Raw genomic sequence first — 68876 nt, forward strand, 5'->3', positions numbered from 1 at the left:
GAAAAGCACAATTAGTTTAAAAAGCGAAGCCCGCTGTAGCGCGAAGCGGGTTGGATGATCAGCCATGACCATCCGGAAAGGCGGGGCAGGCTCGAAGGGCTGAAGGGCCTTCTCCTGCTCCTATTTTCTATGTACTGTTGCGGTACTGAGGTGGCGATTCGGCGTGGTCGTTTGGTGGTAGAAGGGAAGCAGCTGCCCCTGAACTTGGCGAAGTGGTATTACAAGTTTCTGCTCTGACGGTAACTGAGTAAAACACAGCTTGGCCTGTTGCTAGGCAACTGAGATTGTGGACCTTGACCTTGCACCTTATTTTTGCCTGAAATGCACTTTTTTAATAAATTCTGCATTCTTTTCTTTCGTCCTCATGCACTGTAAAACAAAAAGTACGTTTTACAGCTTCTCGGTCCGTGTGGCAATGATCCCCCGATTTAATTACATCGGCACCAGGCACGTTTGCCCCGCCGGGGCTGGTAACGCCCACCCGGCTTTCCTATTGGCTGCGAGCGTTTCGCCCATCGGGCGTCCGGATTGGCGAGAGAGCCTGTTAATCAGTTGCCAACTGAGGGGCGGGTTGTAATGACGTAATAGAGGGCGGGCGCTGGGATCACGTGCGGGGTCAGTTCGGCCAACCGGAAGCGGCGGCGCCTGCCTTCCGGTTGCGCGGCCTGGCCGATGTACAAACTGGGGTTCTCCCCATCTTGACTGGTTGCCGTTGGCGACTTCCACCCCGCTGCTGAGCGGGAACCTTTAGCCACGGCGTGTCCACTGACCGGGGGGATTCTCAAAGGGGTGAGGCCCGAACTTCGGGCATGCGTAGTGTAGTAAATTTGCCTCTCCCTGGCTAATGAGATAGAGCGGCTTCTGGCGCGCAGTACATCATGGGATACTTCTCCGCCATCCGCAGTCTACCGAAGTTCGGAAACCCAAGTTTGCCACAGGCTCTCCGCTGATTATTCTTCATTCAATTTACCCTGCATGGTTTGAATTTAGATCATTACCTTTTTAGTCTCTGTGGTATTGTTTTTAAATGTTGCGGACTAATATGCCTTTGAGCAGAGCACAGATATATACATTTGTTGGGCTGCAAGGAAGTTAGTGAAAGAATGACCTGGATTTGGGAGTCAGAACCATTTGTGAACTTTCGCACAGTGGTACAGGTTTTGATTTATTGCTGTCAGTTAATATCTTGAAAAATATTTAGTATGTGTGCTATTCCAACAGATTGTGTCAACATAGAGTGGTAAAACAGTATTATGTGTTACAGTTACAGGGACAAGTTATAAAATAATCACCATGAACTCGTATTTAGAAGTCTTCTGTATGTCTTTTCAGGTATAGAGACTGCTGAGAAAGCCTCACTTTCTATGTCCCTATCCAGACAGTGTCTCTGAGCACAGAACAAAGAAAGTTGAAACCAAACATTCACACCAAGATCTTGCAGACTGACTTGGGAGTGCCAGGATCTGACAAACCATAGACAACGACCGATGGAAGGAGAGCCCTGTGACGTCCTCAGGGACATGCCTGTCTCTGAGGGTGTGCTGGGGGGAGCACCCTCTGGGGAGGGCCTGTTGTCCTGCACGCTGTGTGGGAAGGTTTTTCCTAACCAGTCCATGCTATGCCACAACCAGCTGGGTAATACCGAGATCGGGCCCTTCAGGTGTGACGGCTGCAGCGAGGCCTTAAAGAGCGGCCAGGACCCTTCTCAGCATCAGCAGATCCACACAGGTGAGAAGAGCATCACCTGCCCCGAGTGTGGCAAGGCCTTCAGCAGCTTCTCCTACCTGCAGGCGCACCTGCGCAGCCACACCGGCGAGCGGCCCTTCTCCTGCCCCGAGTGTGGAAAAGCCTACGGCCACTCCTCCCACCTGGTAGTGCACCGGCGCACCCACACCGGCGAGCGCCCCTTCTCCTGCCTTGAGTGCGGCAAGAGCTTCATTCACTCCTCTCACTTACATCAGCACCGAAGGACCCACACTGGTGAGCGGCCTTTTTCCTGCCCTGACTGTGGCAAAGCCTTTGTTCAGTCTGCCCACCTTGTGGAGCATCGGAGAGTTCACACTGGGGAGAAGCCCTTCGCCTGCCCCTTCTGCGGGAAGAGCTTCGCCGGGTTGTCACAGCTCCACAGCCATCAGCGGTCGCACACGGGGGAGAAGCCCCACACTTGCCCCGACTGCGGGATGAGCTTCAGTACCACCTGCACCTTGCGGCAGCACCAACATGTCCACACCGAGGAGCGCCCCTACCCCTGCCCCGAGTGTGGCAAGGTCTTCAAAAGACCCCGGTACCTGAAGCAGCACCTCGTGATCCACACCGGGGAGAGGAACTACTACTGCACCGTCTGCGGGAAGGCCTTCGTCCGCTATTCCTACCTGTGGAGGCACCGGCAGGTTCACAAGAAGGAGACAAGCTTCACCTGACTCGTTCCTCGTACCTGCTGGCACACCCACACCAGCGAGCGGCCCTTCTCCTGCCCCAAGTGCAGCAGGGCCCTCATCAACTCTTCCCTGGACTCCCAGGAGATCCACACTGGGGAGGAGCCCCTCACCTTCCGCATCTGTGGGAATATGCTCTGTGGCCATCACAGTTCTGGAACTGCCGCAGATCGTCATGGGATAGTGTCAGTCTACCCATCCCAATTGGTGGAGGGTCCCACTAGCGCACTTATCCCACCCACAGTCTCCATCTGCATGTGTGTCTCTGTTCTGGTTGCGTCCTATGTTAGGGATAGAATCTCGGGCAGTTGGGGGTTGTTGATGGGGATATAATGCAACTGTAACTGAGTTACCCATGGCAGATGAGTGGATGTGGACCTCTGGCAGTGAACTTTGTGGGGGGAGAGACGGGTCAGTGTAAATATAGTCGGTTCAGGCCCTTCGGCCCACAATGCTGTACTAACACCTAATCCCTTCTGCCTATACAATGTCCAGATCACACCCTTCCCTTCACATCGGTGTGCCACCTTAATGGTCTTAAACTCCTCCGTCATACCCACCTCAGCAACACATTGGCAGTATATCCCCGGAACCCATGATTGACTATGGAAGGAAAAATCAATTTGCCTCCAACAACGGTTTTTGATCCGGAGCAAGAAGGCTGCGAGTGAACGGCAGATTTCTGGAGCAAAGGCGGTTTTACTACTCGGGGTAAAAGAGAGGCAAGACTGCACAGATGCGTGACGTCAGCCAGTAGAGCACGAAAGGCTTAAAAAGAAGCGGGCAGCAGAGTGAAAGGGCTTTGGCTCAACGGGTTAGGCGGTAACAGGACGAGGTGAGGTAGGTTTACCTGTGTTATTTGCGGAAAAGAAGTAGTATGTGTGTGAGGCCGGTGTTCTGTGCTTGGTGTCAGATGTGGGAGGTCCTGGAGTCTCTCAGACTCCCGGTCGGCCATATCTGCACCAGGTGTGTCGAGCTGAAGATGCAGCTCGATAACCTTCGCCTGGTCAGGGAGAGCGAGGAGGTGATAGAGAGGAGTTACAGGCAGGTGGTCACACCGGGGCCACGGGAGGCAGACAAGTGGATCACCGTCGGGGGGGGGGGGGGGGCGAAGGGGAAGAGTCAGGTACTAGAGAATACCCCTGCGGCTTTACCTCTTGACAATAAGTACTCCCGTTTCAGAACTGTTGGGGGGGACAGCCTACCTGAGGGAAGCGACAGTGGCCGTGCCTCTGGCACAGAGTCTGGCCCTGTGGCTCAGAAGGGTAGGAAAGGGAAGGGGAAGGCAGTAGTGATAGTGGACTTTATAGTTAGGGGGTCAAACAGGAGATTCTGTGGATGTAGGAAAGAAACTGGGATGGTCGTTTGCCTCCCAGCGTCCAGGATGTTTCAGATCGTGTCCAAGATATCCTGCAGTGGGAGGGAGAACAGCCAGAGGTCATGGTACATTTTGGTACCAATGACATAAGTAGGAAAAGGGAAGAGGTCCTGAAAAAAGGGTACAGGGAGTTAGGAAGGAAGTTGAGAAGCAGGACCGCAAAGGTAGTAATCTCAGGATTACTGCCTGTGTCACGTGACAGTGGGAATAGGAATAGGATGAGCTGGAGGATAAATGTGTGGCTGAGGGATTGGAGCAGGGGGCAGGGATTCCGATTTCTGGATCATTGGGACCTCTTTTGGGTCAGGTGTGACCTGTACAGAAAGGACGGGTTGCACTTGAATCCTGGGGGACCGATATCCTGGCAGAGAGTTTTGCTAAGGCTACTAGGGAAAGTTTAAACTGGAATTGTTGGGGGGTGAGAACTGAACTGAAGAGACCGGGGAAGAGGAGGTTGGCTCACAGATAGAGAAAGCTAGACAGTGTGAGAGGGAGGATAGGCAGGTGATAGAGAAAGGATACGCTCAGATCGACAGTTTGAGATGTGTCTGTTTTAACGCATTATGAACAAAGTGGATGAGCTTAGAGCGTGGATCAGTACTTGGAGATATGATGTGGTGGCCATTACAGAGACTTGGATGGCTCAGGGACAGGATTGGTTACTTCGAGTGCTGGGTTTTAGATGTTTCAGAAAGGACAGGAAGGGAGGCGAAAGAGGTGGGGGCGTGGCACTGTTGATCAGAGATAGTGTCACGGCTACAGAAAAGGTGGACACTATGGAGGGATCGTCTACAGAGTCTCTGTGGGTGGAGGTTAGGAACAGGAAGGGGTCAATACTGGGTGTTTTTTATAGGCCGTCCAATAGTAACAGGGATATCGAGGAGCAGATAGGGGAACGTCCTGGAAAGGTGATAATAATAACAGAGTTGTCGTGATGGGAGATTTTAATTCCCCAAATATCAATTGGCATCTCCCTAGAGTAAGGGGTTTAGATGGGGTGGAGTTTGTTAGGTGTGTTCTGGAAGGCTTCTTGACACAATATGTAGATAAGCCTACAAGAGGAGAGACTGTACTTGATTTGGAATTGGGAAATGAACCTGGTCAGGTATCAGATCTTTCAGTGGGAGAACATTTTGGAGATAGTGATCATAATTCTATCTCCTTTACAATAGCATTGGAGAGAGATATGAACATTCAAGTTTAGAAAAGCATTTAATTGGAGTAAGGGGAAAATGGAAGCTTAAATTAAAAACCGATGTTCTCAGGGAAAAGTACAGAAGAAATGTGGCTAATATTCAGGGGATATTTGTGAGGAGTTCTGCATAGGTACGTTCCAATGAGACAGGGAAGTTATGGTAGGGTACAGGAACCGTGGTGTACAAAGGCTGTAATAAATCTAGTCAAGAAGAAAAGAAAAGCTTACAAAAGGTTCAGAGAGCTAGGTAATGTTAGAGATCTAGAAGATTATAAGGCTACCAGGACGGAGTTTAAGAAGGAAATTAGGAGAGTCAGAAGGGGCCATGAGAAGATGGACAGGATTAAGGAAAACCCCAAGGCATTCTACAAGTATATGAAGAGCAAGAGGATAAGATGTGAAAGAATAGGACCAATCAGGTGGGGAAATGTTTATGGGACCGGAGGAAATAGCAGAGGTACTTAACGAATACTTTACTTCAGTATTCACAATGGAAAAGGATCTGGGTGATTGTAGTGATGACTTGCAGCAGACTGAAAAGCTTGAGCGTGTAGATATTAAGAAAGAGGATGTCCTGGAGCTTCTGGAAAGCATCAAGTTGGATAAATTGCCGAGACCGGATGAGATGTACCTCAGGCTTCTGTGGAATGCGAGGGAGGAGTTTGCTGAGCCTCTGGCGATGATCTTTGCATCATCAATGGGGACAGGAGAGGTTCCAGAGGATTGGAGAGTTGCAGATGTTGTTCGCTTATTCAAGAAAGGGAGTAGAGATAGCCCAGGAAATTATAGACCAGTGAGTCTTACCCCAGTGTTTGGTAAGTTGATGGAGAAGATCCTGAGAGGCAGGATTTATGAACATTTGGAGAGGTATAATATGATTAGGAATAGTCAGCATGGCTTTGTCAAAAACAGATCGTGTCATACGAGCCTAATAGAATTTTTTGAGTATGTGAGTAAACACATTGATGAAGGAAGAGCAGTAGATGTAGTGTATATGGATTTCAGCAAGGCATTTGATAAGGTATCCTATGCAAGGCTTATTGAGAAAATAAGGAGGCATGGGATCCAAGGGCACATTGCTTTGTGGATCCAGAACTGGCTTGCCCACAGAAGGCAAAGAGTGGTTGTAGACGGGTCATATTCTGCATGGAGGTCGGTCAGCAGTGGAGTGCCTCAGGGATCTGTTCTGGGACCGTAACTCTATGATTTTTATAAATAGCCTGGATGAGGAAGTGGAGGGATGGGTTAGTAAATTTGCTGATGGCACAAAGGTTGGGGGTGTTGTGGATAGTGTGGAGGCTGTCAGAGGTTACAACGGGATATTGATAGGGTGCAAAACTGGGTTGAGAAGTGGCAGATGGAATTCAACCCAGATAATTGTGAGGTGGTTCATTTTGGTAAGTCAAATATAATGGCAGAATATAGTATTAATGGTAAGACTCTTGGCAGTGTGGAGGATCAGAGGGATCTTGGGGTCCAAGTCCATAGGACACTCAAAGCAGCTGCACAGGTTGACACTGTGGTTAAGAAAGTGTACGGTGTATTGGCCTTTGTTAATCGTGGGATTGAATTTAGGAGCTGAGAGGTAATGTTGCAGCTATATAGGACCCTGGTCAGACCCCACTTGGAGTACTGTGCTCAGTTCTGGTCGCCTCACTACAGGAAGGATGTGGAAACCATAGAAAGGGTGCAGAGGAGATTTACAAGGATGTTGCCTGGATTGGGGAGCATGCCTTATGAGAAAAGGTTGAGTGAACTTGGCCTTTTCTTCTTGGAGCGACGGAGGATGAGAGGTCACCTGATAGAGGTGTATAAGATGATGAGAGGAATTGATCATGTGAATAGTCAGAGGCTTTTCCCCAGGGCTGAAATGGTTGCCACAAGAGGACACGGGTTTAAGGTGCTGGGGGATAGGTACAGAGGAGATGTCGGGTAAGTTTTTTACTCAGAGAGTGGTGAGTGTGTGGAACAGGATGCCGGCAATGGGGGTGGAGGCGGATACAATAGGGTCTTTTAAGAGACTTTTCTCTTTTTTTTAGGGCTATGGGTAACCCTAATAATTTCTAGGGCAGGGACATGTTCGGCACAACTTTGTGGGCCGAAGGGCCTGTATTGTGCTGTAGGTTTTCTATGTTTTCCTATCTCTATTAAACTTACTGCCTCTCACCTCATCTCCAAACCCTCTAGTCTGAGACGTGTCTCCCTGGTAAAAGGATTCTGACTGTCTGCTCCATCTGTCTTCCTCAAAATCCTGTGAACTTCAATCAGGTCCCCCTTCAGCCTCTGCCACTCCGGACAATGTAACCCAAGTTTTTCCAAGCTGTCCCTGTAGCTCTGTCTCTCCTACCCACACAGATCCTCCACACCCCTCCTGTGAAGGGATGACCCCGGGAGTGTGTGATGAGACGGTGTGGAGGGAGATTCACTCTGTGTCTGACCCCGGGAGTGTGTGATGGGACGGTGTGGAGGGAGTTTCACTCTGTGTCTGACCCCGGGAGTGTGAGATGGGACAGTGTGGAGGGATGAGATCTGTTGTAGGATTGGGACTCGGTGACGATACACACTTGGCTGATGTGTTCCAGGCTGGGACACTGTGGGACTCGGAGGGTGGGAGAGGAGTTGTGGTTGTGGACGTTGCCGTTGGATTAGAGCTGGGCTGTATCTACTGTGTCGATTTGTTAATGTAGATATGGGAAGTGGTGAAATTCTGAGCCGTATTTTAATGCTGTTGTAAAAAAAATAAATTAGTGTTCTTTAAAATTCCTTGTCTGTTGATTTGAAACATTGGGACAGGGAACAGTACAGGCCCTCTGGCCCAGAATGTTGTACTGGTGTTTTAATCTAACACTTCCCTCCCACATAACCCTTTGTTCCTCTGTTGACAAAGTTGCTGTTTGAGTCTTTTAAATGTCCTTACTGTACCAGCCTCTGCCTCGTCATGTTGTAGCATGTTCCTCACATTCTGTCCAAAGTATACCGTCACACAGACCCTCTGCCTGTATGAACTTTCCCTGCTTCAGAGAAAGTTACCCAAGTTTGTCCAGCCTCCCGTTTCTAGCTGCTGCCCTCCAAACCGGGCAGCATCTGGTCACCATCTCCACCACAGCCTTCCTGTGAGGCGATGAGAAGACTCGAGTGTTGGGATTTGGACCCAGTGACAATACACGACTTTCTGCTACGCTGCAGGCCAGGATACTCTGGGAATCGGAAGGTGGGACCAGTGTTGGTTGCTGGCATAGCTGGGGACCGTATCTCGTGTGGCATTTTGTGAATGTTAGTTATGGTAGGTGTGCAAAATTCTAGGCTGTCTTTCAATGTCAATAAATCAGATCTACCCCTCAGGCCAATCTGACCCCACCCTCCCACTTAACCCTCTATTGTCCGTTCATTCCTCTTGCTGTCTGAGCCTCTAAAATCTCCCCAATATATCTGGCTCCACCACCGCTCTGGCAGTGCAGTCCACACACCCACCACTCTCTGTGTGAAATGCCCACATCCAACATCTCCACTGTACTTCCCTCCAATCACCTTCAAATTATGCTTCGTACATAAGGGGCACATTTTAAGCTGCTTCTCTCCTGGGGAAAAAGTGTCTTTCTGTCCACTCTATCTATGCCTCTTGCCTCTCTATCAAGTTGCCTCTCATCCTCCTTTGCTCCGGAGATAAAATCCATAGCTTGCTTGACATTTCCACTTGGCATAATTTACTTATTATTATTTAATTATTTATGGTTTTATTTTGCTATATTTCTGCACTATGCTTGGTTGGTGCGAATGTAATGAAACCCATTTTCCCTCGAGATCAATAAAGTATGTTTGTCTGTCTCACAAGACATGCTCTCCAACCCTGGCCAAGTTCCTCTGCACACTCTCTAAATCTTCCACATCTTTCCTAAGAATCCTGCCAATTTCACTGTACTCTTCTGTCAAGGTCAAAACCTTCCAAAGGGTATCATTGGACACTTCACATCTGCCACTTCTAGGCCCAGCTCTCCTATCAATTTCCTGTCATAACCTAAGTCAACCTCCACAGCATTGCTAACCATCTCCAGTAGCACACAACAGCGCAGGAAGCTCGTTGCCTTTTTCCTGGGATGCCATGTGGATATTTCTTTGTGCTGGGACCAGCTCTTCAGTGCAGAATCATTTTGGTACTGTGGGTGAATAATCAAACTGGATTGATTATGTGACAATGGAGCTCCAACGGTTAGTGTGCAATATAAACGTATATAAATGACTCCTTTCCTTTATTTTCATTGTTATAGTTTTAAATATTTTGTCAATACAATTTTAATCTAAGTTTATACTGGTGTGAGCTGAATTATTTATGCTGAATGGTAAATTTGTATGGGTGTCTCAGTATTCATACAGGTAATTGGATTATTTTCCCTTAAAGGAACATACAAACTTATGTTTTTTGTGTTAATCTTAATCATATCTATTGTAGAAGCATTTATTTATTGATAATAACCCTTTCGTTGTTATTCCCATGCATTGTCGAGTTATCTTGTTAGTTAGTATTCATAGTAAGAACTAACTCATTACAAACTGTCAGTGAGGGTTACACCGTTAATCCTTGTCATCACAAACAGCAGGAGCTGCAGAACAGAATCAGTGGTGAGAGAGTTAATCCAGAATGAAGCTCCCTCCACACCGTCCCATCACACACCCCCGGGGTCAGACACAGAGTGAAGCTCCCTCCACACCGTCCCATCACACACTCCCGGGGTCAGACACAGAGTGAAGCTCCCTCCACACCGTCCCATCACACACTCCCGGGGTCAGACACAGAGTGAAGCTCCCTCCACGCCGTCCCATCACACACTCCCGGGGTCAGACACAGAGTGAAACTCCCTCCACACCGTCCCATCACACACTCCCGGGGTCAGACACAGAGTGAAGCTCCCTCCACACCGTCCCATCACGCACTCCCGGGGTCAGACACAGAGTGAAACTCCCTCCAGACCGTCCCATCACACAGTCCCAGTGGCAATTCATTCCAATTCAACTTCCCATGTTTGTCCGTGGTCACCGCAATGAGGCCAAACTCAGGCTGGAGGAGCATGTCATATTTGTCCAGGTAGCCTCCAACCTGATGACATGAACGTTAATTTCTCTAACTTCTGTTCCCCACGCCCTTCATCTTTTTATTTAATTCCCCACTCTGGTTACTCTCTTGCCTCTTTCTTCTGCTCCCCTACCCTCATATGCCTATCACCTCTCTCTGGTTCCTCTCCTCTTTGGTCTATTAGATCCCTCCTTCTTCAGCCATTTTCCAATTCCACCTATTACCTCCCTGTTTCTTATAACACCCCCCACCTGTTTTTACTTATTACATGCCAGCTTCCATTCCTCCTGCTCCCCCCTCTCGAAACTTTCCTGGTTCTGACCCTTCTCAGCCCTGATAAAGGGTAAAGACCCGAAAGGTCGACTCTCTATTCCTCTTCATAAGTGCTGCCTGACTGGCTGTGATCCTGTAGCAGTGTGTGCGCAGATTTCCTGCGTTGCTCGAACATAACGGGTACTGGAGGACGGGGAGGACAATTTATTAGCCATGGAACAGGTTTGATAAGTTAAATGTCCGAATTCAGCTCCTGTCTCATGGCTGTGAATGGAGAGGCTGGGGCTAATTTCCTGGAGCGAAGCAGGCGCCCCCACCCAAGGAGCAGTGGTTAAGGAAATTGTCTATTGGTCAAGACGATGAGTGTGATTGTGCTCTGAATGGCCGGAGACTGATTGCCCAGCAGGAAAAGGGGGCGGTACACATTGCTGCTCTTTGGTTGGAAGATTATCGTACTGGAGACAACTAGCCAGCCGGGATTGCCATTGGTCGTATCTTTGGCTCACAGCTCGTTGACACGTCACCTCAACCTCTGCGACTCTGCCTTATTGGTGAAGCTCACAGATGGAGGCGGGACTTTGCTGGCGGCAGCGGTGATTGGTCGGCAGCCGTATCCCAGGGTGAGCCAGATCCGATTGGTCGACTGTAGGGGGGGGGGCTCCCCTAGCGGGAGGAAGCGCTCTGTTTAGTCACGTGACGCCGTCCGCCCGGCGTGTCGCCGGGGGTCACGTGAGCGGGAGCCGCGGTCAGCTTGAAGAGGCCTCGCTCGGCACCGGGAGCGTCGGGTAGGCACTATCCCGGGATCGCTGCCCCTTCCCTCACCCCCAGCCCTCCTTCGACACCTGCCACCTGTCCGGTGAGGAGCCGCCGCACCCACCACCCCGTCGCCCTCACCCGTGACCGCCCCCGCCAGCGCCGCTGGGCCAGAGGAGAGCTCGGGGCGGGCAACGCGCAGGCGCGCGGCGGGCTGATTGGCAGCCGCGAGGGGCGGGGCTACTGTCCGTGCGGGCATGCGCAGTGGCGACCGGCTGTCCGGGATTTCCCGCGCCCCCCGAGGGGATGGCGGTCTCTGTAACAATTTTGTCTGACCAGTCGGGATTGATAGCCCTGAGCAGAACCCCCAAACCTGGAGGGTCGGTGGACCAATCTTAGTCTGTCCTCTACCCTTTGACCTGTTCGGCATGGTTGACCCGACCTACAGCCAAAGTATAAAGCCCCGACTCCAGCCGCCATAGTTTTCCGAGTCGTTGAGGTTCTGGCTCTCTTAGAAGTGAAGGGCAACACCCTGGGAAATCTCTCTTGTCCCTCTCCAACCTTCCAGTGATAGAACGAGCACGTTCCTATTACAATTACGGCGGTTTAAGCCCTCTCTCGACATAGACACACTCATTAAGCCCTTTCTCTACATACACACAGGGCTCGGGCGAAGAGCCATATGCAGGCTGGGGATCCCGGCGTTCTGACGGCAGAGTGGTGGACCTGATCCCCGGGAACGGAGAACCTCGGCAATGGACAGTGAGAGCGGGAAGCAGAGTGCGCCGGAGGAGGAGGGCCCGGCGGAGGGGGAGAACCACATCTGCTCGGTGTGCGGGCTGAGCTTCAGCCGCCTGGAGGAGGTGGAGGCCCACGCCCGCGAGCACGCCCGGCCGGAGACCTACCAGTGTGAGGTGTGCGGAGAGTCCTGGCTGTACCCCAGGCTGCTGGAGGCGCACCGGCGCATCCACACCGGCGAGACGCCCTTCACCTGCGCCGAATGCGGCAAGGGCTTCACCCGATCTGGCAACCTGCTGGCCCACCAGCGGGTCCACACTGGCGAGCGGCCCTTCCTCTGCACTCGCTGCGGCAAGGCCTTCAAGACAGCCCAGCACCTGAAGGAACACTTGCGGCTGCATGCCTCCGCCCCCTCCCCGTGCCCCCGGTGCGGCAGAGACCCCAGAGGCAAGGAATGCCCCAACTGTGTGGGGCGGGCGAAAGGGCCTGCTGGGGACGGGGGGCGTCTCCACAGCTGTCCCGATTGCCGCAGGAGCTTCCGCAGCCCCCGGGACCTGGCCCAGCACCGGGGCGTCCACAGCGGGGAGCGGCCCCACGCCTGCCCCGTCTGCGGCAAGGGCTTCGCCCGCACCTCCGGCCTGCGGCGGCACCGGCTCGTCCACACCGGCGAGAAGCCCTTCACCTGCCCCGTCTGCGGCAAGGGCTACACCCAGTCGTCCAGCCTGCTGGCCCACCGCACCGTCCACACGGGCGAGAGCCCCTACTCCTGCCCCGACTGCGGCAAGGGCTTCACCCGCCTCTCCCACCTCAGCCAGCACCGGCGGGTCCACACCGGCGAGCGGCCCTTCACCTGCCCCGAGTGCGGCAAGGGCTTCACCCACTCCTCCAGCCTCCTGCGGCACCAGCGGGTCCACACCGGCGAGCGGCCCTTTGCCTGTCCCGTCTGTGGCCTGGAGTTCTCGCAGTCGTCCCACCTGCGGCGGCACCTGCCCGCCCACACCGGCCTCAAGCCCTTCGTCTGCGCTGAGTGCGGCAAGGGCTTCACGGAGTCCTCCAACCTGCTGAGGCACCAGCAGATCCACACGCGGGACTGACCCCCCGACTGAGCTCCCTCTTCCCCCAGCCCCCAACAGTTAGAGATTCAGTGACGGGGGGCGGAGAAAAGGCTTTACAGCCCAACTGACCCAAACCGACCTGTTTGCACCCCATCCTAATTTAGATTCCAAATCCTACCCCCTCCATGGATTGTACCCCTCACCCACACGCTAAGGGGGCAGTTCACAGCATCAGATGAACCCACGACCCCGTGCATCATTGGGTCAGGGGTCACACAGCATGGCCACTGGCCGTATGTCCCAACAAGCCTGTACTGAGTTGTCACCCCAACCCCCCAACCCCTCTGAGCCTATCCCATTCACGTACCCATCTTTGGACAACTTAAACTGTGACAATCTGCTCTCCAGCCTCCCACTTCCTCAACCCCACCCCCCTGCCTGGTTTTACCTGTGAGCATAGCCTGTGTCGGTTATGAACCTGCCTTCCCCACTCCCATAGGGAGCCCGTTCCACATACTGACCCTCTGAGTCTCTTCTCTCACCCGAAGCCCGTGCCCTCACTCCTTCCCTGCGGGAAGAAGACTGTGCCCCTTCAGCCTCCGTGGCCCCACAGTAAACAGTGGCAGCCTTTCAGCCTCTCTGGTCCTGGCGAGATGATGTCATCGGTCTGGAGGTCATTACGGTCCTCGGGTTGAGGAAAGCTGAGTCTGGATGCTATCTGCCGAGTGTGGATCGATCGGGACTGGTTGTTTTCTGGCCAATTGGTCCATGGCAGGCCTTCAAAAGTGTAGTTTAGAGAGTACAGAGGTTGTATGTTCTTGTCAAGGTAAAAGGCAAGGATAACATGTTTTGGGAACCTTTGAGCCCCTCGTGCATGGTAGGGAGGAGCAAATGAGGTGCTTGAGGGGTATAAGAAATGCAAGAGAGCACTAAAGAAGGAAATCAGGAAGGCTACAAGGCCTGAGGTTGCTCTGCAGACAAGGTGAAGGATAATTCAAAGAGCTTCTACAGATATATTAAGAGCAAAACGACAGCAAGGGACAAAATTGGTCCTCTGGAAGATCAGGGGTATCTACGCGAGGAGCCAAAAAGGAAAGGGGGAGGCCTTCAATGGATTGTTTTTTACATCTGGTGTGAGCAGCAGTGAGGACAAGGACCCGTTATAGATTACAGAGGGGCAGGTGCTTGCTGTCCTGAGGCAGACAAGGGTGGATAAATCCCTGGGGGCTAACAATGTGTTCCTATAGTCCCTGTAGAAGGTAATTGTAGAAATTGCAGGGGTAATTAGGACATCCTTAGCCACGGGTGAGGCGCTGGGGGAGCGGAGTATAGCTGGTATTGTTCCATTGTTTAAGAAAGGCTCAAAGATTAAGCCAGGAAATTATAGGCCGTGGGGAAGTTATTGGAAAGTATTCTAAGTATCTAAATACTAAGATATTCAAATATCTAAGTATTTGGGTAGACAGGTTATGTATGGTCGACATGGCTCTGTGTGTGGTACATTGACTCTAGCTTAAAGAGTTCTTCGAGGACGTTGAAGGCAAGGCGTGTTGCCTACATGGAGTTTAGCAAGGTCCCATGAGGGATATTGATCAAGTAGTTTCAGTCGCTCAGCATTCAAGATGAGGTAGGAGATTGGATTAGTTAGAGAAGCCAGGGAGTGATAGTAGGTGGTTGCCTCTCTGACTGGAGGCCTGTGACGAGTGGAGTCTCGCAGGGATCGGTGCCGGGTCCATTGTTGTTTGTCATCTGTATCAGTGATCTGGATGATAACGTGGTGAACCGGATCAGCACATTTGCAATTGACACAACACTGGGGTGTAGTGGACAGCGAGGAAGACTATCGGGGCAAGCTGGGGTGGAGTGGACAGCGAGGAAGACTATCGGAGCTTTCAGTGGGATCGGGGCAAGCTGGGGTGTAGTGGACAGCGAGGAAGACTATCGGGGCTTTCAGTGGGATCGGGGCAAGCTGGGGTGGAGTGGACAGTGAGGAAGACTATCGGAGCTTTCAGCGGGATCGGGGCAAGCTGGGGTGGAGTGGACAGTGAGGAAGACTATCGGGGCAAGCTGGGGTGGAGTGGACAGTGAGGAAGACTGTCGGAGTTTGCAGTGGGATCGGGGCAAGCTGGGGTGTAGTGGACAGCGAGGAAGACTATCAGAGCTTTCAGTGGGATCGGGGCAAGCTGGGGTGTAGTGGACAGCGAGGAAGACTATCGGAGTTTGCAGTGGGATCGGGGCAAGCTGGGGTGGAGTGGACAGTGAGGAAGACTATCGGGGCTTTCAGTGGGATCGGGGCAAGCTGGGGTGGAGTGGACAGTGAGGAAGACTATCAGAGCTTTCAGCAAGATCTCGACCAGCTGGAAAATAGACTGAAAAGTGGCAGATGGAATTTAATGCAGACAAGTGTGAGAAATTACACTTTGGAAGGACAAATCAGAGTAGGACTTGCACAGTGAATGGTAGGGCACCGAGGAGTGAGGTAGAACAGAGGGATCTGGGAATACGTCACAGGTAGATGGGGTTGTAAAGAAAGATTTTGGCCTTCAGAAATCAAAATACTGAGTACAGGAGATGGGATGTGATGTTGAAGTTGTATAAGATGTTGGTGAGGCTTAATTTGGAGTATGAGTGCAGTTTTGGTCACCTACCTACAGGAAAAGATGTCAATAAGATTGAAAGAACACAGAGAAGGTTTACAAGGATGTTGGAGGGTCTTGAGGTCCTGAATGATTGGGAAAGGTTGGGACTTCTTTCCCTAGGACGTAGGTGAGGGAGGGGAGATTTGATAGCGGTGTTCAAAATTACGAGGGGTATCGAGAGGGTAAATGTAAGCAGCTTTTTCCACTGGTGTTGGGTGAGACTGGAACTAGAGGTCATGGGTTAAGGGTGAAAGGTGAAAAGTTTAAGGGGAGCATGAGGGGGAAACCTCTTCACTCAGAGGGTTGTGAGAGTGTGGAACGAGCTGCCAGCAGAGGTTGTGGAGGCAGGTTCGATTTCAAGAAATTTGGATAGTCTGCGGTCTGGGTGCAGGTTAATGGGGCTGGCCAGTTAAATAGTTCAGCATGGAATAGATGGGCTGAAAGGCCTCTTTCAGCACTATGACTGACTATAACATGCCCATGAAACTTTTCCACATCCTCTCCAGCTTCATCGCATCCTACCGACGGTAATCATTATCCGTGCCTTTCGGGGCTCTGAGGGAACCTTGCACTATTTCCTCCCAGGAATCTGACCTGCACTAGATTAAAAAGAACACCTTGTTTCTGGACTGTAAGGCATAAACATTCGGCCCATCAAGTTTGCTTCAGCATTCAGCTGTTCTCCCTCTCAGTCCCATTCTCACCTTATTAAGTGAGAACCTTTCAACCTCTGCTTTAAATACACTTGGAGTCCACAGACTGCTGCGGCAATGAATTCCAAAGATTTACCTCCCTCTGGCTTATGAAGTTCCTCCTCATCTCCATTCTGGGCCCTTTTTAACTCCTTTAGTCCCAGCTGAGAGAGGCAAAAGTCCCTGCTGAACATCGACCACTGCCTCACACCGATCCCACTTTTTAAAAGTCTGCACATTCTCACCGACACCTCCCGCACCCCCTTAACCCAAATTCCTCTCCTGACAGTCCTCCCACCCCAGCCTCTCCAGAACCCTCCGAATCTCTCACTGCTTCCTGTTGCCCGTACAGGAAACCTCTGGACTGTTTTCTCATGCACCAGCTTCCTTCCTTGGATATCCGTACCGCACACGACACACTGGGATGCCTGCAAGCTGCCGAGACCTGGGTTTGACTGCTGCCCTTGCGTGCGTGTGTGTGCCTGCGCCTCTGTGCGTTCAGTTGTGTCTCACAGCTCCCTAGACATTTTCCCACAGGTTGACAGGATGGTCCGGCCCACTGATTGCCATTGAGTTATCTTGCAGCCTCTGATACACCATATCTGGAGTATTGCATTCACTGGGGGCTTTGCAGAGAGGTTGGACCAACTGGGGTTGTTTTCTCTGGCGTGGTGGAGACCGGATTGATGTTTATAAAGTTCCAAGAGTAGGCATCTTTCCCCCGTGGTTGAAACATTTAATACCAGCGGGCATGCATTTGTGCTGAGAGCGGAAGGGTTGCAGAGGAGGTGTGCAGTATGAGGTGGGTGGGCGCCTGGGCTGGAGGTGAAGGGTTGAGGAGATTCAGACACTGTGGAGGTAGAAGGGATTGAGAGCCATTACCTTAACTATTTCAGTACAAGAGGGTGCACGAAAGGCCGTTCCTTGTTCGTCTGCTCTGTGTGGGTGAGGGGTGCTGGCATCTTCTCCCTGGGACCTTGTGCTTTCTCAACCCCACCCCCATCCCAGTGCTACTTGAGGCCAGTGGGTCGACCGGCTGCCGTGAACTGCCCCCACCCCTCTCCCCTCTGTGTGGGTGAGTGGTGCTGGCATCTTCTCCCCGGGACCTTGTGCTTTCTCAACCCCACCCCCATCCCAGTGCTACTTGAGGCCAGTGGGTCGACCGGCTGCCGTGAACTGCCCCCACCCCTCTCCCCTCTGTGTGGGTGAGTGGTGCTGGCATCTTCTCCCCAGGACCTTGTGCTTTCTCAACCCCACCCCCATCCCAGTGCTACTTGAGGCCAGTGGGTCGACCGGCTGCCGTGAACTGCCCCCACCCCTCTCCCCTCTGTGTGGGTGAGGGGAGGGAGAGAGCTGATGGGGACCTCGGTTGGGGCGTGGAGCCCGCACCCTTTCTACCCACCCCCACGTCTCCCTATCTCCCCCTCACACCCCGACGTCTCCAACTCAAGCACGGTCTCCCCACCCCCTCACTGTGCCTAGCAGCAATGTGAATCACTCAACTGTCTGCCCAGTAGGACGTGTTTCGAACGGCTGTACGGGAACACCCCCACCCGGCTGCCCGTGGACTGGAAGCGGAGGCTCTCGCAGAAGGCAACAGGAGACTGAACCGAGGGAGGAAGCCTTCTTTTCTCTGCCCCAGAGGCCCCTGACTGCCCTCTTCCTGCCTGCCGGCGACTGGGTCCGTCATTGTATCACTGCTCCTAACCCGGGGGGTGGGAGGGCAGGGCGAGAGAGACACTCCAGCTACGTCCAGGGCGAGAGGAACCGGTTTTCGCTTGCCTGCTCCGGGATGGAGGAAATAGCTCCGTGAAATATCGTCTGGAACGCTCTGGCAGGTAAGGGGAACCCTCCAAAGACTCAACGTTTGTTAGGCAGGTACATTGATAGGGATTGCGGCAGTTGGAAGCTGAGGTGCTCCATGCGTGCATGTTTGCAATAAAAAGCTTACATGCAGCAGCATCTCCGGAGAAATTGAACTTGTACATGATTTTTACAAAGAACGCAACTGGAAGAAAGCTAGTTGTAGTGCAGAAGCCCTGGTATTGCGTAGTGAGGTGGTGATCAGGGTCGTGCCGGATGGTTCAGGAACCGAGAGGTTGAAGGGAAGCAGCTGCTCCTGTACCTGGTGGTGTGGGACTTCGGGCTTCTGCACCCCCTGCCCGTTTGCAGCTGAGAAAAGGCGCAGCCCGGGCGCTGGGGGGTCCTTGGTGGCGGTCGTTCCTTCTCGAGCCAGTGCCTCCTGTGGGTATTCCCGATGATGGGGAGAGTTCAGTCCGCAGCTCTGACGTTGCTGTAGTGGATCTTGACGCAGCTGGTCAGGGCTCTCCCGACAGGAACTTGAGAAAACCTGCAGACTCTGGCAATGCATTCATTATGTATTCAGTAGAGTATAGAAGAATGAGAGGGGATCTCATAGGAACATTTCGAATATTGGAAGGGTTGGACAGAGTAGATGTGGAAAGGCTGGTTCCCTTGGTGGGTGAGTCCAGGACAAGAGGTCACAATCTTAGAGTTAGAGGGTACCCATTTAAAACAGAGATGAGGAGAAATTTTTTAAGCCAGAGGGTTGTGGATTTATGGAATTTGTTGCCACATACAATCATCGAGGGTGTTTAAGGAGGAGATTGATAGGTGGATTGATACTAGTCAGGCTATCAAGGGATATGGGAAAAAAGCCGGAAATTGGAACTAGACAGGAGAATAGTTTAGCTCATGGTGGAGTGGCAGAGTGGACTCGATGGGCCGAATGGCCTACTTCTGCTCATTTGTCTTGTGAATGCCGGAGGACTCGGCAGGGCAGGCAGCGGCTTTCGAAAAGAGGAAACAGTCGACATTTTGGTGTTGGCAAGGAAGATGGGGGGAGGGGAGGAAGTACCAGGGTGGCAGGTGATTGGTGAATCCGGGAGAGGGGGAGGGGTGAAGTACAGAGCTGGGAAGTTGGTGGAAGAGATACGGGAGAATCTGATAGGATTCCAACAGGATAGCTGTCAAAGTTTGTTAGTGTTTATTGGTGACAAGACATTAAAATTACTCTAAATTCCAATTAGAATATATAAAATATAGTTGAAACGGGGAGTAACATTCAGAAATGTGGTGGCAGAGAAGATGAAGTTGTTCCTGAATCATTGAACGTGTGCCTTCAAGCTCCTGTGCCCCCTCCTCATTGACAGTAATAAGAGGACGTGTCCCAGACAGTGAGGGTCTGTGATGTTGGGTGCCAGCTTCTGGGCACCACCTCTATGGTGGAGCGGCCTGTTCCGTATATGGACCATCGTTTGCCTCTGGGTGTCTGCTCTCACCTCAAGCTACGTCCTTTGGTTTTGTGCTCTACCACCCGCACCTTCAACCCCTTTTCTCTCTGTCCCCTCCACGGCCTGAGTACCCATCTCCAGCTTGAACCCCTCCACCGGTTCTGCCTGACCCGCGCTGTCCCAGAGGATGGATTATCCAGGGCTGAGTCCAATGTTCCCAGAAGCAAGCTCGGCGATGGCTGGGGGAAGGGGGAGGTGCAGGCCTTGACCAAAACGGACAGGAGGGCTGTCGGGACCAGATATGGCATGGACGTTGGCTGGAGCACTTCTCCAGACTCCACGTCTCTCCCCCCCCACCCCGATTCTGATCTGCCTGGTCCCAGAAAGATCAAAGTGGTGAGTTGCTTCACCGGGGTAGGGCACGGCTTTGAGGAGAGGAGGAAGTGGGGACGGGGGGTGTAAAGGGACCTGTTTTACTGAGACATTGTGAAGTCCATGGAAGTGAGGTGTCCACAACTCTGCAGCTCCCTGCGGTCCCAGGCAGAGCATTTGCTGGATGGAATGCTCCCTGTGGCAAATCTGCAAAATATTAAAATCGAAAGGGTGGACAGGGCATGGTGAGAAGCAGAGGTGTTGACATGGTTGGATCATGACTGCCTGCTAGTGCTGTTCACAGCTAAGAACTTGAACCTGTACTGATTCTCCACTGGAGCGCAGAGTCTAATGCATATCCTATTGATGTGTATAAAATCACAAGGCTCATACACGGGGTAGATCGTCAGTGAATCATCAAAAGAGCACAGAAACGGGCCATTCAGCCCGTCAGGCCATGCCGAACCATTTAAACCACCTACTCCCATCGACTTGCACAATAGCCCTCCATACCCCTGCCATCCATGTGTTTATCCAAACTTCTCTTGTTGAAACCGAGCTCTCTTTCCACTCTCGAGACCCTCTGAGTGAAGAGGTTTCCCCCTCACGTTCCTCTAAGCATTTCACCTTTCACCCTTAACCCATGACTTCTAGTTCTAGTCTCACTCAGCCTCAATGGAAAAGCCTGCTTTCACTTACCTAATCTATACCCTTCATATACCTCTATCAAATCTACCCTCAATCTTCTGTGTTCCAAGGAATAAAGCCCTAACCTATTCAGTCTTTCCCTATAACTCAGATCCTCCAGTCCTGGCAACATCCGTGTAAATTGGCTCTGTACTCTCATCTTTCCTGTAAGGTGACCAAAACTGCACACACTACTGCAAGTTTGGCCTCACCAACATCTTGTACAACTTCTGGAACTGGAGGGCACAGGTTTGTGGGGAGAGTTTTTAAAGGGGGCTTGAGGGGTTAGGTTTTCACGCAGGGGGTTTGGGGTATCTGTACCGAGCGAGGGTGGTAGAGGAGGTGGCAATTACAACACAGTTAGCTTGAACAGACCGGCGCAGGGGAATATGGGCAAAGAGGATTACAGCACAGACCAGCTGGGCCAAAGGGCCTGTTTCTGTGCTGTAAAGGGTGCAAAATATTTTACAGGGTCAAATGGGATAGATGGGGGGGTTAGCTCAGACTCAGAGTCGATGGTCACCCAACATCGCAGTGACCAAAGCAAGGGGCTGGGATCGATGTCCAAAGCTGTCAGTGGAAGGAGAGAGGGCGGTATTTAGCAGGTGGATTTTAATCCAGCCAAGTTCGCGGTGTTGCCCTCTGGAAGGTGAAATATAAAGGGTCAGTACATTGTCAGTGGCAGCACTGGTAAGATACAGAACTGCTCTGAGGCGAGGATTAGAGAGTAGCATAGAGATGTGCAAAACCATGAGAGGCAGAGATCAGGTAAATTATGCATAATTTATCCCCCCCCCCCCCCAAGGGATGGGGAATCGAGGACTAGAGGGCACAGGTTTGAGGTGAGAGGAGAATTTAATAGGAACCCAAGGGGGAGCTTTTTCCAACTAGAGGGTGGTATCTACATGGAATGCCATCACACAAAATGCCGGAGGAACTCAGCAGGTTGGGCAACATCTGTGGAGAGGAATAAGCAGTCGACATTTCGGGCTGATGCCCTTCTCCAGGTGTGGAAAGAAAGGGGGAAGGTGGGTGGTGGGGTGGTGGCTTCTCATTTCATCCCATCATCCCCCATCCAACTGTTCATTCTCCTCAGTAGGCGCTGCCTGACCTGTTGAGTTCCTCCAGCATTTTGCGTTTGTTCCAGCATGCAGAGATCCGCTCTGCCCAGCAGCTCTTCGGTATATCATCGGCCTAACCACAGGGCAGTTCCTAGCCGCCAGTATGTCTTTGCACCAGGGGAAAGAACCTGGAGAAATCCCGGGTCGCGGGGAGAACTCACGGACAGGGGCGGGAATTGAACCCGGGTCGCCCTCTCTTGTGTCTCTGTGGAATGATTGACCAGAAGAAGGGATTTTGACAGCATCATAAGAACCATTTGGATAGGAAAGACTCAGGGATGTGGACCCCACAGGCTAATGGGACCAGCTGAGACGGTTTTCGTGGACCAGTTGTGCCAAGGGGCCTGTTTCATACTGTGTGTCTGTGACACTACAGAACAGTACAGCTCAGGAACAGGCACTTCAGCCCACAGTCTTGTGCCAAACCAGCTACAAAGTAATTTTAAAAAATCCAAAAACGAATCCCTCCTACCTACCATATCCCTCCATCCTCCTCACGTCCATGTGCCTATCCAAATGTCTCTTAAAAGCCTCTATTGCCATACCAGACATCCACCACTCTCTGAGTAAAAAACTTACCCCTCAACTTCAGTGCATACCCCCTGGTATTAGGCATTTCTACCCTGGTAAGAAAGATACTCCCTGTCTACTCTATCTCTGCCCCCCATAACATTATAAACCCCTGTCAGATCTCCCCTCAGCCTCTGGCGCCCCAGAGAAGAAAACCCAGGTTTATCCAGCCTCTCATGATAGGACATGCCCTCAAAGCCAGGCAGCATCCTGGTAAACCTCCCTTTCACCCTCTCCAAAGCCTCAACATCCTTCCTACAGTGGGACAAGCAGAACATATGCAATACTCCAGCTGCGGCTAAACCAGAGTTTTATAAAGTTGCAACATAACACTTAACAGTGCTGTTCCACGGAGGGATCTTGGGGGTTTGAGCCCCTAACTCCCTGAAAGTGGCTGCACAGGTTGATCAGGTGTTGTACAAGCCGGTCGGCTCGCTTGCCTGTATCATTTGGGCCGTCGTGTGGAAATTCAGGAAGCTATGTTGCCACTGGATAAAACTCTGGATAGGTACCATCTGCAGTTCTGAGTTGCCCATTACAGGTGGATGTGGGGGCTTTTTGGTACAGATGACGTTCACCAGGGTGCTGCCTGGATTCAAAGGTACAGGCTGTAAGGAGAGGTTGGACAAATATGACTTGTTTGCTCTGGAGAGGTTGAGGCTGAGGGCAGACCCAAAACAGGTTTCTAAGATTGAGAAGCACAGACAGGAGTAGACAGTATCTTTTTTCCCTCAAGGTCAAAAATGTTTAATACCAGAGCACATGGGAGGGGGTAAGTTAAAGGAAATTTGGGGGGGGGCAATTTTACACATAGGGTGATGGTGTCTGGAATGTGTAGGGGCAGGGATGGGATAGATCGTGGTTGGGACGAGGTCTGGAGCATTGAGAGAAGGTCTTTCTCCTTCCCAGGGGTTGGCTGGAACCTGGAGGGCACTGCCTGAAGGGGGTGGTGGAGCTGAGACTTGCAACATCGAAGAAGAGATCGACACTACGGGCACGATACGTCCGCCTGCCCCCGGAAGCCGACTCGGACGGACTTAATAAGCCAGCAGCCTGCTGGAGAAGGTACAGCGTAGAAAACCTGCTCCCGGCCAGCACTGGGCCTATCCTGGTTCTATTGGGACAGTCTGATGTTCCTGGTGATAAATCGTCACAACCATGCAGCTATTTGGGACAGGGCACTTGGCTCTTGAGTAATTCTTGTCCAGGACACTGCCATTTGCTCTGGAAGCTGACCCTCCCTGTGCCACCCCCTGGAACTTTTGTGGTGACCTAAACTTCTACAGATGCTGGCAATCTAGAACAATGACTGACAAATGCTGGAAAATCTCTACCAGGATCAGCTGGTTTAGAGACCAAAAGCAATACAGCATCGGTCACAAATCGAGTTCATCTTCACTGTCCTAATGGTGTCAAATTTATTGTTTTGCGGCAGCTGTACAGTGAAAAGATAGAAAATTACTATAAATTTCAAAAATAAATAAATAGTGCAAAAAAAAGCAATGGTGAAGTCGTGTCCGTGGATTTGTGGCCCATTTGGAGGACTAGTGGTGGAGGGCAGGATGCTGTTCCTGAATTGATGAGTGTTGTGTGCTCATCCTCCCTGAGGCATGTCCCGGAGGTGGGAGTCCTCACTGATGGATTCTGCCTTGAAGATGCCCTGGACAGTGGGGAGAGTGTTGCCTGTGATGGAGCTGGTGGAATCTACAACCCTCTGCAGAGTTTTGAAGCGCTTTTGGTGACACACCAAACACCCTCAGACTCCTAACAAAGTTAGAGCCTCTGACTTGCCATCATAATTACGCCAATACCTTGGGCCCAGGATAGATGCTCTCACCCAGGGACTTGAAGCTGTTGACCCTTTCCCAACCTCTCTTCTCCCAACTTCCCCGTGCCGAAATCGACAGTTAATTTGCTGGGTGTTTGCAACACCGCTCCTCCAGCCCGTCTCTCGTTCCTGTGCGCCTGCTCGTTGCCGTCTGAGACGCGCGTCATTGGTCCCAGCTTTTGAGCTGAGAGCCACACAGACACGGGTGTCGAGAGAGTAGAGCAATGGGCTAAGCGCACGTCCTTGAGGTGTGCCTGTGTTGATAGTCAGCGAGGAACAGACTCTGGTTTCCCAATGAGGAAGTAGAAGACCAGGTTTCGAAGCTTGGTTATTAATACTGATGGTGTTAAACGCCGAGCTGTAATGGGTAAACAGCAGCCTGACATATCTCCTGCACTTAATAAAGTGGCTACCGAGTGCGTATTTGTGGCTTCTGTAGCTGTAGCCCATCCACTTGAAGGTTTAACGTACTACACGTTCAGAGACGTTCTTGTCTACGCCGCTGTTGTAACATGTGGTCACTTGGGTTACTGTCACCTTCCTGTTAGCTTGAACTAGTCTGGCCAGATGGAAACCTGCCGTGGGGGTGGGGCGTGGGTGAGCTGACCATCTCGGGGTACCTGGCCACAGAACTGATCACCGGATATTTTTCACACCACTCTCTCTATTGTAGGGACAGCTCTGGATGAAAATCTCAGGAGATCAGCAGTTTCTGAGACCACCAATGATCATTCCACGGTGGAAGACACCTGGATCCCATCGCTTCCCCATTCTGAGGTCTGGTCTGAACAGCAGCAGAACCTCTTGACCATGTCTGCGTGCTTTTTGAGTGGCTGCCGCGTGGCTGGGACTGTATTACCGAGCCGGTGTACCTAATAAACTGGCCAGTATGCGTCTGTCTTGGTTGGGTGCGGGGCAGAGAGCCGGTGTTCAGTCCCAGCCAGTCCGTGCCACTGGTCAGTTGGTCTCAATTTCCTGCATTCTGCCCGGGGGGTGGTGTGTAAGTGACCGGTTGATGGTCATCAAGGGCCGAAGGAACCACACTAGAGCCCTGCGGGGGTTGTTGTTTCTCCGGCACCTTATACCCCAGAACAGATTGGGGAAGGGGGAGAGGAGGCTGAGCGGCTTTTAATTGGAATACAGAATGAGGTTCGAAAACTTTCCGCGAATCCCAATCGGCAAGTGCGGCGCGGCGCTCCTGCCAAGTCAGCGTCCAGGATCGGGGATTTGGTGCCTGAGTCCGGGAACCCTTGGGCCGATCGGAGTGGTCAGCAGGCTGAGGTCGCAGGGGTCGGGTCTTCCCGGGGGGTGGGGGGGCAAATCCCCCTCCCCCGGTCTGGCGGGTCTGTAGTAGTGGGTGGGTGGGGGGGGGGGGGGGCGGCAGCGCCCTGGTTTGTGCGCGTGCGCCATGGCTGGACAGCGGCGCCGTGATTTATGAGCATGCGTGGTGGGGACGGCAGCGCTCTAGCTCTGAGTATGCGCAGAAATGAGGGGGGACCGTCCGCGCTTGCCCGGGGTTGTGGGATTAAGGGCTCAGGTGCAAAGTGGGGGGAGGGGAGATTTAACAATTGCCCAATAGGAAACCTTTTTCCACCCAGAGGTTGGTTGAAGCAGGGACACGGATAGGAAAGGTTTAGAACAGGGTTCCCAACCTGGGGTGTCCAGACTCCCCGGTTAATGGTAACGGTCCGTGGTATAAAAAAGTTGGGAACCCCTGGTTTAGAGGGATACAGGGCAACTGCAGAGCTTACATGGGAATCTTGGTCACAATAGTCTGCTTTGATGTTAAATTACTGCGACTGTACTTTGTCTCTTGCAGTGCTTCTAAATCTTCGTTCTGCCGTCTCATCCCTCTACACTCCCCCTGCAGGAGAGTAGACACCAGGAAGCCTCGCCCTCACAGAATAATTGCACCCCTTCCAGGGCCGGAACGGCTACACCCGAGTTCGGGGCAGACGGCCTGCAGGAGCACCAGTTGTGTGGCAAGGCCTGGCTCCAGCTGTCCGTGCTGGGCGCCCGCCGGCCAGCGCTTCGCCCACCCCTGCACGCCAGTGAGCGGCCTTTCGAGTGCTCCGTCTGCCCCAGAAGCTCCACGAGTTTCCAGGTCCTCGCTGGCGGGTGCACTCCAGTGGGTGGCCCTTCACCTGCCCCAGCTGCAGCAAGGGCCTCACCCAGTCCTCCAGCCTGCCCCGACAGCAGCGGGCCCACATCACCAACTAGCTGGGTATTTACTTACCATTGTTACACTGCAGGGCAAGCCCTACCGGTCCAGTCAGCTACCCTGTGTTGTGTTCTTTATACTCATACGTACCGTGGGTTACTAATAAAGTTACACCTTCTGGAAGAAATAGAAGTTTTATTTAACAACAACCACACTTTGTTGTTAAACCATCCGACAATGCCATGTTTTACTCGGTCTTTCTATCATCCCTGCACATGCTCAGAACTCTCTTCAATCACATTCTTACACGTCATATCACCACATCTGCCTTTCCTTAAAAAGAAAAACAATTAGCAACATTGAGCAGAGCAAAAGCATAATTTAAGATGTCTCTATCCGTCTCTCTGGGGGTTTACAAACACAAGTAGACCTTCTAAGTGGGCCACACAGCTCCTGTTGTTTTGTCTGCTCTGCGTCAGTTAACCGAAGCTCTGAAGTTGCCTCTTTCTTGAGGTCTTTGCGATTTCTTCTTAACACCGCTCCTTCTTCTGTTACGATCTGGGTTGTACTTCTTCAAGTACTGTAGCTTTCTGTCCATGTGTTCATTTTGTCTGGTATCCTCACTTCCTCTCCTTGGTGGAGTTCGGGTAATGGACGAGAACATCTGTCAAAGTATGTTTCCTGCTTTGTTTTGAGTTCATCTTTCCAACGTTCACCTCCTTCTGTTCTCAGAAAGCTCTCGTCCATTGGCAGACTGGATCTCAAATGGCCTCCCATCACATGTACGTGAAGGATTCAATTCAATTCAGTGATTACAGGGGGATTTTGATCAACTGGCTGAGTGGGTTGACTTGGCCTCATATAAGCCCGAGATGTCGCGCTTGGAAAGTCATATCCAGGGTAGGAGTGACCGTGGGGCCTGTGGGGTGTCACTGAACAGAAAACCTCGAAGAGGGCAAACCCAGGGGTGGAAGACTGAGAACCCTCCCCGAGAGTGGGGTCACAGGTCGGCAGGATGAGGAAGGCGTTTGGCTTCCGTCAGTCAGAGGCAGTGTGTGTAAAAGCTGGAGGTTATGGCGTGACAGCACAGGACGTCACTGTGGTGGCACCTGGGGCACTGTATTTGGTTTTGGTCGCCCCGCTGTGGGACGGTTGTCACCTTAGAAAGCTGATAATACAAAGCAGGGAGAAGATTAACTGCGGAGCTGCTGGGGCCCCAGGGGTTGAGTTATGGCAAAAGGTTGGACTTTGCTGGGGCGTAGGGGCATAGACAGGATGAACGCACTCAGTCTGTCCCATTGGTGAAAACGTTCCAACAACCCAACCCCCGGGGCCCCCGAGTGGATATGGTGTTCCCCAGTGTTGGGGAGTCGAGACCTAGCAGGCAGAGGTCTAAGGTGAGAGGGGACAGATTTAATAGGAAACTGAAAGGCATCTTTTATTTAGAGGTGTAACATGGTCACCTCTGGCCCAAGAAGTCTGCATTGCCCAGTTAGTGGCCTGGTACATGTGAGCAATCAGCCTGCGAACCCGTATGTCTTTGGGATGTGGGAGGAATCGGGGCACCTGGGGGAAACGAAGGCAGTCTTGGTGAGGGCTGATCGACAACGGCGGTCATTGGCACTGTTACCGTGTCTCGCTAACCGTGCTGCCCCAAACGTTGTTACACAAAGGAATCAGCTCCCAGAGGACGTGGGGTTGAGGCAGGTACATTAAAATTTGAAGGGTGCTTGGACAGCTACAGGGGTGGAAAAGGCTCAGAGGAATGCAGGCCAAATGCTGCTGCTAAGTTAACAAATTTCACAACACATGCTGGTGACAACCTGATTCTCAAATGCATACAGATGGGGATCTTGGTCAGTACGAGCTAGTTGGGCTGAAGGGCCTCTCCCTGTTCTGTATGATCTTATGATCCGTCCTCCACCACTCTCTGGAAAAAGACACTTTTTTTCCCAGAATTGTTTTACATGTGTAACACTCAGCTCTATCAACCCTTGTTCGTCGAGGGGAGACCGCTGTCTGCCCACCAAACTGTGTCTCACGTTTGCGTAGATGCTGTGTAATGACCCTTGGCACAAGCCCACAATGGACGTTTAAATGATTACACTTTATAAATTTTACTGTGACTATGGGGTGAGTAGAGAAACAAAAATATAAAATAAAAAGGCGCCAGAATAGAGATTATACAGTTCGTGCACAACGCTGGAGCTCACACAATATCCTCGGTCCACCCTTCGATTTCCTCTGAACTCCACAACCCTCAGACTGGGACCAACCACGGTGGTCTACCAGAGCGCTTCCCGCACGTCCTTCCTCGTCACCTCTCCTCGCCGATCTCACCCAGGTTCCCGTACATACAGGTAGAATAACATGACTTCCATTGGTTAGTTTCCCATTATCTATAATTATAACTCAGCTCCAAAGAACATTACCTCATCAGTTAACATTAGTGAGAAGCCATTTTATTATCAGCAGTTAACAGCCAACACCACAGACAATATTACTGAGAATCCTACACATAAATGGGTCCTTACCCACTGGTGAAAACGTCCCCCGTGGACATGATGTGCTTGATTAAGGTTCCCCCTCCCCATCTTCCTAGACTATGTAGCCTCTCCTTGTAGGTCAACTGAGTCCGTACGGACCACCTCTGCCAATCCCATTTCATTCGCCCACATTTTCAGGTCCTACAGCCCTCGACAGAGACAGTCAGGTTGAAGCTGGTGTACAGGCTTGGGGCACAGACCATCATTCACTGGTTGGAGGGTCACAGCCGCCAATCCCATCGGGTGGCTTTCCCAGGAGAGAGGCTTCTAGCGGCTGATTTATCCAGGGACCTGGGCCAAGTTATAACTCGTTGTGTTTGGTGCTTGGCACACACCCTCGTTGAGGTTTGGTCTGGCTCGGAACTGGACAGAGAGGGTGGGTGCGCCGACCAGCAAGGCTCTCCGCTCCTGGGGGGGGAGGGGTGTGGGGTGTAACGATAACAGGCTCCTCTGTCTCACTCCGTTAAAGTGGTGTACCTCTTCATATTGTCACTTGGTCAGGACTAGGCTCGATCCTTGGATAGAATAAAAATCCTCTTGTTTCATCGTTGATGTGATCTATAGCAGGGAGAGACCATGCCAGACTACGGCAGAGGATGTTGCTCGTGATTCCCCCGGCTCGCAGACTTGGGATTGCACAGAAACAGGCCCTTCGGCCCATCTCGTCCATGCTGACCCTTTTAAACAGCCCGGGCCCATCAGCCTGCACCGGACCATAACCCTCACATCCATGTACCTATCCAAATTTCCCTTGAAATCGGACCCACATCCACCACTGGCAGCTCACTCCATTCTGTCACCATCGTCTGAGTGAAGATGCTCCCTGTTAACCCATGACCAGTAGTTCTAGTGTCTCCCAATCTCAGTGGAAAAAGCCTGCTTGCACTTACCCCATCTATCCCCCCGATAATTTTGCAAACCTCTTCTATCTTCTAGGGGATAAATGTCCAACCTTTTCAATCTTTCCCTGTAACTCAGGTCCTCCAGTCCCGGCAAGATCCTTGTACATTTTCTCTGTGCCCTTTCAATGTTATTGACATCTTTCCTGACCTAGCTGTTGCCCAGTGTGTTCTTCCGCCTGTGTCTGTGCTGATCGTGGTGCCAATCTAAGCAATCCCACCTGCCTGTGCATCATCCATTCCCCCCCCCCCGGTCCCCCTCTGTTCCCCCCCCCCCGTCCCTGAAACTTTGCTCTTGTGTCTGTTTCTGCCACCTCCCTGGCTGTGTATCATCCATATCATCCATTCCCCCCCTGTTCCCCCCCCGTCCCTGAAACTTTGCTCTTGTGTCTGTTTCTGCCACCTCCCTGGCTGTGTATCATCCATTCCCCCCCCGTTCCCCCCCCCGTCCCTGAAACTTTGCTCTTGTGTCTGTTTCTGCCACCTCCCTGGCTGTGTATCATCCATTCCCCCCCCCCGTTCCCCCTCTGTTCCCCCTGTGCATTCCAGGGTCCATGACTCTGTGGGAGGAAAAATTGCCCCACACATCTCCTTTGAGTGTAACCTGTCTCACCTTGTGCATGCCCTCTGGTTCCTGGCCACACCCTTTTTCTGGTTCCTATACTGGGTGATTTTGACTGGGGCAGCCCACAGACACCAAACACCGAGCTGAGCTGAATATGGACTCTTTTCGTCTTGTGTTTTCAATTCCGTGGTTTCCACTCATTTTGTTAGTTTTGTTTTTTGTTGCCGTTTGCGTGACTTAAGGGAGGTTTTTTTTTTGCACTTGGGCGGGTTTGATGTTCTTCTTTGAACGAGCTCCATGGTTTTCTTTGTTTCGTGCCTGTCTGTGTGAAGACGAATCTCGAGGTTGTATACATTGATAATAAATGTACTTTGAAGTTTGAATTAAACGTGTCAGCCCTGGGGAGAAAGTATCAGTTGTCCATCTATTCCTCTCATAATGTTATAAATCTCTGTCAGATCACTGTCCGTCTCCAACTCTCCAAGGAATTCAGAATCAAATTTAATGTTCTAAAGGTTCATTTAATGTCAAAGAAATTTATACAATATACATCCTGAAATTCTTTTTCTTCGCAACCGTCCACGAAAACGGAGGAGTGCCCCAAGGAATGAATGACAGTTAAACGGTAGAGCCCCCCCCCACCCACGCACGAACATCCTCAGGGCAACGACCCCCCCCCCACCAGCACCCATCGGAGCCCTCCCCCGAGCACTGAAGTGTGGAGTACTGTCAATGACATATGTCATGTATTAGTGTACAATAAAATACATGACAAATATATGTCGAGAAAAATAGTTACATTATATATATAATAAGTAGAGCAAAAAAAGAAATTAAAAAACTAGTGAGGTAGTTCATAAGCTCAATGTCTCTGAATGGCTGAGTGCTCCTGTGCCTCCTCCCTAACAGTGACAGTGTGAATTATGCCCCGTCCTGCCCACCCTTTCCAGTACCTCGAGTTCCGGCAACATCCATGCACACATTCCGTCTTCATGACATTTTTTTCCTGCAGTCGGGTCCCTAGCATTAGCAAAACGACAGAGCTGGCCGTCGGCTTCAGGAAAAGGCGGAGTGCATTCCATTAATGGTGCTTGAGAGCTTCAAACGTCCAAGGGGTGAACATCACCCTATCCTCTCCGGGTCCAGCCAGCGCCTCTTCGGGATCGGTCATGGCCCCGTTAGCCCAAATGCAGCACAGAAAACATCCTTTCCGGATGTATTACAGTTCGGAACGGCAACTGCTCTCCCCGAGTTTGAGCTCAGCACATCACAGAAAGCAGCCTCCCATCGACAGACCCAGTCTGCCTCGGCAGAGTCAAAGATCGGGCATTTTCCCCTTTCCCCATCGGGACAGCTGATACAAAAGCCATTGAAAGGTTTCCTCGTATGAGAAAACGGACTCAGCCCCACAACCTTACTCTGTAACTGCTAACACCTTTTCCTGCAAATGCTGTTGCTTCATGCACTGCGTAATGATTAGGAATAGTATGCGAGACAATTTTTCAAAGGACGTTGGTACAATAATGAGCCGCTTTGCCCTATTGTCCGATGTGGGAGTGAGATGGTAAAGAGCTTTTTTTAAAAACTTTATCGAACAAACACATATCTACAAACAAGCATCGGCTATCAGTCAGTCCACAGTTCACTGACAATGCTAAATACCTCTATTAACAATACCGGGGGAGAAGAGAGTGGAGCAAGATAAAGAAGAAACATACAATCAAGAAGGTGTTTTAATGTTCAAATTAGGGGGTTTGTGTGGCCAGTAAGTCTATTCTCTATTTCGTCAATGCTGGAGGTGCATCTACGGAAAGGATTCAGCAGCCAACGCCGCGGCCGAGACCCCTTTCGTCAAACCGGCCGAGCCAAGAGGGGGCGGGTCTTCATGCTCCTGTCAATCTGCGCCGTCGGATCCTTCAATCACCGACGGGAGGCGGATTGGTCCTCCCTCCCGATTGGTCAGGAGCTGGTGGCGTCACAGAGCCCTGGGTTCACGTGGGGTAGGCGGTGCGGCGGATGTGCAGGATCCGCGCGGTGCCCGGATGCCCAGGTCTGTGGCTCCCCCACCCCCGCTTTGTTCTCCCTCCTCCCGCCTCCTGCCTCCTGACGTCACTCGCTACCCCCCCTCCCTCACCGCCGCCCCCGTCTCTGAATCCGCCCTCCCGGTTTCCCTGTCGGTAGTGGGGGGGGAGGGGGTGCGGACGGCCATCCAGGGTAGCCCGACGCGCATGCGCCCGGGGGACGGCCAACGAAGCTGCGGCGCGTGCGTGGGCGGCGGTGGGGAGGGGGCAGCGGCGCCTGCGCGGGGGTCCGGTCTTGGGGTGCGCGCACGCTCGTTCTCATCAGCGGCTGATAGAGCGGTTTCTGCCAGGGGTCACCAGCTCCAGCATCCGCTTCCGGTTTATCCTCCAGGCCCCCGTTGCTGAATTTTGCCGCGCTGCCTGTTGGCCGTTTAGGGAGGGAAGTTTGTAGCCGTTGCAAGTCCCCTGTACACAGAGGAGGCTGTTCATCCCATCCAACATAGCTTGTGTCCAAGAACATTCTGGCTATTCCCTGCTCATGCTTCAGGCAATTCCTTTGCCAGGTCTTGCTGGCAAAGTTCCAAGGGTGGCTGATATTCTAGTTGAAGGCTCCCGTGCTCTTGAACAAATTTCACAACATATGTCAGCGATAATAAATTTCAGTCTCTACTGTTTACTGTTCTCACCTCATTTTGTTTATGGTCGACTGTCTTCAGTCTTTGCCACTTCCACCTATCACCTCCCAGCTTCTTACACCATTTGCACTCACCCGTGCCTTCTCCTGCATTCCCTTGTCACCCAAAAGCTCTTCCTCCAGCCCGTCCCTCTCCGCGGAGCCATCAACCCACTCTCACCTCTTCTATGCACCTTTTTGCAGGGATTAGGAGCGCGTACGGGCAAGACGCTGCGGAGGACATCTGACAGGGTGACTGGATTCGCGGGGACCTGAGTGTCGTTGGTCATGGAAGGAGATCCCAGTGTGGAGGAGACCCACATCTGCTCGGTGTGCGGGCTCAGCTTCAATGGACTGGCGGAGGTGGAGAGCCACATGACTGTGCACACTAAGGAGAAGCGTTACGAGTGCGACGTGTGCGGTAAAGCCTGGCTCTACCCGTGCCTGCTGGAGACCCACCGCCGGGTGCACACTGGTGAGCGGCCCTTCACCTGCTCCGAGTGCGGCAAGGGCTTCACCCGCTACGACAGCCTCCTGAGGCACTACCGGGTCCACTCCGGTGAGAGGCCGTTCAATTGCACCGACTGTGGGAAGGGCTTCAAAACGGCCCAGGACCTGAAGATACACCGGAGGGTGCACACCGGGGAGAGGCCGTTCACCTGCAACGTCTGCGGGAAGTCCTTTGCGCAGTCCTCTGGCCTGCTGCGGCACCAGCGGGTCCACTCTGGAGAGCGGCCCTTCCAGTGCTCCGACTGCGGCAAGTGCTTCAAGACGTCCCCGGACCTGAAGGTGCACTGGCGGCTGCACACCGGCGAGCGGCCCTTCATCTGTATGGACTGCGGCAAGGGCTTCACCCGCTCCAACAGCCTGCTGGAGCACCAGCGTATCCACACCGGCGAGCGCCCCTTCACCTGCTTCCAGTGCGGCAAGGGCTTCACCCACTCCTCCAAGCTGCTCAGCCACCAGCGGGTCCACAGCGGCGACCGGCCCTTCGGCTGCCCCGTGTGCGGCGAGCGGTTCAACCTGGCCTCGCACGCCCTGGCCCACCAGAGGATCCACACCGACGAGCGGCCCTACGACTGCCCCTTCTGCGACGAGAGCTTCAAGACCACCCAGGACCTGAAGGAGCACCGGCGCACCCACACCGGCGAGCGGCTGTACAAGTGCTCCCACTGCGGCAAGAAGTTCAAGACCCCCCGGGGCCTGAAGGAGCACCAGCGGGTCCACACCGGCGAGCGGCCCTTCGTCTGCTCCGAGTGCGGCAAGGGCTTCACCCGCATGTCCAGCCTGTGGCAGCACCGTCGCATCCACAGCGGCGAGCGGCCCTTCCCCTGCGCTGTCTGCGGCAAGGGCTTCACCCGTCTGGACCACCTGCTGGAGCACCGCAGGGTCCACACCGGCGAGAAGCCCTTCACCTGCCCGGTCTGCGAGAAGTCCTTCGCCCGCTCCTCCAGCCTGCTGGCCCACCGCACCGTCCACACCGGCGAGAAGCCCTTCACCTGCCCGGTCTGCGGCGAGCGCTTCGCCCGCTCCTCCAGCCTGCTGGCCCACCGGCGCGTCCACACCGATGAGAAGCCCTTCACCTGCTCCGTCTGCCGGAGTGGCTTCAAGACGTCCCGGGACCTGAAGGAGCACCGGCGCACCCACACCGGCGAGCGGCCCTTCACCTGCCCCGAGTGCGGCAAGGGCTTCGTCCAGTCATCCCACCTGATGGAGCACAGGAGGATCCACACCGGCGAGCGCCCCTTCACCTGCCCCGTCTGCGGCAAGGGCTTCACCCAGTCCTGCAACCTCCTGCAGCACCAGCGGGTCCACACTGGCGAGCGGCCCTTCGTCTGCCCCATCTGCGGCAAGGGCTTCACCCACTCCTCCAGCCTCCTGCTCCACCAGCGCATCCACACCGGGGAGAAGCCCTTCACCTGCTCCGTCTGCGGCAAGGGCTTCAACCGCTCCTACACCCTGCTGGCCCACCGCACTGTCCACACCGGCGAACGGCCCTTCACCTGCCCCGAGTGCGGCAAGGGCTTCGCCCGCTCGGCCACCCTACTGGAACACCAGGCCATTCACCGGAGGGAGAGGCCCTTCTCCTGCCCCGACTGCGGCAAGGGCTTCGCCCGCTCGGCCAGCCTGCTGGCCCACCGCGCCGCGCACGGCAGCGAGAGCCCCTACGCCTGCGCCGAGTGCGGGCAGGGCTTCAGCCGCTCCTCCAGCCTCCTGGAGCACCAGGCCGTGCACGCCAAGGAGAAGCGCTTCACCTGCTCCGAGTGCGGGAAGGGCTTCACCCGCTCGGCCAGCCTCCTGGAGCACCAGGCCATCCACACCGGGGAGAAGCCCTTCACCTGCTCCGAGTGCGGCAAGGGCTTCACCCGCTCGGCCAGCCTCCTGCAGCATCAGGCCTTCCACACCGGGGAGAGGCCCTTCACCTGCTCCGACTGTGGGAAGGGATATTCCCTGTCCTCTAGCCTGCTGAGGCACCAGCGCACCCACCTGGAGGTCAGCCCCCCCTCCGAGAACGGTCAGCCGGCTGGTCCTTCCCCCTCCTGCGAGGGTGGTGGATCCGAGCCAGGGAGGAGTCCCTCGCCTGCCCAGGGCGAGGCGCCTGATTCCCACAGCCCTTCGTCCCCGGCACCCGTTCCCACAGAGGGCAGCGCGTCCCGCTGAGATAGTCTGAGGGAGAGCGGGGTGAAGGCTGCCCAACCAATGACCTGGCTAGTACAGGCTCGATGGGACGAAGGGCCTGCGTTGTGTAACCCGTGACCCCAGGTTGTTGATTGTTATCGGACTGAGGGAAGTGGAGGGGTCCAAACCATCCTGCTCCAAGCAAAGAAAGAGGCCCTTCACCCCATCACTTCAGTGGTGACTGTCCAGACTCCATCTTCTCTAATCCCAATACCAGCACTGGGTCCAAAAATGTCTCCACTGGTCCTGATATTTCTACAACATTGTGCGAATCTTAACACCCACTGCTCCTCAGGAGGTACAGTTGTGGGTCCAACACCCCCCCCCCCCCCCCCCCCCAGTCTCCGATCTCCTCACCTCCGGAATTAGATATCCCTGCCAAGGAGAAATGGTTCTCACTGTCAGTTTGGACTTTGATCCTCATTACTCTGTTCCATAGCATCATCCCCCTTAGCCAAGTCTCTCCTTGTTACTGAGCCAGGCCATCTCCTCTGTACCCCCTCCAGTAGAGTCACAGCTGCCCGAGAGCGCTGACAGAGTCCGAGTCATGAAGGTCCACCACAATTTCCCTGTTCTTACATTGCATGTCCCAAGTAATGAACATAAGCATCTTGTACACCCTGCCCACTTCAGCTGCCACCTTGGGGTCCCTGCACTTGTACACTGAGGTCCCTCGACACTCCCCACCATTCACAGTGTGTGTCCTACCCTCGTACATCGAGGTCCCTCTGTCCCTCGACACTCCCCACCATTCACATTGTGTATCCTACCCTCGTACGTCGAGGTCCCTCTGTCCCTCGACACTCCCCACCATTCACTATGTGTGTCCTACCCTCGTTCACCGAGGTCCCCCTGTTCATCAATAACTGTACCTTTCCTTGCAATGTCCTACCACCCCAGTTAGCCCAACGAGACACTTAGCAAGATCAACATCCTGTCCTGCCATTCTGCCTGGTTTACAAACAAAGCAATATCTTTCTGTAGCCTCTACCTGCACTGCTAAACATTAACAATACTCCTGATTTTGTGCCATTTTCAAACCACCTACATTCACATCAGAATCATTCATGTCTTAAAAAACAAGAGACCCAGCACCCGTCCCGTGGTACACCGTGGGGTCCCAGCACCTGTCCCGTGGTACACTGCGGGGTCCCAGCACCCATCCCATGGTACATCGCGGGGTCCCGGCACCCATCCCGTGGTACACCATGGGGTCCCAGCACCCATCCCGTGGTACACCATGGGGTCCCGGCACTCATCCCGTGGTACACCATGGGGTCCCAGCACCCATCCCGTGGTACACCATGGGGTCCCAGCACCCATCCCGTGGTACCCTGCGGGTCCCAGTGCCCATCCCGTGGTACACCGCGGGTCCCAGCACCCATCCGGTGGTACACCATAGGTTCCGGCTTCTGAGTCCCGTCTACACCCTCTCCATCCTTCTTAAATCCGAGTCCCTCATGATGCACTGATGCGCTCTCAGCTCACTCCCCCGGCCCAGCTTCAGGGAAAACAGTCCTGACCTATCTAATGTAATGCAAGCCTTCGCGTTTGGATCTCCCGTCCCCTGGAACATTGAGTTGCCCCTCTTTCAGCTGCCTCCCCATGATTACGACAATGCTGAAAGTGCACCTGTCTTTCTCATCCGACACACTCCAGCAGCTTGGCCAGTCCTCGTCCCTCCGTCCAGTCCTCATAGAACACGGAGAAGTACAGGGCCTTCAGTTCTGTGCTGAACATGGTGCCAAGTTAAACTGAATCTCATCTGCCTGCGTATCATCCATCTCCTTCCATCACCCACGTGTCAATAATTACTTATTAAATCCAACTCCCCTTCTGGAGCAAGGTCGTCATCAGCAGCTTGAGAGAGTCCTCTGTCCTGGGCCAGTCCCCAGCTGTAGCCCGTCTTCATGGTGTATCCTCCCTCTCCCAGGAATGAGGTCTTCGGAGCGTCAGCGGATGTTTCTGTAGCTCTGGGTCTTCATGGGATGAGCCCCCACTGCCTGACCCTCCATCTTCCGCCGCTGGGCATGGGACCATCCGTCACAAAGTTCCACATGTCAATGTATCGATCTAAAAGCCCCTTAAATGGCAACATGGTATCTGCATCCACCTCTGGCAACCCGTTCCAAACACCCAGCACTCTGTAAAGAAATGTGCTTTGGAAATACTCTTCCAGATTTTCCCCTCTCACCTTAAAACTTTCTGCTTCAATATTTCACGTTTACACCCCGGTGGGGAAAGGCTGACCATCCGATCGCTGCCTCTCATAATTTTATAAACCCCTTTCAGGTCTCCGCTCAGCTGACGCCACTCCTGAGAAAAGGTTCAAAGTGCATTTATTATCAAAGTATGTATGTTATGTACAGTCTTGAGATCCGTCTCCTTCCTGCAGCCACGAAGCAAAGAAACCCATTAGAGAAAGAAGCCCCAATACGCAGAAAGGAATTTAAAAATCATGCAAACATTCGGAACTGAACTTCACAAAGTGAGTCCGTGGCCACAAAACCAGTCCAGGGGCCCGTTAAGTTGCAGGCCTCAGCCTCACAACCCAAGTTTGTCCAAGATTGGATGTGGAGAGGATGTTTCCTATAGTGGGAGAGTCCGGGACCAGAGGGCACAGATAGAGTGGTTGTGGAGAGGATGTTTCCTGTAGGTGGGGAGTCTAGGACCAGAGGGCACAGATAGAGTGGTTGTGGAGAGGATGTTTCCTATAGTGGGGGAGTCTGGGACCAGAGGGCACAGATAGAGCGGATGTGGAGAGGATGTTTCCTACAGTGGGGGAGTCTGGGACCAGAGGACACAGATAGAGTGGATGTGGAGAGGATGTTTCCTATAGTGGGGGAGTCTAGGACCAGAGGACACAGATAGAGTGGATGTGGAGAGGATGTTTCCTACAGTGGGAGAGTCCAGGACCAGAGGACACAGATAGAGTGGATGTGGAGAGGATGTTGCCTATAGTGGGAGAGTCCAGGACCAGAGGGCACAGATAGAGTGGATGTGGAGAGGATGTTTCCTATAGTGGGAGAGTCCAGGACCAGAGGGCACAGAGTGGATGTGGAGAGGATGTTTCCTATAGTGGGAGAGTCCAGGACCAGAGGGCACAGATAGAGTGGATGTGGAGAGGATGTTTCCTATAGTGGGGGAGTCTGGGACCAGAGGGCACAGATAGAGTGGGTGTGGAGAGGATGTTTCCTATAGTGGGGGAGTCTGGGACCAGAGGACACAGCCTCAGAATAGAGAGAGACATCCACTGCGAGCCAAGATGGGAAAGAATTTCTTTAGCCAAAGGGTGGTGAATCTGTGGAATTCATTGCCATGAATTCTGTAGAGGCAAAGTCTTTGAGTATATTTAAAGCAGAGGTTTAGATAGGTTCTTGATTAGTCAGGGCATCAAAGGTTACTGGGAGAAGGCAGGAGAGGGATAATAAATCAGCCATGACGGATCAGTGGAACAGATGCAATGGGCCAAATGGCCTAATTCTGCTCCTATGTCTTAAGATTGTGTGCTCTCTCCCCATAGCATATGCTCTCTGGTTCAGGCAGCATCCTGGTGAATTCCTTCGGCCCTCTCCAAAACCTCCATGACCTTCCTGTAATGGGTTGACCAGAACTGAACACAGTGCTCCAAGTGCACTGCGGCCAAGGTTTATCCCAGCTGCAATGGGATTGCCCGATTCTTTGCTGCAGCGCCCGAACAAATGAAGGCAAGTATGCCATATAACTTCTTCACCTGTCCACTAGAGGGAGCTGTGTACTTGCAAGATCTATCTATACATCAGTGCTCCTAGCATTAACTGTGTGTCTTCCCCTTTACAATTGACCTCTCAAAGCGTAATACCTTGTACTGGCCCAGATTAATCTTCATCTGCCACTTCCCCACCCATTGTTCTGTATTGTAGGAAAAGCTCAGCAGGTCAGGCAGCATCTATGGAAAGGAATAAGCAGTCGACATTTTGGGCGGAGGCCCGCTTCAGGACGAAGGAGGATGAGGGGCCTCAGCCCAAAACATGAGTCCTGATGAAGAGTCTTTGTCTGCAACATCGACTATTTTTTTTCATTTCCATGGACGCTGCTTAGCCTGCCCTTTCACGCCAGCATTTTGCGTCTGTTCTCTTGTGTTTATGCTCTGTAGCCTGCTCGTTTCCTTACAAGTGCCCCTGTCCTGCTGCCTTGAATCAAATTAAACCCTCCTCCGCCCACTCGAGGATGCTGGGGTCCATTCAGATTCAAGCTTAAGGCGGCCACCCTCCCCAGAAACGGCGCCGGTGACCCAGAAGTTGAAGGGTCTCTCGCCAGCATTTTAACCCAACCTCCCCTTATTGGGTAGCACGCGGCAGCAGGAGTTGTCAGGGTTTTCCACGCTGGACACCATGTTTGCGTCACAGGACCTCGCTCGGCCATGGCAGGTTTCCGACGACATCCCCCTCCCAACCCCCCCCCCCAAGGTGAAACACGGCAGCCGATTGAAAACAAGGACTTACACAACTTTTCATCAATGCAGAATTGTATTCCATTTAAATAAATGTCTTTCTTTTCCCCCCCCCCCCCACAGTAGATATGCCCCATGTAATCAGTGTTATCCAATTATAAGCTAACCTACATAAAGAAAGTACTGACCAAATGGTGTCTCCGAGGGTTTTATTCCACAGGGAGATCCCTGGCACTGGAAAATCCTATGTGAGTGTTTGGTTTGGGGAGCGGGAGAGGTTAGAAGTGGACTGCTCCTGAATTCTTCCTTTATTTGCCCCATACACTCCTTTTCACCGGGGACTGGAGAGGGGCGTTCAGACCGTCTGGCGAGGCAGGCTGCACTGCTGGAGTGGGAACAAGGCCGGCCTCAAACTGGACGGTGCACCAGCACCCGATGGGAGCAGTCGTTCATCATCCCAGCGACAGGAGATCGAGGCCTGCGGTAGTGGTGGAGTCCGATTCGATGCCCGGCCAGCACGTGACGGGAGAGCCATTGAAACTCCAAGGGTTACAGCTCATGGCGGGTGAAGGTCAGCACACACTGATTGGTCGGACTGCCGCTGTGTCACAAATAAGGCGTTTGAAACCTAATGGCTGGGTTCTGATCGATCAGTTTATCCATCTGCGAGTGGGTGGGGGAAATCACCAGACTTTGATTTTGCAGGTGGGGGGTCCGGACACATGACAGGATCGGGAGACGATGCACAGCGGTCGAATGGCATGTGGTAATGGGTCAGTATTGGTCCGTTAAATCCCAACCCAAACGGGGGCTTGGAGGGAGGGGAATACTCAAGGGGCCAGTCAGCATCTGTGGAGATGAGTTGTGGTGGGTGGGCTAGTCTCAATGGAATTGGCTGAAGGGGACGGTGGGGGTGGGCAGTTAATTAGAGGTCAATGTTGACAAGAGAGCAGTGGGAGCCAAGCCAAGGTCAAGGTCAGTGACTTGCTTAAAGGCAATGAGTCATGGAGAAACCGTTAGCAGGGACTGGGTGGGTGACACAGGAGAAGAGGAAGGCAAATGTAGAGCAAGACGGAGGGTTTAGGATTTGGGAAGAGGTTGGGGTTCTCTCTGGAGGCAGGGTGCTGGTAGAGGCTTAGAGAGGGAGGGAGAATGTTGTCTGTAGTAGAGGAGTCAAGGTTTAAGGTGAGGGAGGGTGGCACTCAAAGGGGATCTGATGGGTAGATTTTTCACACAATAAGTAATTGGTCTGAAATGAGGTGGTGGAGGCAGGGACAATAATAACATAAAGCATTAGGACAGGTATTCGAATGCGTGGGCTGTAGAAGGATTATGGCAAGTGGGATTAGTACAAGTCATTGGGGAGGACACATTCGGAGTACTGTGTGCACTTCTGGCCTCCCAGCTATTTGAAGCATATGATTAAGCTAGAGAACTTAATTACGAGGATGTTATTGGAACTGAAGGGTTTGTGTTTGAAGAGTTTCTGAACAGGGTGGGGCTGATTTCCTGGAGTGGAGGAGGCTAAGGGGTAACCTTGTAAACGTTTGTAACATCATGAGCTGTGTAGATAAGGCAGATGGTGAGTGTTTTCTTCTGCAGGGTGGTGAGCCTAGAGGACACAGGTTTTAGGTGAGAAGGGGAAGGCTGAAACGGGGTGTTCTTCCTACAAAGGGGGGAGGTAATATGGAACAAGCTGCCCAGAATAAGTGTTGGCGGCAGGTAAAAGACTGTTCAGAATCGGGTTAGTTATTACTAATATGCGTTGTGAAATGTGTTGCTTTGCAGTAGCAGTTGATGCATTACATTAAAAATCTACAGGTTACAATAATAAATATAAAGAGAGGTAAATGGTGAGGTAGTGTTCATGGACCGTTCAGAAATCTAACAGCAGAGGGGAAGAAGTATTTTCTAAAACATTGAGTCTATGTCTTCAGGCTCCTTTACCTCTTCCCTGATGATAGACATGAGAAGAGGGCACATCCTGGAGGGTGAGGATAGATTGATGAATTCTGCCTCCTTGAGGCATTGCCTTTTGAGCAGGCTGCATCACTGTCTGGTATGGAGGGGCTACTGCACAGAACTGAAAGAAGCTGCAGAGGGTCATAAATTTGATTCGGCTCCATCTTGGGCACTAGTCTACAAAGTACCCAGTACATCTTCAAGGAGCGGTGTCTCAGAAAGGCAGCGTCCATTATTAAGGACCTCCAGCACCCAAGAGTGCACTTTTCTCACTGTTACCATCAGGGAGGAGGTACAGAAGCCTGAAGACACACACTCAGCCATTCAGGAACAGCTTCTTCCCCTCTGCCATCAGGATGGAGGTACAGAAGCCTGAAGACACACACTCAGCCATTCAGGAACAGCTTCTTCCCCTCTGCCATCTGATTCCTAAATGGACGCTACCTCACTTTTTAATGTATAGTATTTATGTTTTATGCACAATTTTTAATCTACTCAATATACATATACTGTAATTGATTGATTTAATTTTTATTATTATTTTTTCTTCTATATTATAGGACACTACTCACTTTTTTAATATACAGTACAATATTTCTGTTTTTGCACTTTTTAAATCTATTCAATTTTGATATTCTGTAATTGATTTACTTATTTATTATTATTTCATTTATTTTCTATTATTTTAAAATTTTTTGTTAGGTATTGCATTGAACTGCTGCCGCTAAGTGAACAAATTTCACGTCACAGGCCGGAGATAATAAACCCGATTGTAACTCTGGTGGAGAGATTAATGTCCGGAAAACACCAGAGGGGCTTGTCAGGCCAGGCAGCGTCGACAAACAGTTGACGTTTCAGCTGTACTCTTCTTCCAAAGACTGTGGCTGCTCTGGCCATTGACTTAGTCGCACCTCACTGCCTTAATCACCCTGCAATGTAAAACCCATTAATGTTTAATGAGGTAGCCTCTAGTTTCCCTGGGCACAGACTTGCTACTCTGTGATTTCACCACATCTCCACCCCAGATCTATTCTCTGAATCTTAGGTTATGTCCCCTAGTTCGAGTCTCAGCTACCAGCAGAAACAACTCCGCCTCTATTCTTTCCATAATTTTACGTGTTTCTCTAAGGTCCCCTCTGAATTTGATTTCAAGAAAGCTACTGAGGGCTGCCATTGGCAAACAAGGAGCAGCCCACGCCAGCGCCTTTAAAATCATCGTCGCGGATTTCCATCCGGTTTGTTCCATGTTATCATCAACATCTCACCTGCAGCACCAGGGGTCCCAACACACTCGACCGCCCCTCTGCAACAACTAGGAAAACCTCAGCTCTGGAACAGCTGTCCCTGGAATGGGGCAGCACGGTAGTGTAGTGGTAGTTCGATTCCTCTATGTTCTCTCCCCCGTGACCGTGTGGGTTTCCTCCAGGTGCTCTGGTTTCCTCTCAAAGGTGTCCAAGTTGGTATGTTAATTGTAAATTGTCCCATGATTAACCTAGTTTCTTAAGGTTGTCATAGCCGGGGTGGGGGGAGAGCTGGTGTGGATAAGCTCCCACTACCTATAAAGTACTCCAAATGCCGTGTGACCGTAACAGCCTCTGACAACCAAGTCCAAATCTTGTAAACACAAAGTACACTGCAGATGCTGGGGTCGAAGCAACACGTACAACAAGCTGGAGGAACTCAGCAGGTCGGGCAGCATCTGTGAAAATGAGCGGTCAACTCTTTGGGCCGAGACCCCTCGTCAGAAGAGGGAGGGGGCAGGGGTCCTACAAAGAAGGTGGGGGGAGGGTGGGAAGGAGCAGGCTGGTGGGTGTCAGGTGAAAAACTAATCAGAGGCCTCGTTAAAAGTAGTAGGCTCGGAGATGTAGACAATGGAAGAGGAGTTCAGCGTCATGGCGGGCACAGAACTCACTGAGGTGTGGACAGAGGGGGACAAAAGTGAGCCCCTTGCTAAGCACAGAACGGTCTGCCTCAGAGAGGGGAAGGTCAGAGGGGATGCTGAAGACATGGCAAGGGGTCAGAGGAGGGTAAAGAGTGGGAGGTCTCAGGAGGGAGAGGGGAGTTGGGATGTTCAAGGAAAGCAGGCTGAGGGGAGGATGAGGGATCAGAGGAATGGAGAGGGATGAGGGGTGGAGGGAAGGTTGGGAATCGCGGGGAGGATAGGGGGCAGTAGAGGAATAAGACGTGCAGTAGGACCCAGTGACGGTAAGAACAGTCCCAGTCTGGAGAGGGTCAGGATCTCGGTCTGAGCTGGATCTAGAGCCGGGAGTGTCGGAGCCTGAGGTCTGAGTCCGTGGCGCGCTGGGGGCTGGTGCCCGTGGTTCCAGTCGGGGTGGGTTTTCGGATTGCCCGAGGCCAGGCTGCAGGCGGGCGAGCTTGTGATCCTTCTTGGCCGCGAGGAAGGAGAAGAGACGGGGGTTGGAGGCGTGAATCCGGCAGAGGACAAAGTGTAGGCGAGGTCCATGGCAGACGGGGGAGAGCGAGGCCCGGAGTGGGGGCAGACAGAGGTATCTCGGCATGGCGGTGTGCGTGGCTCGGAGAATCCTGCGGGAGCAGCGATCAATAGTACCAGGGATCCGAACTGGAGCTGGAATCCCCGCGGTACGAGATGGCGGCGGAGACAACGTGGCTGTGGTACCGTGTCTGGGTCAGGACATGATCACAGAGGGGGAGTAGTGAGAAAGGGTCTCGCTGAACTCCCGGCGAAGGGCAGGCATACCTCGGAGTAATGAATAGTGAACACAAAGTACACTGCAGATGCTGGCGTCAAATCAACACGCTGGAGGTCAGGCAGCATCTGTGGAAACGAGCAGTCAACGTTTCGGGCCGAGACCCTTCGTCAGGACTGGAGGGAGGGGGCAGGGGCCCGATAAAGAGGGTGGGAAGGAGAAGGGTGGTGGGTGTCAGGTGAAAAACTAAGCAGAGGCCTCGTTAAAAGTAGTAGGCTCAGTGACGTAGTCGACGGAAGAAGTGTTCAGCGTCATGGCGGGCACGGAACTCACTGAGGTGTGGATGGAGGGGGACAAAAGTGAGCCCCTTGCTAAGCACAGAACGCTCTGCCTCAGAGAGGGGAAGGTCAGAGGGGATGCTGAAGGTGTGGCAAGGGGCCAGAGGAGGGTAAAGAGTCCAACTCTTGGCCTTCACATGTTGCTCAGCTACTAGGCCCGGTGGAACTGTTTCCACTGACAAGAGAAGGGGCAAAGGCAGACCACTGGCGCCTCGAATCCAGTTGCTTCGGGCGGGGGGGCTCATCACCCCTGGACGGCAGCCCGCCTAGGAGAAGGAAAACTCTGATTTTAAACCTCCACTGCCTTGTGGCCAGACCCACCCACGGGAGAGGCTTCAGGACTAAACCCCGGGGAAGAAATCCGGAGCCGGGGTCCCTGAGACGGTTTGATGTTTACAACTTCACTCTGGCAACCTCTGCGACGACACCGGTGCCAGGCTGTATCGGGGCTGGCCCTTCCCCAGACACATCGGTGACGTGGAGAGGGGGACCCGCTGCGTGGGCAACAGCCGGTTCTTCAAATCCTCCCGCCCAGGCTTGTGCCCTGGAGAGGACACGGTCCAGCGGAGCCACAAACCCGTGATCCCCGGGATTGACGGCACCCGACTGCTAGACAGGGATTAAATCGGGGATTGCTAGGCGACAGGGCTCGAAGGGCCTGTTCCTCACTGTATGTCAATATAAATAAATAAACATAAACAGATTCTTAAAGATGCAAACATCAGGATACTATTTATCAAGTACAGCTCACCATTCAATACCATCATCCCCTTAAAACCAATCAATACATTCCAAGGCATTACTCTCGATACCTCCTTGTGAACCTGGATCCTGGATTTCCCAGTCAGTTGGGATTGGCAACAACATCTCCTCCACAATCTCCATCAGCTCAGGTGCACCACAGGGCTGTGTGGTTATCTCCCAGCTCTATAACTATGACCGTGAGGGTGAGCACAGCCCCAGTGCCCTATTTAAGTTTGCTGGCTTCACCACTGTGGTTAGGTGAAGCAAAGATGATGACAAATCAGCATGTCGGAGGGAGATTGGACACCTGGCTGAGTGGTTCCACAACAACGACCTCTCACTCAACGCCAACAAGACCAAGGAGCCGATTGCTGACTTCAGCGGCAGCAAACCGGAGGTCCCTGAGCCAGTTCGGACTAAGGGATCAGCAACTTCAAACTCCCTGCTTTCAAAGGTACATTTAATGTCAGAGAAATGTAGACAATGTACATCCCGAAATGCTTTTCATTCGCAACCGTCCACGAAAACAGAGGAGTGCCCCCAAAGAATGGACGGCAGTTCAATGTTCGAACCTCAAAGCCCCCCCCCCCTAAGCTTCCCCCTCCCACGTAATCAGCAGCAAAGCAACGATCCCCCTGCCCCACTCAAAAAAAAGCATCGCCCCTCCCCCCACCCGAGCACTCAAGTGTGCTGCAAAGACGCAGGCTTGCAGGTCCCCCGACGACGACCCGTTCACCTGGTATTCGACATACCACAGGCTCTCTCTCTAATGAGGGAGACGAGGCAGCATAGCAAACAAGTCGCTGGTTTATGATGTTGCGTCGCTTTTTCTGAGCTCTGTGCCCAAAGACTCCCAGAACACACCGATTTCCTGCTGGGACACGGACCTTCAATCCGCCTGATAGGCCAAGGTTTTCGAAAGAACCCTGAAAGGGAGAACTAGAGATACTAAAGATGGAAATAGAGCTGCTTCTGAAGATGCAAGCGAAGGAGTCGCCATTTCTCCTCCTTGGTGTTACCATTTGCCGAGTCTGTTCTGGGTGCGGCACGTAAGCATCTTTACAAAGAAAACATGCCAGCGTCTCTACTTTCCGAAGAGCTGGCATGTCATCTAACACTTTGACAAGTCTCTGTAGATGTGTTGTGGAGAGTATAGAACACAGAATAGTACAGCACATTACAGGCCCTTCAGCCCACAATGTTGTGCTGACCCTCAAACACTGCCTCACATATAACCCCCCACCTTAAATTCCTCCATATACCTGTCTAGTAGTCTCTTAAACTTCACTAGTGTATCTGCCTCCACCACTGACTCAGGCAGTGCATTCCACACACCAACCACTCTCTGAGTGAAAAACCTTTCTCTAATATCCCCCTTGAACTTCCCTCCCCTCACCTTAAAGCCACGTCCTCTTGTACTGAGCAGTGGTGCCCGGGGAAAGAGGCGCTGGCTGTCCACTCTGTCTATTCTTCTTAATATCTTGTATATTGACTGTACATTGCATCACAGCCTGTGATGGAAACACCAATATCCCTGAATGGAAAATCGTACAAAAGGTAATGGATACGGCCCAGTCCATCCCGGGAAAATCCCTCCCTACCATTGAGCACATCGACAAAGAGCAGTGTCGAGGGAAAGCAGCATCCACCACCGAGGACATACTGTCTTCTCACAGCTGCCGTCAGGAAGGAGATACAGATTCCTCAGGACCCACACCACCAGGTTCAGGAACAGTTATTACTCCTCAACCAGAGGGTGATAACTTCACTCAACTGCTCCCACAACCTGTGGATTCACTTCAAAAAACCTGTCATCTCATGTTCTCAATATTTATTCCTTATTTATAGAACCATAGAAAACTACAGCACAGTACAGGCCCTTCAGCCCTCCATGTTGTGCTGACCCATATAATCCTTTAAAAAAAGTACTAAACCAACAGTACCCCATAACCTTCCATTTTTCTTTCATCCATGTGCCTGTCCAAGAGGCTCTTAAATACCCCTAATGTTTTACCTTCCACCACCATCCCTGGCAAGTCATTCCAAGCACTCACAACCCTCTGTGTAAAAAACTTACCCCTGATGTCTCCCCTAAACTTCCTTCCCTTAATTTTGTACATATGCCCCCTGGTGTTTGCTATTGGTGCCCTGGGAAACAGGTACTGACTATCCACCCTATCTATGCCTCTCATAATCTTGTAGACCTCTATCAAGTCCCCTCTCATTCTTCTACGCTCCGAAGAGAAAAGTCCCAGCTCTGCTAACCTTGCTTCATATGACTTGTTCTCCAAACCAGGCAACGTCCTGGTAAATCTCCTCTGCACCCTCTCCATAGCACCCACATCCATTATTTATTATTTGTTCTTTTTTCCTTCTTTTTGTATTTGCATAGTTTGTTGTCTTTTGCACATTGGTTGTGTGTTTATCCTGTTAGATGAAGTCCTTCATTGATTTGTATCTGCTGGCATGAAAATCATTCTGAGGGTTGTAAATGGTGACGCTTGTGTACTTTGATAATGGATTTACTCTGAACTTTGAAATCCATTGAGCATAGACCTAGGTGACTCAACCTCACCTTATCATTTCCAAAATCAACCTGGTGGTGAACCTCCTCTGCTCCGGCTGCACACCCAGTGTATCTTTCCCCAGGTAAGGAGAGCAGAGTTCCGTGCAGTGCCCCAGATGTGTCCTCACCGCTACACTATGGAGATGCAAAATAACCTCCCTGCTCTTAAATTCAATCACTCTGGCAATGAAGGCCAACAATCCATTTGCCTTCTTGATAAATTTGCGTCTGCAAACCAGTCTTTCACGATTCATGTCCAGGCACTCCCAAGCCCCTACGCAGCATTCTGCAACCTTTCACCATTTAAATTATAATCTGATCTTCCGTTTTTCCTTCCAATATCTCACATTCACCAGCCTTGTACTCCCTTTGCCAGACCCCTGCCCTTTCACTTAATCTATCGATATCTCGCTGCAGACTCTCCGCATCTCTGCGCACTTTGCTTTTCCACCCAGTTTGATGTCATCCACAGACTTGGATATGCTACACTCAGACCCCTCTTCCAAACCAGTACGGTGTCCAGCCCCGACCCCTGCACTACGGACTGCCGATGAAAGAAACAAGCCATTTATCCTAATTCTCTTAACCAGTAGAGCAAATGCCCTCTGATCCGGGTGACGCTGCGCCGTGGCATCATTTCCTGAGCAGCACACTCAAAATCCTGGAGGAACTCAGCAGGTAAGACAGCTTCCCTGGAAAAGAATCAGGATTTGGCCCGCTGACTTCCTCCAGTGTACAGTGCTCTGGATTTCCAGCATCTCTTGTGTACAGCACCCTTCCCCGCCTCTGTCTAAACTCAACACCAGTCTTCTGCATCCCCTCCAAAGTCTTGACATCCTTCCTGTAATGCGGGGGGGGGGGGGGAAGGGTGGAACCAGAACTGAATGCAACATTGCAGATTCAAAGATTCAAGATTCAAACTATGTTTATTATCAAAGAACGTATAAAGTCCACAGCCTTGAGATTAGTTTGCTCCCAGGCAGCCACAAAGCAGGAAACCCAATTAGCACAAGAAAGAGAAAGGCCGTAACCTCTGAAGAAAACATACAAATCATGCAAACAACAGGAGCAGAGGACAGCATTCCGAACCAGCCCAAGTCCTTCGATCTACTCCCCGGAGTAGCGGGAGTAGGCCCAATCCTCGGTCTCAGTTCGTCGTAGCAGCGAGGCAAAAATACTGCAAAACCCGCAGAGACGACGGCCGCCGGATCAGTTCTCGGCCTCGGCGCCGCAGAGAGAGGAATGAACGGCACAGGAGAGCCAGGGAAATCAGCCCGACCCTCTCCTTACCAGTCTATCTGGCTGGCATTTAAATTGTCCAGCCACCGGGTAGTGGCCCGCTCCAGGATACCGGCACCACGGTACACTTGGCCCGCTCCCAATCTCACCGAATCGGCCCGGCGCTCGGAGTGATCTGACCTCGCACCCGGCTCAGGAGGACGAGTATCGAAACTCCTCCGAGTCGCTCACTCCAACAGCGACCCCATCTTGAACATGTTGTGCTTCGGCTTTGCGATACGCCAGCACGGCTCAACCGTCAAATCAGCTTCAGGTCAGTTGGAACCAGAATCAGCTGTGGCCTAACCAGGGTTTTATAAGCCTACAACTTAACTCTTGCTCTCGAACCATTCTCTTTTCCCTCTCTCACCTGCCCATCACCTCCCCCTGGTGCTCCTGCCCCTTTACTTTCTTCCATGGTCTTCTGTCCAATCCAATCTCCAGCCCTGTGTCTCTTTCACCAATCAACTTCCCCAGCTCTTTACTTCACCCCTCCCCTCCCACTTACCACCTTCCTCCCCTCCCCCACCTTCTAACTCCGACTCCTCATCTTCTCTGCTCCAGTCCTGATGAAGGGTCTCGGCCCGAAACATCGCCTGTTTACTCTTTTCCACAGAAGCTGCCTGGCCTGCTGAGTTCCTCCAGCATTCTGTGTGTGCCGCCCCGATTTCTAGCATCTGAAGATTTTCTCTTGTTTGAGATCAAACATAACTCTTGGACTCAGTTTGTCGGCAATAAAGGCAAGCGTGCTAAATGCAATAAGTTATGCAACTTGAATTTACAACATTATTGACTGGTCTGTGTTCGCCAATCCATAACGCTGGCTCAGCTATTCTCTCACCCTCTCTCCCTGCCTCTCTCTCTGTCTCTCTCCCCCTCTCTCTTTCTCTTTCGGTCCCCCTCCCTCTCTGTCTCTGTCTCTCCCTGCCTCTCTCTCCCCCTCTCTCTTTCTCCCTGCCCCCCTCTCTCTCCCCTTCTCTCCCTCTCTCTCTCTTTGTCTCTCACTCTCCCTCTCTCTCTGCCTGTTTTTCTGTCTCTCTCTCTCCCTCACTCTCTCTGCCTGTCTCTCTCTCTTTCTCACTCTCTCTCTCTCTGTGTCTCTCTCTCTTTCTCTGACTCTCCCTCTCCCTCTCTGTCTGTCTTTCTCTCTGTCTCTCTCTCTGTCTCTCTCTCTCTCTCTGCCTGTCTTTCTCTCTCTTTCTCACTCTCTCTCTCTGCCTGTCTTTCTCTCTGTCTCTCTCTCTCTTTGTCTCTCTCTCTCTGCCTGTCTTTCTCTTTCTCACTCTCTCTGCCTGTCTTTCTCTCTCTTTCTCATTCTGTCTCTCTCTCACTCTCTCTCTGTCTCTCTCTCTCTTTCTCTCTCTCCCCTCTCTCTCTCTGCCTGTCTTTCTCTCTCTGTCTCTCTCTCTGTCTCTGTCTCTCTCTCTGTCTCTGTCTCTCTCTCTCTCTCCCTCTCTCTCTCACTCTCCCTCTCCCTCTCTCTCTCTGCCTGTCTTTCTCTCTGTCTCTCTCCCTCTCTCTCTCTCTCTCTCTCCCTCTCCCTCTCTCTCTCCCCGGGAGTGGAGGCTGTTAACAGCCACAGATGCTGGGCAAGTCCTGCTGCTGCTCGCGTTGCAAGTCCCAACCTGTTTTGTTTACTGCCCTGGATCTGTCGCTGCTCCCACTCACCCACAGGCCGGTAACTGCTTATCTCCGTGGTGACCCTGGCTTCTCCCCCATCAGCGACATCCTCCCATTCCTGTCCGGCTGCTTTGCAAACGCCCCCTGTCTGCCTCTGTGCCCACCCCTGATTTAGATTCATCTGGTCAAGTACAGGAACAGGCCCCTTGGCCGGACGAGGAGGTCTCCTGGCCTGTTTATTCACTTCTTTAGATGCTGCCTGACCAGCTGAGTTCCTCTGGATAGGAGCCGCTTTGGACTTCCAGCACCTGTAGACGTTCTCATGTTTTCATCTGCGTTTTTGACTCCAGGAGGGGGAACCCAGAGGTCCTCATCAGCGGGCCAGCGACTCGGTGATATCCTGACTGAGGATTTGTAACTGTCATCACAAAGAAGGCACATCCAGCACCTGTACTTTATCAGAAGTTTGTGAAGATTCGGCATGTCGTTTAAAGCTTTTCTATAGACGAGCAGTGGGGAGTATCCTGGCTGGCCGTGTCACAGACTGGTTTGGAGACATCAACGCTTCCCCACCACCGAGCACATCCAGGAGGAGGGCTGTCGTGGGAAAGCGGCACCCATCGTTAGGGAGCCCGCAATCCAGGCCAAGCTCTCTTCTTGCTGCAGGAGCCTCAAGCCCCATGCCACCAGCTTCAGGAATGGCTACCATCTGGTAACTTTACTCACCCCAACACCGAACTGATTCCACAACCTATGGACTCGCTCTCGCAAAATTTATTGCTTATTTATTTATTGTGATTATTTTGACTTTTTCTTTTGTATTTGGTTGTTTCTTTGTTAAACATAGAAACATAGAAAACCTACAGCACAATACAGGCCCTTTGGCCCACAAAGCTGTGCTGAACATATCCTTACCTTCAAACTACCTTGGCTAACCCATAGCCCTCTATTTTTCTGAGCTCCACGTACCTGTCCAGGAGTCTCTTAAAAGATCCTATCATTTCCGCTTCCACCCCCGCTGCCGGCAGCCCATTCCACACACTCACCGCTCTCTGAGTAAAAAACTTACCCCTGACATCTCCTCTGTATCCACTTCCAAGGACCTTAAAACTGTGCTTCTCGTGTTAGCCATTTCAGCCCTGGGGAAAAGCCTCTGACTATCCACACGATCAATGCCTCTCATTATCTTGTACACCTCTATCAGGTCACCTCTCATCCTCCGTTGCTCCAAGGAGAAAAGGCCAAGTTCACTCAACCTATTCTCATAAGGCACGCTCCCCAATCCAGGCAACATCTTGTAAATCTCCTCTGCACCCTTTCTATGGTTTCCACATCCTTCCTGTAGAGAGGTGACCAGAACTGAGCACAGTACTCCAAGTGGGGTCTGACCAGGGTCCTATATAGCTGCAACATTACCTCTCAGCTCTTGAACTCAGTCCCACATTTGAAGGCCAATACACTGTATGCCTGCTTAACCACAGAGTCAACCTGCGCAGCTGCTTTGAGTGTCCTATGGACTCTGACCCCAAGATCCCTCTGATCCTCCACACTGCCAAGAGACTTACCATTAATACTATATTCTGCTGTCATAGCTGACCTACCAAAATGAACCACCTCACATTTATTTGGGGTTGAACTCCATCTGCCACTTCTCAAGCCAGTTTTGCATCCGATCAACGTCCCGTTGTAACCTCTGACAGCCCTCCACACTATCCACAACACCCCCAACCTTTGTGTCATCAGCAAATTTACTAACCCATCCCTCCACTTCCTCATCAAGGTCATTTATAAAAATCACGAAGAGTAAGGGTCCCAGAACAGATCCCTGAGGTACACCACTGGTCACCAACCTCCAAGCAGAATATGACCTGTCCACAACCACTCTTTGCCTTATGTGGGCAAGCCAGTTCTGGATCCACAAAGCAATGTCCCCTTGGATCCCATGTCTCCGTACTTTCTCAATAAGCCTTGCATGGGGTACCTTGTCAAATGCCTTGCTGAAATCCATACACACTACATCTACTGCTCTACCTTCATCAATGTGTTTAGTCACATCCTCAGAAAATTCAATCAGGCTCGTAAGGGATGATCTGCCTCTGACAAAGCCATGCTGACTATTCCTAATCATATTATGCCTCTCCAAATATTCATAAATCCTGCCTCTCAGGATCGTCTACATCAACTTACCAACCACTGAAGTAAGACTCACTGGTCTATATTTTCCTGGACTATCCCTACTCCCTTTCTTGAATAAGGGAACAACATCCGCAACCCTCCAATCCTCCGGAATCTCTCCCATCCTCATTGATGATGCAAAGATCATTACCAGAGGCTCATTAATCTCCTCCCTCGCTTCCCACTGTAGCCTGGGGTACATCCTGTATGGTCCCAGTGATTTATCCAACTTGATGCTTTCCAAAAGCTCCAGCACATCCCCTTTCTTAATATCTACATGCTCAACAGTCCACTGCAAGTCATCCCCACAATCGCCAAGATCCTTTTCCGCAGTGAATACTGAAGCAAAGTATTCATTAAGTACCTCCACTATTTTCTCTGGTTCCATACACACTTTTCCATTGTCACACTTGATTGGTCCTAACATCTCCTAATCAGGTCCTATTCTTTCACATCTTATCCTCTTGCTCTTAACATATTTGTAGAATGTTTTGGGGTTTTCCTTCATCCTGATCGCTAAGGCCTTCTCATGGCCCCTTCTGGCTCTCCTAATTTCATTCTTAAGCTCCTTCCTGCTAGCCTTATAATCTTCTAGATTCATATCATTACCTCATTTTTTGAACCTTTCGTAAGCTCATCGTTTCTTCCTGACTAGATTTACAACAGCCTTTGTACACCACGGATCTTGCACCCTATCATCCTTCCCCTGTCTCAGTGTTCGTCCGTCTTTGTTGTGTGTGGTTTTTTATTGATTCTACATGATTTCTTGTATTTACTGTGAATGCCCACAAGAAAAGGAATCTCAGGGTTGAATTTACTTTGAACTTTCAGCTAGTCCGTACTGACCAAGGTGCCTACCTTGTTCTGGTCCTAGTTGACCGTTCCTGGCCCAAATCCTTCTCTTTCTTACCCTGTCCAAGTGTAAATGTGAAACTACCTGCTTCATCCACTCCCTCTGGGAGATCGTTCCACGTATACAATGCTGGAGGAACTCAGCAGGCCAGGCCTTGCATGGGGAACCTTATCAAATGCCTTGCTAAAATCCATATACACTACATCTACGGCTCTACCTTCATCAATGTGTTTAGTCATTCCTCAAAAAAAGAGTAAAGAGTCTCGGGTTGGACCCTTCTCGGGAATGGAGAGAAAAGAGATGAGAAGTCCGAGTAAGAAGGTGTGGGGAGGGGAGGAAGGTAGCTGAGAGGTGAACCCGGGAGAGGGGGCATGAAGTAAAGAACTGGGAAGTTGATTAGTGAAAAGAGATAAGGGGCTGGAGGAGGGGGAGTCTGATAGGAGAGGACAGAAGACCATGAGAGAAAACCAAGGGGGAGGGGGGGCAGGTAAGGTGAGAGAGGGAGGTGGTGCAATCACTGGAAACTGATGTTGGAGGGCAAGAATCGTAACCCTAATGCAAATGGCCTACTCCTGTACCTATTGTCTATCATTGTCACAGTCCAAAGACGTACCGTTAGGGTTAGTGAGTTGTTGGCATAGGCTGGCATCGGAAGTGTGGCTGCCCCTGGCACACCGTCAGGCAGTGTTGGCCGTTGACACAAAATGATGCTTCTCACTGTATGTTTTGATATACATGCGACCAATGGAGACAATCTATAAAGCGGTCAGTCTCGAAGGCAGTCCTCGGGGCCTGTGCCTACCCTGCTGAGAGGGAGGAAGTTACAACACTTTGACCCAGCGATAGTGAAGTATGTGTGACGTGGAGGGCAACTCCCAGCTGGTGGTTCTCCCTGAGCCTATGTGACCCTTTTCCAAAGCTCCAAGTTCAAAGCACATTCGTTATCACATTATACAACCTTGAGATTTGTCTGCTTACAGGCAGCCACAAAACAAGAAACCCAGAAGAACCCATTTAAAAAAAAGACCGTCAAACACCCATTGTGGAGAGGAGAGAGAGAGATCGAGATGGAGAAAGAGAAACAGAAATGGTGGAAACGGAACAAGTACACGAATAGCATTTAGAACGAAAGTGCTTCCTCAGACATGGAGCTGGGAGCAGCTGGAGCGGGCCCACAGCCGCTGCCTCAATGCAGCGAAGAGCAGAGTAAAGGTGGACCCGCCAGCTGAGAGGGAATACTGGCGGGTGGACTGCCTGTCAGTCGTGTCCTCCCGGGTGGCAACAAGCTTTTTTGAGTGCTGAGAAAGCTACACTCATCGAGGCAAGTGGGAAGTATTCCTTCACACTCCTGACTTGAGCCCTGCAGGTGGGGAGTTGGGAGCCGAGTTACTCACTGTGTGATCTTCAGCCTCCAGCCTGCTCCTGTAGACAATTTCGGACCGTAAGGGATGGGAGCAGAATTTGGCCATGTTGAATATGCTTCACAATCTGATCATAGCTAACTTATCTTTCCTCGCAAACCAATTCTCCCTGTAACCTTTGACACCCTTACTAATCAAGAACCTATCAACCCCCACGTCAAATATACTCAATGAGTTGGCCCCTGTTCAAAAGGGAAATCCTGTTCTGAAGGTTGTGCCGTCTGGTCCTAGTCTCTCCCTCTAATGGAAACATCGTCTCCACTTCCATTCTATCGAAGCCGTTCAATATTCATTACATTAGAAGCAGACACCTCGCCCCCCCCCCACACACACCCCTTTCTTCTAAACTCCAGTACATACAGGCCCAGAGGCATTGATCGTGTGGATAGTCAGAGGCTTTTCCCCAGGGCTGAAATGGTTGCCACAAGAGGACACAGGTTTAAGGTGCTGGGGAGTAGGTACAGAGGAGATGTCAGGGGTAAGTTTTTCCCTCAGAGAGTGGTGAGTGGTGAGAATGGTCTGCCGGCAACAGTGGTGGTCTTTTAAGATTTTAAGAGACTTTTGGATAGGTACATGGAGGTACATGGAGCTTAGTAACATAGAGAGCTATGGGTAAGCCTAGTAATTTCTAAGGTGGGGGCATGTTTGACACAACTTTGTGGGCCGAAGGGCCTGTATTGCGCGGCAGGTTATGTTTCTATGTAAAGCATTAACCCTTTCATTTCTGGGACCATTCTAATGAGCGTCATTTGCACCCTCTCCATTGCCCGCGCGTCCTTTGTGCACATTGCTACTCCAGTTCACCTTCTGCTCAATAGGAACCTCACACTCCTTTTCCCAGGAAACTGGTGATGGTGGACTCAGTGACGACAATGCCATTGAAGGTTAAATTTTTCCCTGTTGGATATCATATTGCAGGGCGAGTATTTGGTGCTGATGTAATCTGCCTCTTTGCAGAACCTGTAGTTTTCTTTTGCCATGAAACAGCACATTAACCATCTATGGGGGCAGTGGACCTATGACAGTGAGAGCAAACTCACTGAAGGTGAGTCTTTGCAAATATCCTGCTTGGCTGCCCTCCCTTCGAACGTCACCCAAAGCAGTTTGAGGCCAGATTATTTCCGGGGTGAAACTGACATGACTTTGGACCTGACCTTTCCTTGCAGGGTCCCCGTGAGCCAAGACTCACCCAGTGGAGAAAGTGCAGAACACGGGTTCAATGAAACCCAGAACAGTACAGCACAGGAACAGGCCCTTCAGCCCACAAAGTTGTGCTGATGTAATAACATGCCCAGCTAAACTGATCCCTCCATTCCCTGCACATCTGTGTGTCCAAGAGCCTCCGTTGTGTCTGCTTCCACCACCACCCCTGGCAGCACATTCTGGGAACCCACCTCTCGCTGCATAAAGACTGGTCCCCTATCCCTTCTCACCTTAAGTACCTTTCTCTGGTATTTTAACCTCGGTGAGAGAGATGCTGGTTGTCCACCCCATCTATGCCCCTCGTCATTTTATCAACCTCTCTCAGTCACCACCGCTCCAGAGAAAGCAACCCGAGTTTGTTCAACTTCGCTTTATAATTTATGCCCTCTAAACCAGACAGCATCCTGGTGAACCTCTTCTGCACCCTCTCCAAAGTCCCCACACCCTTCCTGTAATGGGACGAACTGAATGCAATACTCCAGATGTAGCCTAACCAGAGTTTTATAAAATTGCAACATAACTTCTTGAGTCTGGAACTCATTCCTCAACAAGTAAAGGCAAGCATTCTTTAACACCCTCTCAACCTGCACGGTCAGTTTCAGACAGCTACAGACTTAGACCCCAAAATCTCTCTCTACATCAATTCTGATCTTTGTGAAACCTCCAGCTAGAATCAACAGCTACGCTCTGTGGGCAAACCAGTTCTGAATCCAAATGGCCAATTCACTGCGGATCACGTGCATCTCAATGTCAGATTGTAAAGGCCTGGTGTATCTGTATTAATTCTGTTTCTGTTACAAAAACAAGTTCAGCGGGGATCTCAGCACAAACTCCATGCTCTTTTCCCAACTGTGACACAACACAGAAGTTAGCAGCAGTTCCCACTGTCCTCCGCGACGGTAGACTGAAGTTAAGCCCTCACTGTCTCTCCGTGGGTTGGTGTGGCGGGTGATTGAACGGGGCAGGTATGGAACAGTGTGGAGGGGGCTCCAGACCCAGCGGCTGGTGGCAGTGAAGCTGTTCCCTGCTGCCCGCCGAGATCATTTCCAGAACGAGCGGGCATTCCACAGCGTGGTCTCTGTGGGGTACCAGAACATTGTGAGGTTTGTGGGGGCCGGAGGGAGCACGGATGACCTGATCATCACGGAGTACTGTCCTGGGGTAAGGGGGGTGCCGACGGGGATGTGGTGAAGCTCTATAAATCCTTGAAACCCGTTAATGTTTGGGGAAGTCTGTTTATTTTGCACTGAGTTACCTGGGCCAGCCGTCTGCCATGACTTGAAGACAAGTCTTGACGGAAATGTCAGCTGTCCATTTTCCTCCGCAGACGATCCTGACTGGCTGAGTTCACCCACCATTTGTGTGTGTTGCTACCATTTGCCGTTACAGGTGATGCGGCTGCAAGTAAGGTTTTCATTGCACTTACGTGTACATCTACTTGTGTAGATGACATTTGCCTGCATTTGGCCACGTCCCTCCAAACCTTTCCTACCCTTGCACCCATCTTATAAACTAATTTTAGCCACTTCCAACGCTGCTGCTGGCAGCTTGTTCTGTTGTGACTGTTAACAAAATCACCATAAAGACACTGAAGCTGGTCCATATAGAAGATTTTATTCAGTAAAACAACCATACTTGAGATACTCTTGGAAGAAGAGGCTCAGAAACTCAAAGTACATCACATTTTCTACCCTTAAGACCAATGGTAACCTAATACAGTTTCAAAAGTTGCAATGACATTGTCCACTTCAATACTTGGGGTCAGCAATGGTTGCTTTGAGTTACATATAATTTTCAAACACCTAGACCTTCACACCAACACCCTAGACTGAGTGTTAATCGCCACTGCCTCTAAGTTGCCTTCATGCATTTGCAGACATTTCAGGTCCATGGTGAGTTTCCTGGTTTGCTGTTGACCCCAGTCTGCAGCTCTGGGAAGACCATCGTTCTGAGCTGCATTTTAAACTCCACACTCAGGTCTGAATTCTGGATTAGAGGAGATGTTGGACAAACTGGGATAGTTTTCACTGGAGTGGCAGAGACCAAGGGGAGGCACGCCGGAGGGCCGTAAGATTACGAGAGGGACAGATAAGAGAACAGAGCCAGCATTTTTCCCCAGAATGTACATATCTAGTACCAGCAGGCAAGATTTTGAAGTGATTTGGGGGGGAGGGGTAGTTCAAAGGAGATGTGCAGAGCCCGTTTTTTTTTAAATACAGAGGGCAGACAGCGAGAAACCTATCCCTTTAGCAGGGGTGTCCATTTCCAGAGGGAGTGGGCTAGGAGGTGTAGAGGGATTAGAGGGGTGATGGGTTTCAGGCGAGGTCAGAAGCTTGACCCCCCCCCTCACTTCCTGGGGGTGTGGTATAGGCAGATCCCCATGGCTTTGGAGAATTACCAGGTCTGGAGGAGATGGTTACAGACCCGGGACTGAAGAAGACGGAGATGGGATGGTCACCACCGACGTGATGGGCAGAATGGCCTGCTTCCATGATGTAGGACTCTACACCCTGTCCCAGATGAGTGAAGGAGTCTGTCCCTTTCCTCGGGTTGACAGTATTCAGCGATCTTGGGCCACTTGCTGTAAATGCAGGGGGAGGGGCGGGGGGGCTGGCCCTTCACTGTACTGCCCCCATACTAGTCCGGAGTACCTGTGATTGCTCGGCAGCCTCCTCAGCTGTCTGCCCCACCACTCCCCAGTAGGACACGCTGCCCTGCACGGGAGCAGGTGGCAGGGATGAAGGGTCGCGGGGGCCCGTCGGCTGACCAGGAGGGTCCAATCCTTCACACGGGGCCAGAGAGGGGCCCCTGTCCAGTGCAGATCCTCCGTCCTTGCAGGGAGTGGGGGGGGAGGTCAGGACTGACTGGCTCTCTGTTCCTGCAGGCGGTGGGAGGGGCGGGGGCAGGGGCAGGAGCAGCCAAGGGCCTCGATGTCTGTGCTGGTTCACCAGCAGCCCAGAGGACAGAGAGTATCTCTTCCCGCAGTCTGAGCAGGTGAAGGGCCTCTCCCCCGTGTGGGAGGCCTGCTGCACTCACAGCACCTTCGGCCCATCTACTCCATGCTGACCTTCCACCTGCACCTGGACCATATCTGACCAAACCCTTCCCATCCATATACCAATCCACACTGCTGTCGAACTCTAATCCTGTGGCTTCTAAATTCCCCTGGCAGCTCGTTCTACAATCCCCAGGTGAAGACATTCCCCCTTAAATGTTTCACCTTTCACCCCAAACCTGTGACCTCTAGTTCCAGTCTCACGCAAACTGAGGGACAAAAATCTCCGGACACGTTCACTCCATCCAGAACTCTCTGAATCTTGTTTACCACTACCAGATCTCCCCTCATTCTCCTGCGCTCCAGGGAATAAAGTCCTAACCTGTCCAAACGTTTCTCGGTAACTCAGGCCCTCAAATCTTGGCGATGCCCCTGTAAACCTCTGCACTCTTTCAAGCTTCTGCCTCCTGTAGGCAGGCGACCAGAACTGCACGCACAACGCTGCAGATTCGGCCCTACCACCGCCTTACGACATTAACGCCCGAGCTCCCCCACCTCATGCTTCGATGTATGAGGGGCCAGCGTGCCCAACGGCCCAGTGCACCACGGGCTGGCAAAAGCCCTTCCCCGCCACTGAGCACAACTACAGGGAGCAACACCACGAGAAAGCAGCTTCCGCCATCCGGGCTACACTCTCTTCCCGCCACTGCCATGGGGTGGGGGGGGGGGGGGCTGGGTCCTTAGATCCCACAGCGCCAAGCTCAGGAACAGTTACTGTGCTCCTGAACCAGAGAGGATAGCTTCACTCACCGCAACACTGAACTGGTTCCACAACCTATGGACTCACGCTCAAGGGTTCTCCACCTCATGTTCTCGATATAATCTAGTATTTATTTTTGTTCTATTTGTAGCTTGTCTTCCTTTGCATGCTGGTTGTCTACAATTGTTTTTAATTGATTCTACTGTGTTCCTTTTGCAACTAATGTGAATTCCAGCAAGAAAACAAATCTCAGTCTAGTGTATGACAGCAGCTGTGGCTCGCCGCAGCCTTTCCACCCTAGGAGCAGGTGAAGGACCCTCCACCACGCCAGGGCACAGCTGCGCCTCACTGTGTGTGGGTGCGCCGGTGCTGCAGGAGTCCGGTAGACTGGGTGAAGCCCTTCCCGCAGACGGGGCAGGAGAAAGGCCGCTCCCCGGTGTGGACCCGCTGGTGCTGCTGGAGGCTGGAGCACTGGGTGAAGCCCTTGCCGCAGACGGGGCAAATGAAGGGCCGCTCGCCGGTGTGGGTGCGCTGGTGCTGCAGAAGGCCGGAGGACTGGGTGAAGCCCTTGCCGCAGAAGGGGCAGATGAAGGGCCGCTCCCCGGTGTGAACGCGGTGGTGCTGGAGAAGGTGGGAGGACTGGGCAAAGCCCTTGCCGCAGACGGGGCAGGAGAAGGGCCGCTCGCCGGTGTGGGTGCGCTGGTGCTGCAGGAGGCCAGAAGACTGGGTGAAGCCCTTGCCGCAGATGGGGCAAGTGAACGGTTTCACCCCACTGTGGGTGCGCTGGTGCTGCAGGAGCTGGGACGCTTGGGTGAAGCCCTTGCCACAGACGGGGCAGGAGAAGGGCCGCTCGCCGGTGTGGGTGCGCTGGTGCTGCAGGAGGCCGGTAGACTGGGTGAAGCCCTTGCCGCAGACGGGGCAGGAGAAGGGCTTCTCCCCGGTGTGCAGCCGCTGGTGCTGCAGGAGACCCGAGTACCAAGCGAATCCCTTCTCGCAGACGGGGCAGTCGAACGGCTTCTCCCCGGTGTGCACCCGCCTGTGGGCCTCCAGCTGGCAGGGGTACAGCCAGGCCTTGCCACACACATCACACTCGTACCACTGCTCCTCCTTGACGTGGACAGTCATGTGGTCTTCAGCCTCAGATGACTGGCTGAAACCCAGCCCGCACACCGAACAAAGGTGGAGATCCCTGACGGGGCTGCTCCCTCCCTCCATGGATGAGGGGGCAAGGGTGTGTGGATTCCAGAGAGTCGAACGGGTCAGCCTGATGGCAGCACTAGGCTTCCTGCCCGTCTGCGCCCAGCTTCTGAGCCCTGAGGAGGGAATGCAGAACACGTGAGGGGTGGTGAACCTCCTCCCCCGCAACACCCATGTCAGCTCAAGACAACTTTGGATGAATAAACGGGAGAGGAATGGTGCTTGGGATGGGTGGGGACGTCACAACAGGAGGGGCTCCAGAGTCGCAGGCTCCATCCCTACAGTGGCCCACAGCGCTATTCTACTTGCCAGAGACTAGACCACATCTTGCTGCCTTATATTTCCCATAAGCAAAATTGCACCAGAGCTATTCCGACAGCACCTCCCAGACCTGGTCCCTCTCCCACCCAGCAACACACACAAAATGCTGGAGGGACTCAGCAGGCCAGGCAGCATCTCTGGAGTAAACCAGTCGATGTTCCCGGGCGAGTCCCTTCATTGGGAGAAGTGCCTCAGTCCTCAGGAAGGGTCATGAAACATCGACTTTTTACCCCCAAGGCCTGCTGAGTTCCTCCAGCATTTTGTGTGTGGTTTGGATTTCCAGCATCTGCCATTTGACTCTCCCACCCAAGGCAGGTGTTGGGTCGAATCAGGTCTGCATCCCAGATCCCAGCACTCTCTGCCAGGCAGAGCCGTAGGAGCCCCCACACCGGAAGAAGGACAAAGATCCCAGGACAGTTAGTCACGGCGCAGAATCAGCAGCGAACCTCTCCCACTACGCCCCAGAAATGATGGGACTATTACCCACAATCCCTCACGGTCAAGAAACCGCCCTATCGATTGAACTGAGCGGTCGGACTCTGGTCTGTCACTCACACGTGGCCCCGCCTCCGCCCTTTGGCGCCTCACAACAGGTTGACCCCCTCCCGTGAAATCTCCCCACGGGCTGGCGGCCTCCACGTGTCTCACTTGGCCTGCAGCCCAACGCGAGTGCGCATCGTGGCCGTTCCTGCACCCCGCCGCTGCGAAAACCCCCAGGGCCTCTGCGAGGAGCCGCCAAGTCACTGCGGGGAGAGGCGGTGGGCTGCCTCCCGAGATGGGGGCTCGGAGGTTTCAGGGAGCGAGGGAACGGAGGTGGGTACGGGAGAAGAAAAAGGGAACACCCACCTCGCCGTCCTCCGCCCGCTCACGTGACCCGAGCGCCGCGGGGGGGGGGTTGTGAGGCCCGGCCCCGCCCTCCTCCGGGAGGTCTGACCAATGGGGTGCCTCGGTGGGGAGAGGGGCGTGGTCTTGGAGACTGTTCAATGGGAGAATGGTCGGATCCCAAATAGATAAATAGAAATAGATACATATTCTGATACTGGGTGCATTGCAGAAAAAAATATAAAATAAAAAGGTAATATGTAATGTAAATAGATCTAAACAGAGGGCTCTGGTCCGAGGGACAACGAGTGAAAATGCCCTCCAGTCTGCCAGCGTACACACAGAATCTGCAGCGACTCAGCAGGCCAGGTAGCATCCGTGGAAAAGTCGTTTCGGGCCGGGACAGCGAGCTGTCCGCGGAGGAATGCTGCCGGCCGGCGCAGTCTGGTAGTCCTTGCCGAGGAACCGCGCTGAAACTTGGCGGGAGCAGCGCAAGGACTCGATGGGGAAAGACCATAGCTACTGGACAGGCACTACAGCACAATGCAGGCCCTACAGCCCATTGGCAACAAGCGACATTTTCCGATGGCCAACCATTTTAATTTCAATCCCCATTCCCATTCGGACTACTGCCGAGGTGAGATACTCGCGGGGTGGTGCTGATATTCCGTCTGGGTAGCCTCCAACCTGATGATATGAACATCAATTTCTCTTTACTTCCGGTTATTTCTTCCCTCATCCCCCTTCACTCTTTTTCCATTCTCCATTCTGGCTCTCCTCTTGCCCCTTCTGTTCTCCTCACCTGCCTAAAACCTCCTTCTGGTGCTCCTCCTCTCTCTCATATCTCCGCCATTATTTCCTCCTATCAGCCATTTACCTTTTCAACTATCACCTCATCAACCCCTCCCCCACCCACTTACCTTTTCCCTCACCTGGGTTTACCGATCGTCTGATTTTCCTTCCCTCCATCTTCTTATTCTGGCTTCTTCCTCTTTCCAGTCCCGAAGAAAGGCCTCTGCCCGAACATTGACTCTTTATTCCTCTCCGTAGACGCCGCCCGTCTGTGGTGAATACCTGTCTGGACACGCCCTCCGCTGACTGCTCCTGTGGCTCCTCCCACAGGCCCCTGTATAAAGGCGAGGCACTGCTCCTCCCTCAGTCTCCAGGATGTTGTGTGGTGGTCTCTTGCTGCTGATTGTGCTCTCTCTTCTAGATAATAAAAGCCTATTTCTCGCCTCACGTCTCCGTGAGTTATTGATGTGCATCACCGACCTACTGAGTTCCTCCAGCATTTTGTATCTGTATGTGTGTGTCTTGCTCTGGATTTCCAGCATCTACAGAATCTCTTGTGTTTGTAACTTAACACTAAATGAGTTGTCTATGAAGGAAAGGTGTTACATAGTTTATTCTTGTAATTTTAGTTATAAATTAAGTGTATTTTGGTTAAAAATGTTTAATTTGCTTTTTTTACACAGAATGGTTGATATCTGAAATACACAGTCGCCACAGGTGCTACTTCACCCATCCAGCCTGCTCTGCTATCCCATCATGGCTGATTGTATTTTTCTCATCCACATTTTCCCGCCTTCTCCCGGTACCAAACCTCTTGCACCAAGCAGGTCCCAGTTGAAATCCCCCGTGACACCAACCCTATTATTATTACACTTCTCCTTCATCTGATTACATATCTGCTCCTCAATGTCCCAGTGGCTATCAGGGGGTCCGTAGTACAATCCCATCAGTGGGATTGTACCCTGTCTATTCCTGAGTTTCACCCAAATGGACTCAGTTTCTGACCCCTCCATTATGTCTACTCTGAGTGTAGCTGTGATATTGTCCCTGATCAGGAGTGCAACCCCCCCCCCCACCCGCCCCCCACACAACCCTTACCTACTCCTCTATCTTTTCCAGAACTCCAAAAACCTGGCACATTAATCACCCATTCCTGCCTGCCGCTCTGTCAACTAAGTTTCAGTAATGGCTACAACACCGTAGTTTCATGTACTGATCCATCACCCTTACCCATAATACTCCCAGCGTTAAAATAGACACACCTCAAACTATCCGACCCATCCTACCTGTTTTTTTGATTTTGTCTCCCAATACTTTCCCTGACATCTACCTTCCTCTCTGATTTACTCTTTCATAGCTGTCTGAGGCCTCCATTGGCCAGAGTTGACAATGGATATTGCGTTTTAGCTGTCTAGATATCCAAGCCAGGGCAGTACGATATGGGGAGCAAGCTGTTGCCTGTGTAGCAAGTTCCCCCTCTCCATGCATCTGGTGAACCCAGAGGAATGGCAGAGACCGACACAGTTTGGAACTAGCAGCGTCACAGGAGTTGCCAGTCAACGTTAAACTCAACCTAGGACTGCCTTAGGGACACCAGCTCTGGGTTACCCCCGAAGCCTCCCCCATGAGTGGGTCTGGCCACAAGGCAGCGGAGGTTTGAGATGAGAGTTTCCCTTCTCCTAGATGAGCTGCCAACTGCGGCTGACGAGCCCCACCCGCCCGGAGCGACTGGTTTTAAGGAGCCAGTAACCCCCCCCTTCTCCTGTCAGTAGAAACGATTCGGCCGGGTTTAGTAGCTAAGCTCCACGTGAAGGCCGGGAGCTGGAGCTGGTTGTCAGAGGCTATTTAAGTTGCATATCATTGGGAGTATTTAATAGTAAGTGGGAGGTTGTTCTCATTATCACCCCCTCACCCTGGCTATAACAACCTGAAACCAATTAATACAATATAAAATATTTACCTATTTATTCCTACCTAATTAGGAAACGTATTATGTCTAAATTTTCTAGGATATAAGATTTACTGAATGATTGATATATTCTATTTAGTTTTGTCTCTTTAATTTATTTATATGTAAGATTTATTATATAACTGATTTTTTCTATGTATATCTGATTTATCTATTAGAAGATATTATGACTGTCTTTTATAACATAAGATTAATATTTATGTTGTAACAGTTTGGGAAAGGGGTCCAAAAGAGACCCTATGAACTGTGCTGCTAATAAGAGAGAGAGAGAGAGGCGTCCAGCGCAATGAGAGAGGGAGAGGCGTCCAGCGCAATGAGAGAGAGAGAGAGAGAGAGAGAGAGAGAGAGAGAGAGAGGCGTCCAGCGCAATGAGAGAGGGAGGGAGGCGTCCAGCGCAGAGAGAGAGAGAGAGAGGCGTCCAGCGCAATGAGAGAGGGGCGTCCAGCGCAATGAGAGAGAGAGAGAGAGAGAGGCGTCCAGCGCAATGAGAGAGAGAGAGAGAGGCGTCCAGCGCAGAGAGAGGGAGGCGTCCAGCGCAATGAGAGAGTGAGGCGTCCAGCGCAGAGAGAGAGAGAGAGAGAGAGGCGTCCAGCGCAATGAGAGAGGGAGGCGTCCAGCGCAATGAGAGAGAGAGAGCGAGAGAGAGAGAGAGGCGTCCAGCGCAATGAGAGAGAGAGGGAGGCGTCCAGCGCAATGAGAGAGAGAGGGAGGCGTCCAGCGCAATGAGAGAGGGAGGCGTCCAGCGCAATGAGAGAGGGGCGTCCAGCGCAATGAGAGAGAGAGGCGTCCAGCGCAGAGAGAGAGGGCGTCCAGCGCAATGAGAGAGAGAGAGAGAGAGGCGTCCAGCGCAATGAGAGAGAGAGGCGTCCAGCGCAATGAGAGAGAGGCGTCCAGCGCAATGAGAGAGGGAGGCGTCCAGCGCAATGAGAGAGAGAGAGAGAGAGAGGCGTCCAGCGCAATGAGAGAGAGGGAGGAGTCCAGCGCAATGAGAGAGAGGGAGGCGTCCAGCGCAATGAGAGAGAGAGGCGTCCAGCGCAATGAGAGAGGGGCGTCCAGCGCAATGAGAGAGAGAGGGAGGCGTCCAGCGCAATGAGAGAGAGAGGCGTCCAGCGCAATGAGAGAGAGAGAGAGAGAGAGAGAGAGAGAGGCGTCCAGCGCAATGAGAGAGGGAGGCGTCCAGCGCAATGAGAGAGAGAGAGAGAGAGAGAGAGAGGCGTCCAGCGCAATGAGAGAGAGGGAGGAGTCCAGCGCAATGAGAGAGAGGGAGGAGTCCAGCGCAATGAGAGAGGGAGGCGTCCAGCGCAATGAGAGAGAGAGGCGTCCAGCGCAATGAGAGAGGGGCGTCCAGCGCAATGAGAGAGGGGCGTCCAGCGCAATGAGAGAGAGAGGGAGGCGTCCAGCGCAGAGAGAGGGAGGCGTCCAGCGCAATGAGAGAGAGAGGCGTCCAGCGCAATGAGAGAGAGAGAGAGAGAGAGAGAGAGAGAGGCGTCCAGCGCAATGAGAGAGGGAGGGAGGCGTCCAGCGCAGAGAGAGAGAGAGAGAGAGGCGTCCAGCGCAATGAGAGAGGGGCGTCCAGCGCAATGAGAGAGAGAGAGAGAGAGAGAGGGGCATCCAGCGCAATGAGAGAGAGAGAGGCGTCCAGCGCAATGAGAGAGAGAGAGAGGCGTCCAGCGCAATGAGAGAGAGAGAGAGAGGCGTCCAGCGCAATGAGAGAGAGAGAGAGAGGCGTCCAGCGCAATGAGAGAGTGAGGCGTCCAGCGCAATGAGAGAGAGAGAGGCGTCCAGCGCAATGAGAGAGAGAGAGGCGTCCAGCGCAATGAGAGAGGGAGGCGTCCAGCGCAATGAGAGAGAGAGAGAGCGAGAGAGAGAGAGAGAGAGAGAGAGAGAGAGAGAGAGAGAGAGAGGCGTCCAGCGCAATGAGAGAGAGAGGGAGGCGTCCAGCGCAATGAGAGAGGGAGGCGTCCAGCGCAATGAGAGAGAGAGGCGTCCAGCGCAGAGAGAGGGCGTCCAGCGCAATGAGAGAGGGAGGCGTCCAGCGCAATGAGAGAGAGAGGCGTCCAGCGCAGAGAGAGGGCGTCCAGCGCAATGAGAGAGGGAGGCGTCCAGCGCAATGAGAGAGAGAGGCGTCCAGCGCAGAGAGAGGGCGTCCAGCGCAATGAGAGAGGGAGGCGTCCAGCGCAATGAGAGAGGGGCGTCCAGCGCAATGAGAGAGAGAGGCGTCCAGCGCAGAGAGAGGGCGTCCAGCGCAATGAGAGAGGGAGGGAGGCGTCCAGCGCAATGAGAGAGAGGGGAGGCGTCCAGCGCAGAGAGAGGGAGGCGTCCAGCGCAATGAGAGAGAGAGAGGCGTCCAGCGCAATGAGAGAGAGAGGCGTCCAGCGCAATGAGAGAGGGAGGCGTCCAGCGCAATGAGAGAGAGGAGGCGTCCAGCGCAATGAGAGAGAGAGGGAGGCGTCCAGCGCAATGAGAGAGAGGGGGAGGCGTCCAGCGCAGAGAGAGGGAGGCGTCCAGCGCAATGAGAGAGAGAGGCGTCCAGCGCAATGAGAGAGAGAGAGGCGTCCAGCGCAATGAGAGAGAGAGGCGTCCAGCGCAATGAGAGAGGGAGGCGTCCAGCGCAATGAGAGAGAGGGAGGCGTCCAGCGCAATGAGAGAGAGAGAGAGGCGTCCAGCGCAATGAGAGAGGGAGGCGTCCAGCGCAATGAGAGAGGGAGGCGTCCAGCGCAATGAGAGAGAGAGGCGTCCAGCGCAATGAGAGAGAGAGGGAGGCGTCCAGCGCAATGAGAGAGAGAGAGAGGGAGGCGTCCAGCGCAGAGAGAGGAAGGCGTCCAGCGCAATGAGAGAGGGAGGCGTCCAGCGCAGAGAGAGGAGAGGCGTCCAGCGCAATGAGAGAGGGAGGCGTCCAGCGCAATGAGAGAGAGAGGCGTCCAGCGCAATGAGAGAGAGAGGGAGGCGTCCAGCGCAATGAGAGAGAGAGGGAGGCGTCCAGCGCAGAGAGAGGAAGGCGTCCAGCGCAATGAGAGAGGGAGGCGTCCAGCGCAGAGAGAGGGAGGCGTCCAGCGCAATGAGAGAGAGAGGGAGGCGTCCAGCGCAATGAGAGAGAGAGGGAGGCGTCCAGCGCAGAGAGAGAGGGAGGCGTCCAGCGCAATGAGAGAGAGAGAGG

At 52.4% G+C, this 68876-nt stretch overlaps 2 protein-coding genes across 4 annotated transcripts; one reads left to right on the top strand and one right to left on the bottom strand.

Annotated features, from left to right (window-relative positions):
• The first annotated feature begins 592 nt into the window (after positions 1-592).
• On the top strand, positions 593-40195 carry LOC132381728 (zinc finger protein 729-like). Its single transcript, XM_059951301.1, has 9 exons — positions 593-978; positions 1333-2409; positions 7048-7055; positions 10796-10969; positions 11813-12924; positions 23140-23295; positions 25982-26282; positions 32028-32229; positions 33219-40195. The coding sequence occupies exons 2-9, from the start codon at positions 1488-1490 to the stop codon at positions 35582-35584; spliced, it is 5241 nt and encodes a 1746-aa protein (XP_059807284.1). The 5' UTR covers positions 593-978; positions 1333-1487; the 3' UTR covers positions 35585-40195.
• Positions 40196-59455: 19260 nt separating this feature from the next.
• LOC132381390 (zinc finger protein 239-like) lies at positions 59456-64072 on the bottom strand. Of its 3 annotated transcripts, none has more exons than XM_059950767.1 (2): positions 63891-64072; positions 59456-61931 (listed from the first exon to the last, which is right to left on the bottom strand). In XM_059950767.1, the coding sequence occupies exons 1-2, from the start codon at positions 63925-63927 to the stop codon at positions 60964-60966; spliced, it is 1005 nt and encodes a 334-aa protein (XP_059806750.1). In that variant the 5' UTR covers positions 63928-64072; the 3' UTR covers positions 59456-60963. The 3 variants fall into 3 exon arrangements, with proteins under 3 accessions (XP_059806750.1, XP_059806749.1, XP_059806751.1); XM_059950766.1 differs by having other exon boundaries at positions 63879-64072; XM_059950768.1 differs by lacking the exon at positions 63891-64072 and adding an exon at positions 62983-63016.
• Between the last annotated feature and the right edge of the window lie 4804 nt (positions 64073-68876).

This window comes from Hypanus sabinus, chromosome 26 (assembly GCF_030144855.1).
Source record: "Hypanus sabinus isolate sHypSab1 chromosome 26, sHypSab1.hap1, whole genome shotgun sequence".
Taxonomy (NCBI): domain Eukaryota; kingdom Metazoa; phylum Chordata; class Chondrichthyes; order Myliobatiformes; family Dasyatidae; genus Hypanus; species Hypanus sabinus.

Coding starts and splice junctions, on each gene's coding strand:
- LOC132381728 (XM_059951301.1), top strand. CDS start 1,488: ATGGAAGGAGAGCCCTGTGACGTCCTCAGGGACATGCCTGTCTCTGAG. Junction 10,970..11,812: donor GTCGGCAGCCGTATCCCAGG/GTGAGCCAGATC, acceptor CCGGCGTTCTGA/CGGCAGAGTGGTGGACCTGA. Junction 23,296..25,981: donor CCAGCAGCCTGCTGGAGAAG/GTACAGCGTAGA, acceptor CACCCCTTCCAG/GGCCGGAACGGCTACACCCG.
- LOC132381390 (XM_059950766.1), bottom strand. CDS start 63,927: ATGGAGGGAAGGAAAATCAGACGATCGGTAAACCCAGGTGAGGGAAAA. Junction 61,932..63,878: donor AAACCCAGGTGAGGGAAAAG/GTAAGTGGGTGG, acceptor TTCCCTCCTCAG/GGCTCAGAAGCTGGGCGCAG.